Source organism: Sylvia atricapilla, chromosome 8, assembly GCF_009819655.1.
Source record: "Sylvia atricapilla isolate bSylAtr1 chromosome 8, bSylAtr1.pri, whole genome shotgun sequence".
NCBI lineage: Eukaryota > Metazoa > Chordata > Aves > Passeriformes > Sylviidae > Sylvia > Sylvia atricapilla.
In genome coordinates this window covers 17234567-17306655 of record NC_089147.1, presented here as the reverse complement: position 1 = coordinate 17306655, position 72089 = coordinate 17234567, and the positions used below count along the sequence as shown (strand labels likewise).

General features: G+C 40.5%; 2 protein-coding genes across 2 annotated transcripts; both read right to left on the bottom strand.

Annotated features, from left to right (window-relative positions):
* Positions 1–51100: 51100 nt before the first annotated feature.
* On the bottom strand, positions 51101–52594 carry CH25H (cholesterol 25-hydroxylase). The gene has a single exon (XM_066323874.1). It carries the CDS (start codon positions 52479–52481, stop codon positions 51657–51659), a length of 825 nt encoding a protein of 274 aa, XP_066179971.1. The 5' UTR covers positions 52482–52594; the 3' UTR covers positions 51101–51656.
* A 5801-nt stretch (positions 52595–58395) lies between these two features.
* On the bottom strand, positions 58396–70257 carry LIPA (lipase A, lysosomal acid type). The gene is made up of 9 exons (XM_066323873.1): positions 70044–70257; positions 68468–68588; positions 65268–65466; positions 64874–64983; positions 64114–64250; positions 62557–62703; positions 62176–62247; positions 61075–61146; positions 58396–60327 (listed from the first exon to the last, which is right to left on the bottom strand). Exons 1-9 carry the CDS (start codon positions 70146–70148, stop codon positions 60088–60090), a joined length of 1203 nt encoding a protein of 400 aa, XP_066179970.1. The 5' UTR covers positions 70149–70257; the 3' UTR covers positions 58396–60087.
* Between the last annotated feature and the right edge of the window lie 1832 nt (positions 70258–72089).

Below are 72089 nucleotides of genomic sequence, written 5' to 3'. Positions count from 1 at the left end.
CATCTGCAAAAATTTGGTTTTCCTCCTTCACTATTAAATGAAGGTGTCAGAAAATAATAGCCAAACTGCATAAATAGCCATATACATTTCTTCCCATCTATCACCTACCTATTTTTAATCCTCTTAAAGCTATTTCTTTTCTTGGGTTGCACTTTAATTCCTGTAATGGCCTCTAGCATCTCCAGTGTTGAGGACAGAAATACACTAGAATATCTCAAATTTTTGTCAGCCTATTTCCACAAGAAGAGTGGATTGGCTGCTATTGCAAAAAGATGGTTTTGTTGCACACACATAAACTGTATGCACAGTGTCCACAGACCCAGTGCACAGACTGTCAGTGTGGTGCTCCTTGAAAACAGTGGAGCTACTGCTCAGGCATGGCACACCCCCTCAGTGAAGTGTGTGCATCCTGGGGAGGACACCAGCAATGAGAAGGCTGCCGTTGCCAGAATATTTTGTGCAAGCTACTGCTACCCACCTTCTTCCTCAGGTGTAACCTGAGAGAACACAGGGACTGAGCCAAAGAATTGTTCTGGTAAGAGAAACATCTTGTACCTGGGCACCTTGAAGTCCTCAGCCCTTCCTATCTGATATTTGCCCATCTTTTTCTAGCCTGGAAACCACCATGTGCACTCCAGGATGACAGGCACAGACAGTTCCTAGCTTTGTTCACATAACCTGCTAATATATTCCTGGGGCAAAGCAGGAAGGAAAACACTGGATGCTTTGCCTGGTCTTGCTGGCATCTGTTCCTCACCTGGCAGAGGTGCATTCTTGCCAAGGATCGTGTTCTGCACAGAAACATTACACATGCAAGACTGACCCTGGAAGAAGAGGAATTTTATCAGTATTTCCTTGAGGTTCTTCATTTTCTCTCCACAGTCAAGAGAGAGACATTCTAGACAGCGACAGGGACAGAAAACCTGTGTGCTTAGTAGAAGTGTGTTTTCTTCCAAACCCACAGCTCTTCTGCCCTACTTAACAGAACGGATCAGGAATCCTGCTTTCAGAACACATTGCTTCCAGCACTTGACTCCTATCATGGCATCTCCCTTACCAAGGGAAATAGTCCACTTTTCAAGCACCTTTGGGAAGTATTTATACATATTTGGTTTCCCACTGTGGCAAACCTAGGGTATCTTTTTGCTCTCTCAGAGAGGGAAAGGCAGTGACCCTCTCTGCCTGGCAAATTCACCATGGCATACAGGAACCACAATGCATTTCCCAAAAAACACTTCACAAAAAGAGCTTATTCTATACTATTGACCAGAGTGAGTTTGCTGGGGAAGAAAAATAGGCTGTTTCCACAGAGTCAGAATGGTTTTGTTTCCTGCCTTCTTAATGCAGACTTCTTAAGACTGCTTTACTAAGTAGGAACAACAAGGCTAACATCAGTGAAAAGAAATAAAGACTTATCCAGGGTATGTCTGAAGCAGCTGAAGTTTATGACATCAACTGAAACATGGACAGAGAAAGCATGATCAGTGGGATCAGAGATGGGGAGAAATTAGTTAAGTGAACAGCAAAAGCTGCCTGATTGTGTCACATTTCTGTGTCAGTAGCTAACACAGATGCTGTGGAAATGGGTATGTCATGCAGGAAGGAGAATCAGAAATATCCCTTGACAGAAACAATTCCAGAGTATGTAGACATCTCTGCTATTCTCATGAACAGCTCCAAGGTGTTCTGTGTTCTCAATTTGCCAACAAGATACCAAGTATTCACCCATTATACAGCAGCACCAGACATGTTTATTGTGCTTTTATCATTATTTCATGGTGGGGGAAGACATGGATCTCAGCCCAAGCTCCTCCATTGCTCATCTGACCCAGCTCATCTTCCTCTTCCTTAAAAGATGCAAGAACAATCTTCTGTCCCTTAAAAAACCCAACATCTGGTCAGTCTAACCAGAGCTAGCTAAGCCCCTCCATCTTCCCACTCCACCACTTCTCACTTCCTCTCCTGGAACAGGGTGTTATGATTGTTCCACAGTGCTGATGGTAAAGGCTCATCCTCCCCCAGTTATTCCACTTGATATGACCAAAAAGGAACAAGAAGAACATGTCTCACATGGAATCAGTGTACAAAATCTCGTGATCTGCCTCTTCCTCCGAACTTGGCGTGGCATAATGCCTGCAGTTTCCACAGTGTTTACATGGAAGTGGTTTGGTTTTGTCTGGCTCCTTACTTGTCATTTGCTTCCTCTGCTTGTCTGTTTATTCCACTCTAAATTTTCTTCCTAAGCAAAAGTTTTATTGTAGTGGTGGGAAAATCCTTTCCTGGCCACTATAAAAACCATGCACGTGCTGCAACCCCTTCCTCCCTAGTCTGGGCCCTCTTAAACTTAGGTGCAAATACAAACATTAGCACTGGGTATGTGTGTCATCTCAATGTTACAGGAAGTTATTTTTTGTTGTTTTGTTTGTTTGTTTGTTGTATGGTGTTTTGAGGTTGGTTTTTTTTGTTTGTTTTGGGGGTTTTTGGGGGGGGGGGCGGTGTTGTTGGTTTTTTGGTTTTGTTTTGGGCTTTTTTTTTTTTTTTTTTTTTTGTTTAGTTGGGGTTTTTTAACTGACCTTGCATGAGGACATTCAAACTCAGGGAACATTAGCTTTACTTCTTCCCACTACATACCAAGCAAGAGTTCTCACTTTGTTTTCCTGCAGGGTGTACCACAGTTCCCTGCCCCAGGACACTGTGCACCTGGAGATGCCACCCTGGCATGACACGAAGACAATGGCACCACCCCATGTAGCTCTGGCTCAATGACTCAGGAAGCAGCTGCCAGCAGAACTGATGCCATTTCCAAGTCCCTCTGGCTTTCCTTGCCTTCCCACCAGAAACTGAGTACCAACACCTCCCTAAGGTCATTGACAGAAGCTCTGTGCCTCAGAGCAGTTTTTCACCTCACAGACCCAGAGGGACTGTGGTGCCAGTGGGGTAGCGGACCTACACCTGTACACACTGAAGAACAAAACAGTGCAGAGAAAAACCCCATCAGTTTTGGAAACTACAGAAGCAATTACTTATATGCAAACTTTAGTCTCATGTGTGGTTTGAGCTCTCAGTGAAATCACTAAGGTTTTTCCAGCAATCAAGGGCAGTAATAAGCCCAAAATCAATTCAATGTTTTCAAGATTCAGAAGAATATAGTTTCTCAGCTGGGTAAGTGGGAGAAGGGCTGAATTCAATACATCCACACTGATACATAAGAAAACTTGCTGCTCATATTACTTAAACCTGTGTGGTGGCACTTGTCTAAATCATCAGAATCTAAACATAAATTTTTCCTCCAGCCACTCCTGAGAACATTCTAGTTCTCAACAACAACTCTCAACAGATCAAACCCAGTGATCCCTATAAAAGTTGCAACAAGCAGTCACTGGAGCTTGAATTTTCACAATATAGAGATGTTTTCCTACCTCAGAGACTCAAGAAGAACTTCTGGTAGCATATTGCAGCCAAAATGTTTTGCTGATTAATGTGGCAATTCATCTTCTGTGCTTTTTTTTGCATAAGAGAAAACTCTCAAGAGAATTAAAAACAATCTCTGAGGGGGGTGGGAAATTAAACCATGCAAAAACCAAAAAGCTAAAACACAATCCTTGTTACAAAGTTAATCCCATCCAAAACTCTGCGCCTGGCTATTGCTAATAGGAAAGTTATTAGAACATTTGGTCAAAAGTCAGGGGGTCAGTCAGTTAGCAGAAGTTAGTCAGGAACTTTGCTGCAGCAAATTAATAGATTCAAATGGAAACATGACTGGAAATTACAGTTTTTATCTCAAATAAAATCACCTTACCAGGAAATCTCATCAGAAACAGAAGCGTTCTACACTCTTCAACAGCCAGCCAGGCAATTCTGATCTTGTGTCCACTGAACTCCGTGGGAGCAGTTCCAGTAGGTTCCCTGGAAGTAGATCAAGTCTACCTTGACTAATTATAATTAAAAATTAAACCTTTTTAATGACGAATCATTGACTAGGATGCATTAAATTTTACTAATTTTCAAAAAACACTCAAAAGCCTGTAGAAAAGAAACTTTTATCTCCCCTCATCAAAATGAAAAAAAAAATCCAGTTTGGCATCAATGAGGATTCCCTTTGTTCTGACTGCTTAGAAGATAGCCATAGGGTAGAAAAGTCCATTTGCTCAAGAGACAATACCATGAAATGCCCAGGTTTACTTCTGAACCAAAAATCAGTCACCACTTACATAAACACCCATTTTACTGAGTTACATACAAATCTCCTCCAGCTCCCAGAAGAAATGACTGGGGCTTACACAGCCCACAGCTCACTGAGCCATAATTTTTGTACTGCACCCCTGAGGGGCACAGCCCAGAACTTCACCTTTAGACCTTCCTGAAGGTGTTGTGCAGCCAACACCAGTTAAGAGGCTGGAAATGCTTCTCCAGGTAATAGGATGCCCACACTTGGCAAGGTCCTTAAACTTGCATATTTTCTTTTCAAAATTCTGCCTCAGCAAGTTGCTCTGGACCTAATATTCAAATTATAAAAAGAGCCACAAGTATTTTTCTTCAAAGATCCCCTTAATGCCATCTAACTTAGCTGGCAACAACATCAATAATGTTACATAAGAATGATAAAACTGCCTATTTGCCAACAGAAAATTCATTAAACATTAGTTATTGTTCCAACACCAAAAGGCGGAACTTCTCAATTTCTATTCAGCCACTCCAAAGAAAAACTGCCTGTATTCTTGGCAGGTGCTGTTCCTGATCCATGGAGCTCTCCATTAATCTGTTGTGCACATAAATGGACATTTACAAGACATGGAACTACAGACTGTATGGCAGAGATGCAAACATACTACTTATGTCCCTCAAAAGATTTGTGGGATAAGAAACAATTTCTACACATCACAATGCCTTTTCAATTACTGCCACTAGAAAACTATTAATAAATATTTAAATTTTACTAATCTCATGCAAGTTAAGCAACACAAAGGATGGGAACCAGCTATTAAGACAAGCCAGTAGAGGCCTATTGATTTAGAGTTGTCCCTAGGGCTAGGCTAGAGTTATATAAAAGGATGCAGTTTGGCTTTTTCCACTGTACCCAAATTAAAACCATCTAGATACTGCAACATACTCTTTAATCTCAAAGGAAAACACCAAGAATTAAGAAAGAACAGACATTCAGAAACACTGTTCATGAAGAAATTGATCTTGTGGCTGTATTCCCAAGGAAAGGGTTTCTGGGGTTGAAGAAATTCCATGAAGTAACCTTTAGATTCTTTATTTCTGGAGAGATATAGAGGGAAAAGCCAGCAGACTCTTCCAACCCCAGCTTCCCTCTTCTTTATAGCAACAAAGGTTTAAGGGCTCCTGCTCTCCTGCAGATGAGGGCTCTGCAGTACTTAGAGGCCTCCTCAGAAGCAGAATGACAGAATACCCTGTGCTGTTTGTATGGCTGGGGCATCTGCTGCTGCAGCCCACAGCAGTGACCTGCTCAAGGGCTTTATGGCCCAAACAACTGAGTCCTTGTCACGAGTAGGCAGCTCACAAAGGCCACTGTTTGCCTTCGGTGAGAAAAGCTGTGCTTAGCAGGCTGGGCATGGACTAGAGAATCCCCCAGCACCATTCCCTCTGCTGTACTCTGCCTCCCATCCTGCCATCACAGGGCAGTAAGATAGCGACGTTCAACCCAAACTTCTCTGTGATCACTCTAACCATGTGTGGAAGTCAGTGTTTCATGCTGCTGCCTCCTTTTCCCAATGGCTTTACAAGCTCTGGCCAATCTCGAGCAAATCTGACAACAGGGTATCAGCCACAGAAAAGGTGTTCTCCAGCATGCAGAAAAACAGATAAGGAGGATACAGACTTTATAGTGAAGAAAGGAGTAGCGTGGGGATGCCACCTAGATTGGCCTCTGAGGAATCCAGGCACAAGCCATGGCTCCACAAGACCAGCATGGCATTAACTCTGTGCTTGTGCCACCCTGTCAGTCATGCCCACGGGAACTTTCAGTCCTTCGGGTATTAATCTGGGGCAAGTGGCCACGCCATCAGTATAGGATGTCAAAACTGGTTCTTAACCGCACTGTGTTGTCACACCTGGAGACACTTGCTGTCCTCAAGATTGTTATGCCACCACCAGCTTTGCTTGAAGGCAGCCAGAAGTTGGGTAGGAAACTCTTGGGAAAAGGAAAGGAGTGGATAGCTGACGACTGTATTAGTCACTAACATAAATCTGTTTAGACAAAGATTTCCGAAATATAACAGAAGTAATTGGCAAGAACTGAAGCTGCTTCTGTAAGTGTTTACTTATGAAACAGCTTCTATAAACACAGAACTTTCTTAAACCTGGGCATAATGGAGATCATTTAATTTTCAAGGCAGTACAATTGTGTTATGCAAGCAAAGATTGTTCAAGAGTTCTCTATTTTAAACATGAAAACATTACAGAAAGATTTAGGGAAAAACAAATACAGGATTAGAGAAATCTTGGATTATACTCTATAGAAAAATTCTGTTTGTTAGACTTCTGTTTTCCTCTGCATTTTCTGCTCTACCATTCAACAACTTATCAAAGATAAAATCAGTTCTTTTATGCCTGTAAGGCATTCTATATGAAGGAGAAATATGAATATAATGATGTCATAGAAACAGAAAAGCAGTATGGTTATCCACCACCACATCACAGCCATTCTGGCATCTGTAGGAAAATACGTATTTTGATTATGGTTTTGTTACACAAAAATTATGTAGCAATACTGCCTTAAAGCAATGCCTGCTACCTATTTAATACTAGCACACTGACCTTCCCCACCATGCCAGGCCATGGAATCAAGGAAGAAATCTGACTTCATAAAATAAACCTAAGATGACCATATGTCTTTTTTCCTCCAGCATTATTTTCTCAGGGCAGACCCTTTCCTGAGGCAGCTCAGAGGAAAGCTGGGCAAACACTTGCACCAGTGCTTCTGAAAGAGCAGCAACATGCCACAGGTGCCTGGGGTCTGCAGCAAGAACATCTTTGGTGATACGACATTTAGGACTTCCTGCTGTAAATCTTCAGTCTCAGGCTCTGGCTGGGCTATATGCAAAACCTTGCTGTGGCCCTCTGTTACCAGACTGGGCATGCCACAGGCAGATCAAACAAGCTGCTGATCCTTTCTAGAAACATCCCAGCATCTCCACAAAGTTCTGCCCGTTTGCAGTGGTGCCTGCAGGATTTATGGTAACACATGCTGCCAGCAGTATGACATGGGGCTACCCTGCATGTATTTCCATCAACCCATTTTTCACTTTCTGCTCCTCTTTAAACACAGGTGTATGCCTGATGGTTTTAATTTCAAATTTTAAACCAGTTTCTAGTCATTACAACCTGATCTTGCCCTCAGATTTAATCTTCAACTGTGACTTTATGAGTTACTTCCCTCAGTCCTTCTCCACTCCCTTGTTTTGCCTGTCACATTGTGTGACAAGTTCATATCCTTCTGCTGGATCTCATCCCAAGCTGGATCTCTGCTTGGGAAACCGGTGGAGCTGACAGACCTGTGAGCACTGTCAGGACACCTCATGGTGGCTGGGGGTCTCAGGGAGATGTAATGTCACAGAGGTGGATTTGTGTGTGCTCCAAATGGGGCTGGCAGAGAGCACAGCCCTGGGTGAGGTTGGTTTGAAGGACAGCCAGAGACAGCAGCATGGAGGGGAAGGTGTTTTGCCCGTACTCCCAGGAGTTTATCTGTGTCCTGAGCAGGACTGCATGCCCTGAGGAGCAGGCCCCAAGAACTTTGCAGGTGGTGCTTTCCTGCACTCAGGAATGGTTTGTCTACCTAAGAGAAGCAGAAAGGATTTATGGTGGAGAACAGAGGAGGAAGAAACCCCTCATAAAAACAGGACTCCTGACAGTCAGAATAACCTCATCTCCCCAGTAATTCTAGGAGATAATTGAAGGGCATTGTAAGCTTCTACCTGGTTAGTAAAGAGCTTGTACTTCTCATCTCTTTTAAGCTTCTCATCACTTTCTAGCTTTGTAGCTGGAAACAACTCACACGAAGTGCTGCTGCTCCCATGTCCTGCCCTGCTCTGGCCTGAGACTGCCTTTTGTACCTTCTGCACCTCTGGAGCAGTGCCATATCCCCTGTGACAATTCCCAGCCTGACTTCACGACACTCTCTGGTCACAGATGTCATTTCTGCCCTAGTTGTGGAAGAGGTCCCAGAGGCATATACCTCCCCCTGTGCCTCCTCAGCAGCCTTTCTCCCTCATGCACATATTCCTCCAGCTGCATGCTTTTGGAGCCTGCACTGCCAGCAGGATCATGATTACAGTTTTTGCTAAGAGGAGCAGACACAAGACAGGCATAGGCTGTCTTGGCTACCAAGTGCAGTTTGTATCAAGGGTGCAGTGCATACCAGGACAGCTGGCTTCCTCGTTAGCCCTCTGGGGACACTTTTTCCTGTTCTTATCACCCGGACCCGTCTGCGCTTGTCTTGCCAGGTCCTGTGATGAATGGGTGCTGCACTAAGTAAGTCTACAAAAAATATTTGTGGAACCTCCTTTCTCCACGACACCTGACTCTCCTACTCCTTGGATCCCACCATATCAGTTCCAGTCTGCTCATACAAGAGGTCCAGTCCAAGGATCACAGTGTTTCTATGGCCACAATGAAATCATGCATGTTCCACTAAAGCAGCATTTCTCCCAGACACACTCGATACAGGATCAGCAGTGCCCTGGGCTGTTTAGTAAGTGCCTACCACCTCTGCCCAAGCAGAGAACTGCAACACTTTAAAGAAATTAGTAGAATGAAGAGCAAATGGAAAGAAAATGGCAGGTTTTATTTTCTCATTTCAGGAGTATTGGCATCCTCAGATAAAGCTGGATGGAGTGGCTTATCTATAGCACAGATCCCAGACACAGAGAACTGACTGGAAGCCAATTTCTTGGACCATGGTGTAACTTCCATGTATCAGAACCACACAAGTGCCCTGGGGTCTTGCACAAAAGCAGCACATGGAAGCAGTACAGGCAAGACCATACTGAAGGCTGATGCAGTGCAGTGATAAGCCCACCCCTGGAGCGGTCACCTCTTCACCTCTGCAAGACCTGTACTTATCTCTGCTCCACGCAACCAACTCCTTCAGCACACACTGCAGCATAACAGGACCCATGATCGGGGGGGGTCTTACTTTCTAACTTTATAGCTGGAAGCAAATCACACAAAATGCTGCTGTTCCCATCTCCTACCCTGCTCTGGCCTGAGACTCCGCCTTTTGTGTCTGGTAAGAGCAGGCTGCAAAATATACCTTGTGTCTGATCATCAGCAGGACTCTGTCAGTGATTTTATCCAGTACTGTCACTCTGCAACCGATATCTTGCATACTGCCTAGAACTGAAGGAAGCTCAAAGATAGTAACATATTTCTCAGCACAGAGGCTGCAGAAGCATAGCCATACCAAAATCCATGCTGCAAGGGTTACTGCAGCATTCCTTGCTAATTCTTGGTAGGAGGCTAAAGAAGAACACTACTTTCACAATTACAAGATCCAAGTAATGACTAGTAATGGCATTGCTTAGAAAAGCTACTTCCCCAGACAGTAAATGAACCAAGTAATAGAATGCTGAACCACTAAACTGCTTCAAAATCCCCACAAGGGAACAGACTATACATCAGAAAATCTGTAATACACCACATTGCTAGTTTATGCCAGCAAAATCTCATAATTTTCTTATGATCTTACTTACCAGAATCAGATCCAACTAGAACCTTAGTTTAAACTGTCTCAAAACTTTTGACCAGAAAGATCTGCCATGCCCACATTTTAAGTACTCCCAAGAACACATCTCACTGGTTTCTGGGTTTCCAGATGGTGTGCAGGTCCTATCACATCTTCTTCCAGCCACCCTTTGTCAGTTTGGCAAGACAATAAACTATTCAGTGAGTATTCTGTTTATCCCTCCAGGAACTGAGTTGCAGATCAGATCAGATCAGATCAGGATATTTTATGCTGGTTAAACCTGCATATTAACAGGCATTCTAAAAGAGAATGTCTGAGTTTGCCAGGAATACTATCACAGGCATCAGAACAGTCACTGACCTCTTCTGCCCTTCAAGGCTATGAAGCCTCAAACACAAAATGTTCCTGCTTGATGCCCCCTCAGTCAAGTAGAAGAGCTTGTCCTTCTATCTCAGCCAGTTTTAGAAAGGTATTTGTATTGTCTCAACTCTCTGATGCAATACAACAAAGCAGCCAGATGACCAAACCCAGGGTATTTAAGCAATTAATGGGTCAGTACCTCTCCTTAGGTTGTCACCAGAGCATTGCCATAGTATTTTTACTCATTCTCTGCCAGAAGGCCATTTTGCCATCCAGTTTGGTGGCTTGTGATAGTTGCCCCAAAATTAATGTTTTATATTTTTACATCATTTTGGGGCAATGAGAGGATCTAGGTAGGGGGAAGATTTAGTGAAAATATATTCCACTTTGGAATTCAAATGCCAATTTAAAAGAAGTGAGCAAGAAATTACTATTTAGCTGCTAAATATTTAAGTGATTTCTATGAGGGTATAAGTGCTTAAACTCCTCTGTGTGACTCAGTTAAGCTTTTTAAGACAGTCCAAAGTTATGGTTTTACCAAAAGTAGGAGAATAAGGGGACAAAATCATGTGACAGGGAAGAACAAGAAGGAAAAGCAATAATGGAAGAGAGTGTAAAATTTATAACGGACCAGTCTTATTGAAGCCAAGAAAGATAACTTAGAATGCAACATGTGGATCTAAAAGAAATATGTGATTGTTAAGTCAAGAACTTAAAAGTTTAGGTTTTATCAGTCTGGCCAATCTGCATGTGGGCAGCAGGTAGGGCTTTCCAATCCCTGCTGTTCATGCATGGGCACCAGCACTGAGCTGCACCCTGGGAAGCTTCCAGGGTATCCCAGCCCTTATCCACAGGGCTTAGAAGAGTTCACCCCTTAAAGGCTGGTGATTGCTCTGGAGAAACAGGGTAGTTGAGACAAGGCCATGTCCCAGCTCATCAGTGTGCTAAACAAAGGGATGGTTAAAGCCTCCCTATTGGATAAAACCTTACATTCTGAGTCACTTTTAACCAATAATGAAGACTAAAGGTAAAATGCAATTAAAATCCCATTTGTTCATCATGGCCAAGATAGACAGAAATTTGTAGCTTTTAAAGAAATTATTGAGGGAAGCAGGAAATTCTTGTCCTGATATCCAGATTTTTGTTTTTCAAATGGGTTTGAAGCATATTGGCCTTGACTGAGACCAGATAAAACCAGCCAGTTCAGGATGATGGTTAGTTTGGGATGACTGCTCCCCACAACCTTTAAAGCAAGTTATACCACACTTCTACAGCTGTGTTTCTTTACATAAACTCCACACCATACTTTTCACAGATTGGTAGAAAACACACAGGGCATCCCAGGACGCATTGAGGAACCTTTCAGACACAGAGAAGGTTAAAGAAGTGAGGGCAAAAGTTTTCTCTTCTTTCCACCAAGTGCAACCTTACACTCTTCATGCCACATGTGCATCTTTTTCCTCCCCTCTGGTCTGGCTCTTGACTCCTCACAACCAAGTCAAGTGTGGGGAGTCATCTCACAGTCCCTTGCCCTCATGAGTCACAAATGACTGAGCATGTTCTGCTATGAGAGACCTTCAGAAAAATTTGATCTTTTATTTTAAGAAGCTAGTGCTGATCCACTTGTCAGTAAGCCATATTTGGGACATTTTTCCTTAGAAAAGTAACATGTTTGTTACAGATTCAAAGGTCACCACACTCTGTTGATATTTGAGGCTGACCTACAAGGGCAAGAGACTACCTGAAAGATGGTATCATCAGAATAGTTTTAGCATTGCAAACAAAATAAATCTCAGCCCCTAATGTAAACTCATCCCTTTTTGTTTGCCTATTATGGGACTTAATCCACTGTCTTTAACTATTCTCAATTTTAACCTCCTAATCTTACAAAATGATTGACATTGAAGTATTTAAAGCAGATTTTGTGCAGTGACTTTCATGGGGAACTAGCTCAGATTTTTTACTTTTTATGGTTTCTACCAAAACCAAAGCTGCCTTTTGCAGTGTTGCAGTTGGTAAGAAATCATGTATCCCGTGTAAACCTGCATGCAAAGATACAGGATTTTGTCATTAACTAAAGAGAGCAAGAGTCTTCTTGTTCTCTTTAGTTAATAGTATGTCATCCATGTTTGCAGAGATTTGTGTACATTCCACGGATATATTCTTGCTGAAACAGAATTGGGTTTGGTGTGTGGTCTGCAGAGACAAACTGTTGAAATTTGGCCTCAGTGAAAATGTAAAAGCTTCATGTTAGATAGCAACTATGATAGTAGTTGGTTGTCAACCACACCGCCCTTTTTGGCATCAAAGTGTAAAAAATCTAATACTTTTCTTAAAAGAAATATTTTAAGAAAATTAAGAAAAGGCATTTCCAGCTTTCACCATAGACTGTTTAGAGTATTTGAATACAAGAAAGGTCAAACACACTACATTTGATACTGCTGAGAACTAGAAAAGTTTTTGAGGAAAACCAAGAAAGGCCACGTAAAATAAAGCAGCTGAAAAATTCCCATTTCTTACTACATTGGTAATAGCTGAGGTTTCAGAAACACTCACAAAGCACAGGGAATTTCCCAAGGTTTCAGGATTTGTTGCCTATAATTCATATTTAAAAGCAAACACACATTTTGTAACAGAAGGGACACAACTATGGTATATATAATTAGCCAGCAGTTAATTTCTAGCTGAACATGAGATTATAAATGCAGAAACACAGCACAAGAAACCTGCAAAATCCAGCCAGTAGAGAAAGTAACTTAAATTCACCAGAGACCATTGCTTCAGTGTTTCCAAGTTTTATCAGACGTGTTTGCTGAGATCACATTAGCACTCATGTTACACAGTTGGGCCATCTTCCAACACAACTGAGCTGTCTTATCTGAAATACTAACTTTCCTGGTTTACTAACAATTCTATTTATACTTTATACATGCTTTGCTTTTACACTGAGGCACAGAATGAGCAGTTCACCGGAACTGGACGGAAAGGGCCCGGAGGAGGAGAGGTAAACACGTGAACACAGCGGGGGAGTGGGAGTTCAAGCACAGGTTCACAGCGTAAGTTGACAGTGAGCATTTGACAGCTCTGTGCCACAGGCCTCCACAAGCCACGTGCCTCTGGGTTTTTCCAAGGACTGTACAGAATTGAGCAACAGGAGAACTCTGTTAATATGTATCTGCTAACTAGCACTCCCTGTTTTAGGGCAGAATCACCGATCCACATAGGTCTTAATAGATGTCTCTGAACTGCTGTTTCTGATGATGATGGCTGAAAACTCACCAGAGAATCATCTTCCAGACTTTCAAGGCTCATATGTCTCCCTAACACATCACACTTCTTTACCAACTAACCAAATCTTCCTTTACTGCAGTTGAAACTCACTATTTCTATCCTATCTATAGTATATATATATATATATATATAGTGTGTATATATATATATAGTGTGTGTATATATATATATATATAACTACTGCTTCTACCTTTGCAGCAGCTCCTCATGCATCTGAAGACCAGTATGTTTCCTTTTAGTCTTCCTTCTTGACTAAGGAAGTCAAATGCCTTTTCCACCTTTCCTCATAGATCACATATTCTAAAAGGCTCCTTATTGCTACTGCTCCTCTCTGAACTCTCTCTAGTCTGTCAGCATCCTTCTAAAGCCACATTACTACCACTAGACATGGAGCTACAACTGATATTTTGCTAATGTCAAGTGGAAAACTTTGATGTTCCTTGCAACCTAAGCTTTGTTTATATGACCCAGGGTTTGGATTTGCAAAATAGCAGCATTGTTGATGCCTTTTCATATTTTCACCCACTCAGTCGTTTTTTCTGCCACTTAAACTATGTTCCCGACAAAAATCTATGACAGAGTGCTTGTTTTGTTTTAAAAACATATCCTATTTTTATCAGACTATTTCTTCAAATTTTCAAGATTATTTTGAATTCTACTGTCCTTCTATTTACTGAAAATATCATCAGATATAAGACAAGCTCATGAAGCACTTGATTCTTCCACTTGATTCATCCTGTACTAGATTTATCTACATCACGTTTCCCTGATTTGCTTATCTAAACAGCATCAAAAACATTAGTAAAATCACAAGCATCTGAAACCTACTCCTTCCTCCCTTCTCAAAGGGTCAGTTAAAGGGAGCCTAAGAGGGGAAATAAACTGATCTGCTTAGAAATCCTTTCCTAGTTAATGATGATGTGAACTTAAACTAAGCTGATGAGGCTTAGCCTTCAGTTCTTCTTTCCTACTTCTCACTGATACAGAGAAAATACAAAAAGAGCATCTGAGCAATAGACACAAGTGTACATTCAGCTCAGCTCAGCAGAATTTTGCAGATGAAGTTGCTGAAGTCAGCATTATGCAAGGAGATAACAGGAAAAAAATCATTCTGGAATTAAAAGTACCACTATGATGAGTTCACTGCAGTAGCACAGGATCTTCTGGAAGGTCAGACACTTCCGTAGCTTCCTATTGTTACAACAAAGGGATATTTTTATACATTAGAGCTCATTAAATCATTGAAGCTAGTCAGTGAAAATATCACTTAACATATCGATAGAATCACTAAAGTTGGAAAAGACCTACTCCAACCCCCTGCTTAGGGAACAGCCAGCTTTGAATTCAGACCAAGTCGCTCAAAGCCTTGTCCAGTCAAGTTCTGAAAATCTGTGTTTCATATTAATTTTCCAGAAGTTATCTGCTGTGAAAGCCTTTCTTGGGGAGTGCTGTTGCAATATCCCATGTTGGTTGGCTTTAGCACACACTGCCTGTGCTCCATCTTTGGTTCTCTCACATTAGATACAGCCTAAGGCAATGATACAAGCCACCACTCCTCACCACGTACTTTTTTATTCTTATTAGATAGGCATTCCTAAAGAAGTGCTGCCAGCATGTATTAGATGAACTGAAATGGTTAAATAGCAACCAATTAACTTGAGGAACTTATTTTTCCTCCCATAATATCTTTGTACTTACAGAATCACCTATTAAAACCGTCCAAAAAGTATCAGTACTACAGCTTGCACCCGTATTTATGGTATTATTTAATGTAGAAAGAAATCTTTTGGTGACTGATAGAGAACAAGGAAGTGGGATTTGGCATCAGCAAGTATTTGAGTGGATTCCGTTTTTCATAATGAGAAAGGAGAATTTGTCTGTGAAATTACCACTCTGAATGGAGCTATGCAAATTGTCCTTGGGGCAGGGGTAAGATCTGAAACACCTCAGTGGTGGAATGGAAAGTATGCATGCCTCAGAATGCTGTCACACAGAACTTCTAGGAGTACAAAACTATTATATTTCTCTGAGTGAAAGTCTGTGGGCCTACTCCAGTTTCAACCACCTGACATTATCTAGTAGAAACAAGTCAACTGCAGGTAGGCATGACATGGCACTGCTGGAGGAAAGTGTGAGCAGATGATTCTCAATACCAAAATGCCCCTAATCTATTAAGCTTCAAGAAATTGGAATCCCTTGTAAATAGAAAGGAATGTTTCCACATTCCTTCCTATGTGTTAGGGCACGCAGGTTGGCATAAGGCTTAGAGCTCTTGGATTTAATTTATTTAAAATATTTCTTCTCTGGAAAACTTACAGCTTTTATGTACATGTTTACCAGAAAAAAATATAAATTGACACATACTTATGTAATCTCAGCAATATTTTCAGACAACTTCTTTTATGCACTACAGGTTCATGGCAAAAAAGAAACCCTTCAAATTAAATTAACTAAAAAAAGAAAAAATAGCAAAAAAAATTAACTTTTCAAAATTACAATTTTATTGCTGACTCTTCTGAGGAACAATCCTGTTCTTAATAAATTTCTTACCTGTTTGCTTCTGTTACCACTTTCCATGTTGGAAAACAAAGACCCTGAAAATAAAACATGATCTATCACAAAGTAAATGACGTGGTGGAACTGTTTTCTGGGAGAAAAAGAGGAGTTACAGCCTGCTTCAGCTTATCCAACTCCCATTTGCAGTCATGCTAATTTTACTTGTAATATCAAAAAACACAATTTGTTCTCACCACTGAACCTTCCTGCCATTACTGAAACCAAAATCCAGAGACTGAATCCTGAGATGCAATGATGCATCCAGCTAAGCTTACTATGGCCCAACTTCCTCTAATGAGTAAAATGAACTGTCTGATCTTGCTCCCAATGCATCCATTTCTGCTTTTTGCTCTCACTGTCCCCAGGAGCCCAGTTAGCTGAATGCACACTGGAATCCTTGAAGGAAGTTCTCCTACCTCTACAGAAGCTTTCAGCTAATGGCTCACTCACACCATGGAATATGAAGAAGAATTTGGAAGGGTTGATTTTAATTTAGAAGTGATTGCCATTTATCAAAGCTCTGTGGGAGACTGGTACTGTCCTGCTGCCATGTTTTCACTGCCATCAGGTACCAAAGTAAGATTTCTCTCCTGAAAAAGCAACACTGCCTTTCTCTGTCATACCAAAGTGTTACTTCAAGATGGTAGGTAGATGCTCCACCCCCAAAATTATCCCATAATGAACTCAATTTCTTTTTGTCAGCCACTGGTTCAGAGCTGCAGACAATCACACACAGTAATTAACAAACCCAAGATCAAGGGAGAGTTATGCTCTTGTGATGTGTCATGAGGCAAGCTGTAGGGCAATTCAATTCTCCCCAAAAGATATCTTAATATTATGTCAGGTGGTCTTGGTTGGCCTCCATTTATCTAATCTACTATTAAAATGATGTTGTGTGACTGACATAATAGAAGAGAGGCCCAGATCATTCCTACAAATTTCCTAGAAATACATCAGCTTTCCTTTGCCACACAAATACATGTTTTGTAACATAAGGAATGGGCTTAGTGTGAACTACCTCTACCTAGAGAGGTAATATGGAAATGAAGATTCAGTTTCTAGGTCACCCAAAGTATTTTCCTGCTCTGGACCTGGCCAGCTCAGGTAGATTACAGACATGGGCAGAAAGTCTTGGACCTTCTGAACCTTCTCATTTGAAGGAAGACACTCCTAGAGAGCTAAGGAACAGAGAAATCCTGTTTCTCTGAGAAACTGCTCTGAAGGAAAGGGTAGAAAAGGAATTAAAGCAGAATAAAAGTGAAAAAAAGACCTCAATATGGATTAGTTTCTTGGATAAAACCTGGAAGGATCATACACATTTTTAGCTGCAGAAGTTAAGAGAAGAGGAATAGAGGAAGAGCTAAAGGCTTAATGTTAGACAAAATCTGATACCTGAGAAATGGTTTGAGCCCCTGCAACCAGGTGTGAAATGCATTGATAGTGAAAATTCCAGCTAAGGAAATTCCAGATTGCTAATACCCAAGGAAACATCTCATTAATAACCTTATAAGAATAAATATTTATCTGGACTACAAAAGATAACTGTCATCTGTTTTCTCAGCTCCCACTAAGAAAGGAAACCTTTAGTGTTTTAACAAAGGCATGAATACTGAAAGGGGCAACTTAGTGACTCATTGCAAATGCTGAAATCCCAAAGAAAAGGGCATGTCCCTAGAGGAAACATCTGGACAGATCAAGGGTTTTTACCTTATTTATTTCTGGGAAACATAATCTTTTAAGCCTATGTTCTTCCTATAAGTATACAAGACCCTTAGTGGAAGACTAATTTTCACAAGAAGTACCAGATTAGTTATATTTGGTGAAGAAAATAAATACATGTATTACATTAAGTGAGTGACATGAAGAATCTCTCAGAGATAAACATATTGTAGAGAAATTTTTCATTATCAGAATTAGTTAATCTTAAAATCAAAGGGTGTTGTGTTTTCTACAGTGAAAATCGAAACCAAATTTATCTCCTTTTCTAAATCTCAGTACTTCCCAAATTGCATTGTCTCAGCTCAGGCTTGGTAACATTTCATGAGTGATGGAAGAAGCAGCTGGAAGCAGGCTGAATCTTTCAAGTATACAAATGAAGCAAATACACACAAATTTCTCTGACATCATAGAATTTGCTTCCTAAATTAAATTGAATTTGGCCTTGGCTTCCAGCTGCCTCAAATATTTATGCTAGGCTGATGACTCTGTAAGTACTTTCTGGGATTAGATCCCACTTGTTTTGCTGTTTCTCACAAGAGAACCCTGACATTTTCATTATCCTTGCTGACACAGAGCACCATGAGACGTCTGATGCTGTCAGTGGAATTGATTGGCACTCCAGGACAGCACACATTCCACTTTTCTTATGTCAGTGAGTATCACTACAGGAAATAACACTCTTATTCTTAGTCTCAACTTGCTCAATAAAAGGCACCATGGATTTTCAGCACACTGTAATGAACAACTGACTATTTTCAGATGCCTCTGCAAGATGATACCAATGTAGAGAGCAATTATTTTCTCAAAATATTTCCCTGGGTCTCCTTTCTTACTTTTGACTTTACCCTGTAACTGTCTTGAGAGGGAACACAACTGCCAAAAAGACCACTTCAAACCTGAAACCAGACATCTGTACAGTATGCAGCAGAGAAGCACACATTCAAATGAGTAGGAGGAAGTTTGGAAATGAAGCAACTGTTTCAACAAGTTGGAAAATATGTGTTATCCAATGGTATAAAAAAAGAAAAAAAAATTCTGAAAAAAATGCTTTGAAATACATGTTTGGAGTTCATTCAAGGACTTGGCTACATCTTCCTCAAATACATGCTGTGCTTTGGGGAAAGCATCATAGAAATAGGAACTTCTATGGTATTTAGTAAGTTGAAATGTTTAGTCACAACATAGGTAACTGTTTCATGCAGTACTTGATCAAAAATATTATGTTCATTTACAGTCCATGTACTTCATAATTTAAATAAAGATGTATAATTTGTCCATAAATATTATCTTTATAGGAAGATGCAGTAAAGTTTAGCTTTTTCTGTGTTTACATAACAGTGTTCTCTGAGATGAATTGCTGTTACTGGCTTGCCTGAAACCATGAAAATAATATACCTTGTCCAACTTAAAAAATCACATATTAGTTTGAATACACACATTGTTCTTGCAATGACACTGGCACCAGGGAACCACCATAAAGAAAATGAGTCCTGCAGGGACCACAGGAACATGAATACAAGATTCTCCACAAGTTTCTTAATCAGACAGCAGGACTGACTGGCACAATACATTCCTGAGGAAAAGTGGCATTCTGCGTATTTTGTCAAGAGGAAAACAAAAAGAAGAATGCTACTAAACCACACTTGAGACCACGTGCCTAAATCCGAAACATTGCATTTAGGTCTTGCATTTAGACAAGTAGAGGCAGAAGATATCTGACAAAGCATGCCTTTGTGATTATATCTAGAATGTCACCAGGAGGTCAAATATAGACATCAGCTGCATCATCTGCTACTGAGAGGCCCTTTAACTGGATCCTTTCGATGTTGCTAAGCAGGAAAAAATGGAACATGATAAAAATTTAAGAATAAATGTTTTCTGTCAATATTTTTACTTTTAGTTTTCCTCAAGTTTTACTTGTGCCTATTCTGACACAGTCTGCAGAGTCCATGTGTCCAGGAGGCAACTTAGTTTAAGGGTAGGGGACATTGCATAAGAAGCAATACACATGAATAATATTTTAACTGATATTAAGCATATGAATACAATGTCTTCAGGAAGAAATTGCTTATAAAATAGAGATACCAACAGTAGTGATGCATACATCAATAGAAAAACAGCAAAACTAAGCTGCAGTTTACAGCCCATGGGAATCTGCTAATAAACAGCTCTCTGCAGAGTTGATTATTTTTAAGTAAATTGCCTTTTCTTGCAAAGAATATATTAACAAAATATTTTTCACCCTGTATTTCATAAAGGTGCAGTTTGAATAACCTTCAGAATAGCTCACAAAATAGAAAATTTCTGTGGCAGTAGCCCATTGGGAGTATCTGTTATACTTCTCTCAGAACCAAGAATAAAAACATTGAAAATGCAGGAACCAATGTGTATGACAAGGTATCAAATGTGGTCACAATAAATCAAAAGCAGTGTCCTGCCTTTTATCCCCTGCCTAATATTTTCAAAATCAAGCTCATGAGGGTTACTTTAACATGTTCATGAAAAGAGAAAGGTCTACCATGACATTTAACTAATGCTTTTTTCCCCTCTGTTAGGAGAGGTAACTCTCATCTCCCAACTCACCCAGCTTCCACTGCATGTTTCTCAGAAGTCAAAGGCCAGCACGAGGTCCCAAAGCCTCCCTGTCCATTACTGCTGAGTCCAAATGGTGAGCGAGTCAGCTGAAAGGCAACAGGCACCACACCCATCAAGAAGACAAGGCAAAACTGGCATCCAGCTGCAGAAGTGTTTCTCCATATTTTTAGGGGTAAGTGATGCTGGGGAACTTAATCCATGCCTGGCTTGAACCGAAGTGCTTTTTCCTGTTTGTGAACAGAGAAGAGCACACAAACAGATTGCTGACTAGTTGTCAATTGACCACTGACTAATTGAGGCTAACCATTGTAGTTTCAATAGCCCATGTTGGAATGAGTTTAAAACAGCCCAAATCAGTGTCTGTCCTCTCTCACATTCCTCCCAGTTGGTTCTCAGAATGGAAAGGCCAAAGGAGGGCTCAAGAGATAGACCAGAAAGAGTAACTGCTTGAATAATCTACCAAGCAGCCCAGAAGCTCTGGCCTGAGTTCTCTCCAATGCTTAAAAGAACCCAAACGCAACCAAAAACAAGACATAACACTTGACATACAAAATTATTTTCTCTGAAATAGTTGCTGTGTTGAGGTGAAGCTGAAAAACAAGTTCCCATTAAAGCCAATGACAATTTTGAAACTTGAATCCTGCTGGAAAAGAACATTACCCAAATAATTTTTTTGGAAATGCCTTCTCAACACTATTTTAAGGGTTGTTTGTGTGGCCTATCTCCTGATGAACTAAATTTCAGAAATCTCAATAAATTAATGAAATTTTTTGCTCAAGTTAGCCATGGTTCTTCTACAAGAGCAGGCAACCTAATTCACAGTCTTCACTGTCAGAAGGACTTTGGAGGCTGAGTTCTTCTGTATGTTCTGCTTGGAGGCAACTGAAACAAGATATACACATTCCTCACTGTTCATGGATTCCTTGGAAGTAGAGCTTTCCACAAAAATCTGTTTAGCTCTAGAAATACTCTCTTCTGTGAAGGAAGTGTTTATCTATTACTTGCGACACATGTTTAGACACAGTAAATTAAATATTTTCCAAATCTTTCTGGAAAACAAGTGAGACGTGTCCAATGGACACCTTTCTATCAAGGACCTGCTCAGGCATAAATTGTACAGATCTCTGTTGAGGGAACAGGCAGCACACAGCAAAGTTCTCCTCCTTTTTTTCCAAAAGGCACTTTTTCAGTCTCTCATAGATTAAAAGAAACTTGTGCCTCCTCAGTTTGTTATTAGCCTTCTAAACAGTCAGATAAACACTTGGTTGTATGTAAAGTTTCAGATAATTAACAAGAAAGAAAGCATGTACTTAAAATATCCAGAAGCCTAGCTGAGTGTGTTCATCATTTGGGTGAAGATGGCTCTGAGAATTTATTCTAAAAATATGCTGCCTTCAACTTTTGGGGTGTTTTTTTTATTCCAGCTCTACTACCTACACTTGACTGAACAAACTTTCGTGGCAACTCTGTCTCTGCTCAGGACAGAGGCTCATGTTCTTCAAAGACATTATGTTAAATAAGGGATTAAAACCATCTGTACAGAAAGAGATTTACAGTCTAGGTTTCCTTGAATTAGAGTTAGTTTCAATATGAAACTAACAGTGTGCAAGGTCAGTTTTACCAGAAACTTTTCAGCAGTCCATATCTCAAGTCTGAAACAAAGCTGGAGTTAACTATCCCATTTCTTCCAAAGCTAAAAACCTCTTCTTGTTTCTTTTTGGCCTTAGACAAATGAAAGGTCATAATGTTTATACTCCAGAATGGCACAGAAAGAAGATAGTTCATATTTATGTCATCCTGTGATTTTCTCTGTAAGGGAAGGGATCCAGGACCTGCATCCAACATTCAACCATTTTGATCCCTGACCACTTGAGATGCTTGTTCTCATTAGATCCATGGAGATCATCAGGCCAACCTGACCTCCTATATGTCACAATCCATATATTTGGATTCAGATTGGTGCTGACCAAGAATGTCAGTCATCTAAGACAACCATTAAAATAGGTGCAGAGAATAGGAGAACTCAAGTGTGGCCACTCCTTCTTGAAATGGTGGTGGCACCAGGCAGCTGCAGCAGGGAGACAGGCCTGGGAGTGATAGAAGCAGCAAAGGGCTCCCAAGGCACAGCTGAGAGACCATGAAAGGACACAAAAGTAAAGCAGAGAAATATGAATGATAACACTGTCTGTGGGAAATAGATTTGTAGAGAATTCCCAAAGCCAGAAAGTTACATCAGGTTTATTTGTACCTCAACTTGCCTCAGCACTGGCATCGATAAAATTAGAGAGTTTAGGGTGTTGGCTGATCAAAGAAGTCAATGCTACTTCCATTGTAATTAGTGATATGATGACAGATGTTAATGCTGCTGGATAGGCAAGCTTACAGAAGAGAGCTGTCATTGACTTTACTCTACATGGGCTTGGTGAAGAATTTGAAGGATTGTGCTTTATGAATTTGTTTGGCTACTCAGAATCCATCCACAAACAGTTTCAAAAACTGAGAGATTTGTCAAATCAAATTAAAACAGGATAGATCATGGTTAGATGACTTGTTAGAAGGATGGAGCTTTGCACCTTGGCTAAAGGAGCTTTGTAAAATAGTTTTATATGTATTGATTGTTATAGTTCAATATCAGTAGCAGTGCCTTATATACGTCACTGTATACAGCAAATGATGAATAAGGCCATCAAAGAAGTTTTTTTTTCCATTCAAGAAAGAGGAGGAAATGTGGGAAATGGATTTGTAGAAAATTCCCAAAGCCTGACAGAAGGCTAACATAGTTTGCATTTGTATGCAAACTCTGAGATAAAGTATGCTGACTTAGAAAGGCCATGGACTAGGACAGACATTGTCCTATTGAGAGAGAAACTGAACTAGAAACAAGTTTCAAATTATGACCTTTCAAATAGACTAGATATTTTGGAGAAATAGAACTATGAAAAATGTATTGTAGTAGGACCCATGAGGGGTATTTTTAGATGATTAGCTTAGAAGCATTAGCAGCATTGTGTGGCAAAAGCTGATAGGCCATAAAATTCTTATAATGTATTGTAATTAGGAAATAGCTTGGCTTCTGATTTTGATGGTGTGAATTGTAACATCTGTACCATCTCAGACTTCACATAAGACTGAAAATGGAACAAAAGTCTTTAAAATGCCTTTCAGGAGCCTCATCTCTCAGTCAGAAAAGGGGTTTGTCCGACAACTGTCTTCCTCCAAAACTGACTCTACTTTTATCTAGTTCTCTACTTTTATTCTAATTCTCTAATTCCCCATTACTTCCTTTTATTTTACCTCAAACTGTGCTTTGCTGATGCCAGCCTTCCTTTTCTTTTTCCCTAATCTGCTGAACCTATTTTTCTGCCACTAAAAAAATAAATTTGAAAACCTCCAACTTTCTCAGCATAGGAACATGCAAATTGATCTACCCCACTAAGATTTTGGCTGTTTCTGTCAGCCAGCAGCTTCCCAGCATATAAGGATATGATTAATGTGAGATTTGAAAGTGACATTCAAAACTACATTTTCAAAACTGATCTAAAAATACTAACAGAGGTTATTATTATGTTTCCACAGCAGAAAAATTCCCTAATTTCCCATAATTATATCTAAGCCTCAGGAAGAGAGGGTATAATCAGAATAATAGAACTGTTTGTTGAAGCATTCTCTTGGTAGGACTAAAATTGCAGTTCCAAGCAAGATGCTTACTCTTTCTGAAAACTGAAAGCATCAAATATTTTTACAACAATCCAACATAAAAATAGATTTGACATAGCAATATTAAGTCAGTTTTATATTGGAAATCAGCATTTTCTAGAATGCAGAAACAAGAGAGATTGCTGCTGAGCTTATTCCCTATTAGTGTCAGCAAAGGCTGATGCAAGCTCTCCAACAGAAAGAAACCCATCAATAGGAGGAGGCTCCTCTCACCTGTGCAGGAATAGATTTGTGCTTTGTTTTATTAAATGAAATAAAAAGCATATTTTGCAAATATGTTTGCAACCCTACTCATGCCCTTTCATACATAATGAATACCCCGGACTTATTTTTCAAAAGGAACAAATTATAAATGGCAAGAATGGATTTGAAATTAGACATAGATTCTGCTGCATTATATCTAGCCAGGTGGTTCTCACCTTAATTCAAATTACTTCAAATTATTCCTGAAAATCCTCAAAATGAGAGAAAATTCCCTTGGAGCCCCACTTCAGCATCAGAAATGCTATTTTTCCAATGTGGAAGTAAAACTGTCTACCAGATGTTCCTCCAAGAGCCTTGGCCATAGAGATTACAATGATAAATCTCATCATTTCCGATGAGCTGTACAACTTTGGAAACTTCCTGATTCAGTAGGAGTTACATCAGCTTCCACACGCTGCCAATCTCTTCCTTCCCTCCCACACAGGCAGACGCTCACTGGATTAGCCTGCCACTTTCATAGATCCTTCTACGTGTGAAAATATGTTCCTACTTGCAAATCCCACAAATATGCAGAAGTTTTTTATGTTGGTGAAATTGTGATGCCTAAGAAATGTCAGGGCTGACAGGAAGCAAGCATCATAGTAGGAAGAAGCTAAAGCTTAAAATGTTCTTTCATTAAAAAAACAACAAACAAACAAACAAACCCCACCAACCCTGCACATTGAAATCCGCAGAATAAATGAGTTACGGACATCAAGAAAATTCTGTCCAGCTGCACAAGCTGAGGCTGCTCAATACTCTAGAGTTAATTAAGGCTGTAGGGTTGATGCTCATTAGGCAGATTGGTTTGATCTGCATTTAGACATCACTCATAACTCTCCTATAGATTCTCTTACATCACTCCTGATTGCTCATCACGCTTTTATCTGCATCCCCCAGAAACTCTTGGAGATCAAAGGACTTTGAAAGCTCAAATGCAGACAGTCACATTAGGTGCACTGACTAAAAAGGAATGATCAGCTATCATCCCAACCAAAGTCACCAGGGCAAGAGATCCTCTCAAACCTTACACTTATGCCTGGTGCATCCATCTCCAAGTATCTGAAACACAGCTGGCAATGCGGACTCTCATTTCTATCTCTGCAGTCACTACAGTTCCAAACAGCTAATATTGTTTTGTGGGGTTTGCTTGCTCAAAGGCTATTTCTAGGCCAAAGCCTCACCCTAAGCCTTCCTCAGCAGACCCTGAATTCAGCACAATCTTTACTGGCCACAGAAGCTCTCTTGCTGCATTACCATAAACATACCATGGTGAAAGAGCAAGGCCCTTCCTAGACTTCATTCTGCACTTGATTGATGTACCACATGACGCTGAAGTTACCATGAGTTTTTAGACTGGAATTAACATTTCAGAAAGAAATGAAAGGCATTTGCATTCAGAGATCACAGTATTCCTTTTTCTCTTCATAGGCATTACAATAACAATCAATAACAAACTTCACTGTCCATGAGCACAGTTTTATAGAAACATAGCAGATATTTCAACATCTCCAAGAGGCAAGCATAAAGTATTTGTTCCCAGGTGCTTAGGATTCCACTCTACCTGACAAAATCCAGCAGAAAAACATCCTCTCTGGATGATTTTTCTCAACCACCTCTGACCAAAACACTATTTTACCCATCTCCACTACCAGAGATTAAGCGCTTTGCTCTTTATTAAGCACTACCAGACCTAGAGAAAATATTTTCTGAAGCAGTCAGTCAGCTCTGTTTCCATAGTCCCCATGAGTAAACCTTCTTCTCCAGCCTCAAACACTAATCCCAAACGACAGACCACCCCTGGCTCTAACACAGGTACACCTGCCAGTCACTGAATTTAGAGTAAGCCACTTGTCTCACTGTGGTACAAGCTCAAAGCCTTCTGCCATGTGAGCAAGACAGGCTTGAGGGGGCAAGCTGTACCTGCAAGAAGTGGGCAGAGCCTTCAAAGGTCATGAAAGGAACAGCAGCAGACCCAATTTTTGAGAGTGCATTTTGAGGGATAAGAAATAGGACAGGAAAAGGGTTACCTCATAGCCTTGTACTACAGTGTCAGTGACAACTTCAGTCAAATGATGTAAGGATGGTGTCATGTTCATGGAAAAAAGGAGAAAGAAATGTTATTTAGAAGTTGTATGACAATAATTTCACTTCCTCATTAAAGTTCACTTTGCTGATTACATTTACATTATATTTCCTGAGCCAGCTTTTGTGCTGCACTTGAAAGAAAATGACCGAATGAACATTCATGCTAAGAGACTTCCTGCCGAGTCATTAGTGAACAAAACCCAAAACACTCATAATTTCTGAGAATATTTTTTCAACATAATTTTTGCTATTTTTGTTTCTTTATCTGTCATAGAGGGGTCAGCACATTTTTTTAAATCTCTCCTTATGGTTTTCTGGAGTTAAACTGTAAAATGTGCTCTTCATATTTTCTGCTCTCACCAAGTCCAGCAGCTAGTAAGTAAAACCTCAGTAAGTGAATTATTAAATTCAAATAAATTTAAATATTACTATCATATAATATTAATAAATATATTTAATAAACCACAATAATTTTCTATTCTGTAATTATGATTAATTCTACAATATATAATCCCTTAAATATTATAAGTTATACAGTAATATTCTAAATAAAAAAAATTAAAATAATATTAACTATGAATCCCATACTATGCCTCATATAGAAATGTTGCAAAGATGCCTTTGCTTCTTAAGTTTTGTAATACTAATGCTTTGAGTTATCTATATTTCAAGACCTAAAAATAAAGCCCTGAAACAACGTTTTTGCAACAACTGAAATAAATAACCAATAACCAATTTCACCAAAAGCAAGAGTAGTGCCAATCAAAGAAGATAATCAGCAAGAATCCTTTTTGGAGGTCAAAAAGAGCTGTTAAGAGTCCCAAAACTATTAAAAACTAAGTCAAATAGTGAGTTTTAGCTTTTTATATTGTTTTGATATTAAACTGGTTTTATGCTTGAAGAACAAGCCCTTTATTAATTATCAACCTTGCATTACATATTTTGGTTTTAAACATGCTATAAGAATTAAAAAGCACTAACACTATTTCAAGTATTATATTGTATTAGGTAATCCAATATTGGTGAATAAAACCAGGCTGTAGGTGTGTTATTCTCCAGGAACATTGGCTGGTTTAGCAAAACATTATACACTTCCTACAAATGCTGTTATTTATTTTTATAACCATTAAATTGCTGTGTAGTCTGCTTGGCTTCCTTCCTTTCTTCTTTGCTAAAATTAGTTGTTCATGCAGCAATCCATCACCTCCATCCTTCCTGAACCCTACAGTGAAAGCAGGTTTGGATTTTAAGTCTCCTCTAAACCAATATTTGATGCTTATCCTTTTGGAGGTCAGCTGTTTTCCAAGATCATACCTATACAATCCTTTCCACTTCTCCATTTATACCTTAGGCCCAGTGAATCAAAAACAATTACAAACTCAGCTCATATGTCTCATCTGACAGTTTACAGATCCATCCCTGAACACCAGGTACTTTTGTCCTAACAAAACTTTCTTTCATATATCAAGGATCTTCTTGGGGTTGTTAAGATTACTCCTGAAACCCAACAAAATCCAAAAAGAACTCATAATTCACTTCTGAATGTCTTTCATCTTTTTGCTGGCGCAATGAATAAGCTGCAGTGACATCACTAAAGCACTCTTTTCACTATTTCTGACAGTGGATTGTCCTTGAGTCCTCAGACTGAGGTTAGATCTAAATCTTGCCAATTCTTTTTGTACACCACCACCAAGAGGTGTTATTCTCTTTCATATCTCAGACTTGCTCTTCAGTAGTCATGTCATCACTATTACGTTTTTCTCCTAAAAAGGATGTTCTTGACTTTTTCATACAAAATCTACATGCTACTTCAAAATCAGTTGCTTTCATGTGTTAGAACATCATAGTTGCATCTTTTCTTTGCTGTAGCACACCAACTAGAGATTATTGATCTTCCCCTTCAAGACTTTTCATAACAAAATCCATTTATGTTCGCCATTTCTCACACAAAACCAAGGTCAAATTAAAGCTTCCACTGCCAGCCATGCTTGTTGTCTAATCATTACATTTTACATTTTAAACTTCTGCCTTTCTGTTTATATCCACTTCGCACTTGAAACATGGAGGATCTTTCCACTAACACCTGAACGTGAAAGTTACTACTCTTCTTCAAGTACCTGCTTAAAAACTTTTCCCCACTGTGATACTTACTGAATATTGAAAAAAATTTGAAAACAATGACCCCCATCCCTCTTTGAGATGACTGCTGTCCTATTGTCTCTGCACATGGGTCCTCCAGACACTTGTGTTGTTTTACTCTTAAATTGCAACCTTTGTGAAGCAGAAACCTTTTACACTGTGCTATGGAGAGAATAAATTTTTTTTCTGTAACTACATTTTTCTGGCATTGCAATAATACCAGCAGTAATAAAAATAACAAGAAATAAAATGTAAACCAGAAGCTGGAAAAGAACTAAGTCAGCTGAAGAAATCATCCACAAGATACTGCTGTATTCATTGAGCTTTGAACTAAATAATAGTTAATCTCTGCATTGAGACAGACTGGGTGTTTTTTCTATTTAGATTTCTCAGAATTCCACTGCCAAGAAGTTGAATATGACGTAAAAGGAAAACTCAGGATGCAACCACATCTCTCTAGGAGCTATTCTGGGAGAGTATGGTAAAAACCACTTCACAATTCTTCAAGTAAACGATTATTGATAACAAAGCTGAAAGAACAACAGATCTGTATGGAACAGAAATTATTTTGGTACTGGAATGGGTGATATTCACCAAAACAAAGAGCATTCAGGAGAATTAATTCAGTTGCCAAGTGCACTATCCTCTCCTTTAAACACATCTGAAATCTGATATAAGTGTAAGGAGCATTTTCTCTTAAATGAAAACAGCCTTTTGGAAACAAAGCTTGTTTGGTTGACATTATTTAGCTGTTACTTTACCTGTGAGACACTGTGATTTTGACAACTGTGTTATTACTAATCTGTTCTGGAAATTTTTATATCTTTAGCCTAAAAGAGTTACTTCTGCATTATTTTTATATTTTCCAAAACCCTAAGAAAACTCTAAGGTAACAGTGACACTTAAGGTCTTACATAACACACCAGGAGAAAATTTTCAGGAACAAAATATTCAAGATAGGAAATGACTGTGTATGACAAACATTTGTAAAAATTTTAGTACTAAGGAGCTTTATGGTACATCTTCAATACTAACATAGTACTTAAGGAAAATGTCATCATAAAGTGGAAAAGGCATAGCTGAAATAAAATTAGAATTGTTGACTACCATGAATTACAGTTCTATAGTAGCTAAACATTGCAAAACCTAGCAAATGAATGCTGCTTTTTTTATTCCATGTTGATTTTGGAAATGAATGCTTTATCTAAAAAAAAAAAAAAAAAAAGAAAAGAAAAGAAAAGGATTACTAAACTGAATTATTTGCATTCTTGAAAGAAAAATGTGCATTTCTTTTTTTAAATACATGTGTTTCTAAAAGCCAGAATCATCTGATAGACATCAGGTCCAAATAGGAAAACAATAGAAATGGGAACAGCAGCTTTGGTTATATTTTTTCATGCTATACGTAACAAAGATTGAAAAACAAGGGAAGTCTCTGGAACTGGTAGGACCCCTTTGAGGCTAGGAACAGGTACAATTACACAAGTCACATTTGCTTTGGTGCACAGCACTTGGCCTGTGGTGTCCTCTTACAAGATAAAAGGTTTTAAATCCCACGATACAAACTAGTGTTGCAGCAATGAGATCCATAAGTAATGTTTCCTGCAGGTAGTCTTCAAGAATTGCACCCCTCAAGCTTCACTTCCATTTCCCAAGGTGCTCTTCTCAGACTCGATTACACAGTGGTAATTAATTGGTGGATGAGGCTGGGCATAGGCTGGCCAGGTGCACTCACGGCCCAGAGGTCCAACCCCATCCTGGGATGCACCAAAAGCAGCAGGACCAGCAGGTTGAGGGAGGGGATTCTGCCCCTCTGCCCTGCTCTCACGAGCCCCCACTTGGAGCACTGTGTCCAGCCCTGGGCTGCCAGCATAAGAAGGGCATGGACCTTTGGGAGAAAATCCAGAGAAGGGTCACAAAAATGCTCAGACAGTTGGAGCACTTCTGCTATGAAGAAAGGCGGAGAAAGTTCAGGCTGTTCATGCTGAAGAAGTGAAGGTTCTAGGGCGTGTAAATTGAAAGCAACTTCCAGTACCTAAAAGGGCTTCAAGAGAACTGGAGAGAAACTTTTCGCTGGGGCATGTAGTGATGGAACAAGGGGTAATGGTTTTAAAATAAAGAGGTTAGTTTTAGGCTAAATATAAGGACAAAGTTTTTACAGTGAGGGTGATGAGACAGGGGCACAGGTTGCCCAGAGGCCAGTGGCCTAAGAACAGAAAGGCATTGAGATATACCAGGTACTGGTCACTATTCCAAGGTACACCCTTGTCTCTTTTAAGTGGACACTTTGGTTTTAGACAAGTGCATAGCAATCTTAGACAATGCAGGGTACAAAGAAAACTTAACAGCCTGTGTACTAGGATTAAAATATACATAAATCAGGATTAAAATATATGTAAATCAGGATTAAAGCTCAGGCCCTTTGCAGGTATGTTCAAGCCCATGTTCTGAAGAACTGCGCTGATTTTAAGATCTCAGGTTCCCTGAACTACCAGGAGCTCTCCAAGAGCTGTCTACATAATGTACATTGTGTACATAGGAGCTAAGGTCTTTTTGGCTCCTTGCCTGAGATTGAGGCATTAAATCTCACACACTGAAAGAGGTCATAGATCTCACACCCTACACTGTCATAGCCAAAGGCATCTCTGAGCTCTCCTCCGAGAACCTATTAACACTAGAGTAACCTATTAAACAATAAACCCAGAACATATTAAGACTAACAGATAACACCAAAATAAAAATAAAATTAAGCTTGATTACAAGACATACCTTCCACAATGCAGAACAAGGAAGCAAGTAACACTTTTGTGTCCAAGGTAGCTCTGTTCCCACAGTGTACTTCCCAAGGCACTCTGACGTCAAAGGGCAAACACAAACCATGCAGAGTTGTGCTTAACAGAGAGGAGTACCAGGCTGTGAAATTCTGCTCCTGAAACAGCCATTCCTCACTTTTTTTGTACTGCATACCGTATCTTTAAGTGCAGGTCACAAAAATTCTTGACACAACTGAACTACTGGGAATTTTTTTCTCAAAAAAGACCTCCTACACCTCATGCACTGAAATCTCTAGCAGGAAATATAACATAAAAGCAGTACAGTCAGTACATACTCTAGTCAGGGTAAAAACAAGAAAGAAGAAACTATTTAGATGGAGTTTTATGAGCTATACCTGCTGAAGTTCCCACATCAGGTTTCCTGGGTTCATGCTCACATTTTCCTATAAAAGGTGTTTTTGACTTTCACAATAAGGGGCTGCACTATCATCAAAGGAAACAAACCAGACAGAGTACTCTCTCTATTGTCAAGCTCACTCTGAAGTCAAACTGAAAAAAATTACTCTGATAATTTGGCTCAGTAATTTCTCCCATTTAGCTTATAATAAAAACAGGTAATGCAAAGTTCCATTGTTCCTTGTGGTTGCTGAGCTGATAAAAAACAGAGTCTCTATTGGTATATTTACCAATGTCTGTAACAAATGGCTTTACTTACAATCTGGTTTGCATGAAGTGTTCAGGTATCAGTGTTAAACACGTCTAAAGATATAATTTGGCTCTTTTATACTTTAATGTTAACCTTTACCACTGAGAGTTGCTTCATGTGTTTCTGTGTATCATTCTGCATGAGAAATGAACGCAAATATCCGACTGGATCAAAATTCAACTGTTAAGTGCTTTGCACTTAATGGGACTTCATTGTCATTAAACAAAAAATGTACACTCTGTAGCTAATTCTGATCAGTACAAAATTTTCAACTGTGAAATTAGGTTTAAATTTTCAACTGTGAAATTAGGTTTGAATTTTCAACTGTGAAATTAGGTTCGGAGGGTTAAAGGAAGCCAGATTCTCCAGCCACTGGGAAGGGATCTGTCCCTCTCTGCTAACCAGCCACTTAGAAATGGCAGGCAGGAGAATCACCCATGAGACTGCTGGAGTGTGCTCATGTCATTGCTCTGATGAGCTCTGGTCTCCAGCACAGGAAAGGAGCAAATCTGGTGCCTTATCTTACTGCCCCACCTCATAGTCCTTCCTTGTATTGTGACTGAACTCACCCACACATCATCCAGACATGGGAGCCATCTCCTCTGGCAGGAACATGAGGGATTAGTTGTCTGCCTGGCATCTGTGTACCCAGTGAGGGGAAATAAAAGTTTCAGCTCACCTGTGGCTGAGCAGATGTTTTTGGCTTCACACCACTACAACTCACATGTGCTGCTACCTCACAAGTTGATATGTCTATGGCCACACCACATTCTTCAATTGCCAGACTTTCTCCTGGGCTTACAAGGGATTTTCTCATATGGGAAAATTTACAAACTGCAGCGTAAACATCCCAGCTGTACTGGCCTCTGGTTACATTTCAATCTGTCAAAATTCTAGAAGTCTCTAATGCATCTGGCAAAAAACTACCACACTCACAAATCCAATATGAAAGTGAAAAAAACTTCCATGGCTACAAGACCTACTTCTACGCTTTGACCAAAACAAATCTTCTTAAAAATATAACACTTAGGTTCTTGAATTGAAAAAACAATTTAAATGTTTTATGAAGTCACAGTAATTGCCTCTAAATAAAAATCAGGGACTGATGTTTTCCCTTGTGTTGTATGTGGTGAAGATGATGCTGGGTGTTCCAATACAGCAGACAGTCTGCTTAACCAAGAGATTTCCCTCCAAGTTTCCTGCAGAACAGACAGAGTTTCCTGTAAGAGTATGTTTGTCTGTGGGAAGCTATCATCCTCTCAGCAGTGTGTCTGATGGAGACAAACCCTTGTTAAATGGAAACTGAGCCCTGCTAAGACAGTGAGACAGTCACTGCATCATTCAGCACTGATTCATCTTAGCCTTGACTGGTATCTGATAAACTATAGAGAGCCTACAGTACCTCTTAGCACTCTAATCACTTTCACTCATATTTGTTCAGATCAAACACAGAGAAACAAAATGTGATAAAAACTAAACATTAAAAACCCTCCTGCTTTAGACTTGCAACTGGAAACTCAGCACTCAAATACAACACATATTTTTCAGAATTTTGGGATTTCACAGAAGTATATGTAACTTGGTTTTGTTCATTACTGGAAAGCAGATTCTCCAATGTACTCCAGAACTCATTCTCTGCACCTTATGATTTCCACTGTTTTCTCTAAACTCTTCTCATACTCTGTGATCTGTTTAGATCTTCCCTCTGCTTTTGACTTTATCCTCAGTGGAAAAACATAAAACACCTCTTATAAAATTTGCCTGCTTAATCCACCTACATATCAAGTTCTTGACACTTTCTATATTCCCATGAATCAGTATTTTAACCACGGTCTATTTTCAACATATCTGACATTTGGTATCCATTCCTTTCACCCCTCATTCCTTTTCCTCTGTGTACAAGGCACACCCTGATAACCAGTTTCTATCCTCTACCTCTAAGTGTTGTTATCTGTTCTCATAACTTTACAGCAACTTAGATAACAGAGGTTTTTTGGCAATCTGAAATCTTGTGTACATAAAACTGAAAAGGGAGTAACATACAATGGAAGAGGGAAATTACTTAAAAGGTAAGCTCCCAATAAAACCACCTAGGAATGTGGCATGCTAGCGTGCAAATGAACTGTAGTGCAGACAACAGGCATGACTATTCATCAAAGTGTTATAAAAACTCCTGTAAAATAAGAGCTCCAATGTAACCCTTTACTGTTATCCAGACATGCCTAACTTTTAATCTGAAACAGAACTGTATTTTCCCCTGTGTTTTCCAGAGCTAGCAACCAGTTCCCCAACTAACCCCGTGCAAACACTTCAGATCACCTGTCATATATCATTAGCTGTTACAGAAAATTTTTTGCTTCCAAACTACAAACAGGCAGCTTCAGTAAAGCTAACTAGAAGTACAACATTAATGATTTGATGTCTGCTTTTGACAACAAAAAGAAACCTTCAGTAAGTAGCTTACTAAACGGCTGATTTAGGTTCATAAGTGGTGAAGGAACATCACAAAAGGAATAGTGAAGTTCAGATGTCTGTTGCATCTGTGTTCCCAAGTGTTCCCAAGCAAGCAAAAAGAATATTACTATATTTGCATCTTCCATACAGCTTTTAATTACATTTTCCCTCCTGTTTCCTCACTTGAAGCTAAGCATTTTTTCTACCCAAAACCAAAGGAAGAGACTTAGAGACCGACTTTTCCTTGAGTTTTCTGGTTCAGCCCACAGATAAATCACAGCAGTTGTTTCTACCACATTTCCTGTCCCAAAGAGCCAGACAAATATCCTTTCCCCATTCTCATAATGTCAAGTATTGCAACATCCTTTTAACAGGACCTATCAAGCACAGTCTTGTCTTGCTCCAGTTCACCTAGAAAGCAGCTGAAAGGATCAACTCTCTCATCTTTTCTCCATCAAATCCTTTCCCTGTTGGCCCCCACACAAAATTGAAGTTCTTAATCCTACCTTTCAAGGCCTTCCTGATTTCTGCCTATCTGTCCATCTACACAGAAGGATTAGCTCTCATCACCATTCAGTCTGTTCCTCACCACTGTTCTTCATAGGATGGCACCTCGTCCTAAAATTCATGCTTGCAAAGAGTACTCATTAAACAGGAGCAAAAAACATTTATTTGTCCTTTTCCAGGCACACACAACTCTTTTTCCATGGTACACAGTTAAGAAACTGCTTCCCTACCTTCTTCCAACTGATTGGACGTTCCTGTTGCCCCGTGCTTTATATCCAGTGCATAGACTGGATAGGAAGGGTTGTGAGAAGGGGGAAGAATGATGTTTGTAGGCACCACATGTTTACACAGTACCAGCTACAGCAGAGGTCTTCATCCATCAGCACAGTTCCTGGACACTCTGACAACAAGCGAACACTAACAGCTTGTCCAGTAGACAGGCTGCTTGACCCAGGCTGTGAATGCTGAATCCCTCCCCAGCACAGCACAGATTTCACAGCTGCTCTCCTCCCAGCTTGGTGCCCCTGAAGAGGATGTTCCTGGTATTCCCAAAACTCAGCTCCACTCCCACTCGTCTCACAGGAGCAGCCAAAGCTGTGACAAAGCTCCCTGGGCAGCTGAGGACTCAGAGCAGACACCCCTACTCTGATGCACCACAGCTGCTAAGAGGGCTCTTTCCTGCCTGAGTGCCTGTTGGTAGATCCCCAGTGCTTGAGGTGAAGAAGCAAAATCATGACAACAGCCCCAGAAAGTGATTCATGGCTTCCCAGGAAGCACTTTCCTGTTGAGATGACTGTGCTCACTGTCCTACCCACACTCTGCTGGCAGACTGAAGTGAGTTCAAAGGGTCAGAGACCTCAGAGCAGATGCTGGGGGAAGGGCAGAGCCCACTTGAAGTACATCCCCAAAGAGAAGGAAGTGTGATGCCACCACATCACACTGCGATGGGAACAGGGAGAAAGGGGAACACCCCCTGCCAGTTTTTTAACTCCATAAAGGACTAAGTCAGGGTTAGAAAATAGTTCATCTCCCTGCTAGCAGAAAGTAACAAAAAAAGCCCCTGCACTTGGGAGAATGAAGACTTCCAATTTTGAAGGCTGAGCACAGGTGAAGGTGAAAAATAATGAGAGCTAGCAGAGAACTGGAGGAAATTCAGAAGCCACCTATTCTTCTATGTGCTCAGGGAGCAGCACAAGCATAATTACCCTGGCCCTTTCAGGACCCTATGGAAACTGAGGAAACTGTGTAATAGTTCTGGAGGCTGGCAGGAAATTGTAGAGATCACCTAGTCCAGCCCTCTACTCACAGCAGGGCTAGTTTCAAACAGCACTTACAGACCGCAGGGAACTCTTGTCTCTGTGCCAGCCACAGAGAACAGATGGATTTCAGGGCCTGAGCTGAAGTCAAATGTTTGTAGTAACTGAAACAGAAGGTGTCATTAACCAGGCTGAACACACCACATGAACGTTCTCAGTGCCATAATCAAAGGCATTTCCACCATACACACACATTTGTGCCTCCACCCTTCAGCTTTCTCTGCATCTTTAGCAAGATGCAGTTCACTCTGCTGGAAAGGCAAACAGCCTCCTTATCGGTGTGCAAGAATAAAAAGACAAAGTGCCAAGAGTCATTTGTACAATGAAGACATTGTGTCGCAGCCTTCATTATCTGTGCTGCTCGTGAAGGAACGAGATCAAAACCCTCAGTATGGGAAGCATTTGAGTTGACATTCAAGTACAAATAGCTTTACTCTATTAGACTTTCTGCCACCAGAAGTAATTACATCAGTCAGAATTTGAATGCACTCTGACCTAGATTTTCAGAAGCCCATAAAGACAGTCATCCAATTCACTTTCACAGATACATACTGAGATGTGTCCAACTGTTAAAAAATAAAATACTAAAAGTCAACACATAAAAGACAATGGGTTGAGAACTGGACTTTAGGTGAGGATGGGAAGAATCTGAATAGGAAGTGGGAGCAGTAGAATTTTTTCTTTTTCCATAGAAATGTCTGGGTTTATTTATATTTTATATCACTGTTTGAGTATCAGCAGGAATGTTGGAAGCCAGTTGACCCAACAAAGTCAGTTAATTTCCTGGTCCTGCTTTGTTATTAGCCAGTGTCTACCAATGTTTGGGAAATGAGTCATCTCATTATCAGTAATATGTTGTTTTTCCTTGTCATTATTTCTAAGTTCATGTCAAAAGCAGAGTACAATGGGAACCTTACAGGAGTCTTCTACTGCTTCTTTTGGGAAGATACTGGAACATCTGGGCCTCATGTCAGGTCCAATCAGAGATGTACTGTTGTCCTACAATGATTTATGGAACAATACATTAGTGTGGAGCCATAAAAAGCCATATTTCTTAAATTATGAAGATGGAAAATTATCAAAATTTTCTCCAGGAAGCAATAATTCAGAGTTTCATGATGGTGAGGAACTTAAAGGTCTTAGCAGAGAGGACAAATAAGATGATGGTGCTGATATCTTTTATTTAACAACTCTAGTGTCCTCCTTTAAGTTTTTAATATACAAGAGGAATGTTTTTAACTAAGCTGAGTTGGTAGGGAATGCATTTCTAACCCATAAGTGGGAAAATGCTTCTCTAAGCACTTAAAGATTACTCACTATTGCAATATACTTTCATTTTCCTCATTGTGTGCATCTATGTCATAAAGACGAGTTTGTCTTAGGCAATTCAGCAGTAAGTGATTCTAATCAACTGCTACAAGCCTCCTCACCAGCCTCTCTGGGGATCCAGCAGCTCACCTTAAACCATCTTCCTCCCTCATAAATCACATATGACAACCCTGCTATCCCAGCCTCTTTTCCTCTGCAGTGTGCTCAGCTCTGCTCCCTGTTCCTGATTTTCTTCAGCTCCACATTCCCCATGGATCAGTTGGTTTCCCAATCAAAAAAATCCACCAGGATTGTGCCTCTTTCCTCTTCAAGGAAAAAGGTAATATCTAAAGCCACTCTATCTACCTTCACAGAAGCTTGCTTTTCTTCTTCCTTTTTTTCTCCCCATTTCTTTTACTTTTGGGCTAGGGTATTTTTGTTTGTAAAGAAAATAAAATTATGCCAGAACACACTGTCTTCCTTCAGTCTCGCATTCAAAACATCTTTTAAACTTGCAGAGCACCATTAGGAATCTCAGCTCTATTTCTGACTGTGCTTTTTGCAGAAAGAAGTGTCCCAGGCTACTGAACTCTATTTGACTTTGAAGTCCTTTGAAATACAGGCCACCCATTTCCAACAGGCTGAAGTCCTACATCTCTTCAATCAAGCCCTGCCCAGCATGTTACTGAGGGATCCTTTGCTCAGTCTCAATCTTGTTTGTGGGATACACAATTAGGGATTACAGTGGCCTTTAGCAAAGAACAGAGTTCAACAAAAGAGCTTTGTAGACCAAACTCATACAAGCTTTAGTGACCTCTTCAGTAAAGAACGAATAATTAGCCCAATTCTGAATTACATGTGATATTTTCTATAGAAGCTATGCTTATGACTCCTGTCAAGTTAGAAGACACGCAACCAGAACAGGATTTAAGCCATTTAAGCAAGCAGGAATTAAATTGCTTTGTATGTGGCAAAATAATTCTGGGGTATGAAATAACCCACAGCAATTAGGGTGAAGAAACTTCAGAGTGTCAGTAAAATAAACACACAGGGATGATTCAGCTGCAAGCTGCAGAACTGCCAGCTGCTTTCAGGAGTGGCAAGATGCAGGGTTTTGCTCACACTGTTAGAAAACAGAAGCTGCATTTACAGGCTTTGCTTCCAGAAAATCCACAAAGCCAAAATATGTCTCAAGCAGAATGAGCACCCAGTAGCAGAAATGTCATTACTGTCAGCATCTGCTTTATGCAAAGTCAGCGGACAGATTTTGCACAGTACCTTCAAAGTCCACTGCATTCTTCATTCCCTCCTGACATCAAATCATCCATTCAAATAAATTAAAGGACTAAAATATTAATTAAACCATAATAGACACTGTCAGTAGTGCAACTAGGGAGAGCTTATGAGGTTTAGATGAAGTATGCATAATAATATGCAAAAAAAAGATGTTTTGTGTGCATTCCTAGTTGTTATACAATAACAAAAGGTAAGTCAGAGTAAAAAAAATTAAAGAAAAAAGTAAAACACTTCTTTTTAGTTGAAATACAAGAACATATCCTCCAGAGATGATGTCATGCATTAAATTATCACATAGAAGCTAGATGATTTTCTTCAGAATAAAACTAATTTTTCATTTAAAAGATGCATATTTGGACTATTAAAAACTATTTGGAAATTTCTTTTACTTCTGCTTGAGTGAAAGATCAAATCTTTAAAGCAACAAATACATATGATTCCTTTCCATTTTTCAAAATCCAATTCTTTCAATTTTGTTTTCAAATTAAACTTAGATTTTTGAATTAATAGAAAAATCTCAAATGTCAAGGAATAGATCACGTAACGTTCCTTCTTAAAAATGGAACTTAAAATATCCCACTTGGCTTGATTCCATACGAGTGTTTTCCAAGCGAGGCCACTTACGTCACAGAAAGCTCTGGTTGTAGCGTTGCGCTGTGTGCAGCTGTTTCTGGGCGGTTCGGCACATCTGGGCACCTTTCCCACGTGGCGGCTGGGAGCCGGGGCCGTGTCCCTGCGGAGCAGGTGGGGACAGCGCCGTGTCCCATCCCGAGCCCGCCGCCCCTGCGGGCTCCCCGGGTGCTCCGGGCACAGACAGCACAGGCTGAGAGGGACAAAGGGAGGGCAGAGGGGTGAGAATCCGTGGAACTCACCGCTGGGAGCGATGTGGACATGGTAAAGAAAACTTTACAGGATGGCATTAGACTAAAAGTATAGGGGTGGGGGGAAAGAAAAAAATCAAAGCAAAACCCATCGAGACATTTTAACAAGGGCTTTTGGAACAAAGTGCGAGAGCTTTGCATCCCAGTGAAATCATAGTAAGTCTTTGTTTTCACTTTCTGTTTTCACTTCAGAATGAACCTTGCATAAACGTAATTTAATCTTATATTAGACAAACGTAGTTTATCCAATTTCTTGCAGATTATTTGCATGCCACTAAGGTGATACATCCCATTATATCATACATGATATTGAGCAGTTTTAATTGCTTAGTCCTCAGCTCACCTGACCAGGAAAGGAGCAAGGAGACTGGTTTTCTATTTCTGCAACCCTTAAAGAACGAGGTCACAGTGGATGCCAGGCACATTTTGTAAGTTTGCAGCTTCACTGTCTGGTCAGAAAGCAGGTCCATCACTTGGTGAAACACTTGTGAGTTTCTTTCTTCCCAATCTTTTGTCTCCACCACTTGGTTTTCCTGCACAAGCCACATATTCTTCATTACAGTTCTGGACCATCATATCATTAGCATTACTCAGCCCTCTTCAAAGCTACATTCTTTCTTTTCCACCTTAGCCAACTTGCATCCTATAAAGTTAAACAGATGAAGGCAGTACCAGCTGAACATATTCTGCATGGATCTATGGCAAAGATTAAGCATTTGTGTTGCTCATTGCTTCCTGGGGAACCAGGAATTAACATTTTCAATTAAATGAAGTCTAGTCTCCCAGCAGGCACAGTAAAGTTTGGAACTGGCTATAGTTGTGCTCATCTCCAAGAAAATATTTCAATTATCCCTATTTCCAGAAAAAAAAGTTCCAAAATGTTATATCAAAAAATTTTTAAAAATATAATTTCATGAGTGAATCTGTCTTTTAATAAAAGACTGACAATGGCTAACAATATGATTGCCAAAATCATGAGATATGATGAAAGGCTTTGACAGACATTGTCTTTCTTTCTTATGTAATTAGAAGAGTTGTGAACTAGCATCACTTCTGACTCCTCTCTCAATTTTCATTTCTTCAAAAGGAGGCCTGAGATAAAAGTCAACAAAGAACCAGAAAGCTTTTGGAGGTAAAATTAGCATTGCAGGGTGGCATCAGGAAAAAAAAGAACACTGGGAGGAAAAGCATCCGAGAGAAAGGGACCTATAAGTACAAAAATATCAATATTCAACAGAGAAGGATTCTCCTTGCTGCAAAGGCAGAGATAGATAATCTCAGCCAGTTTCTGCAGTAGTTATTTCCACAGATTTTGTTCTACTAACTTTTTAATGTTGCTTGAGGTCTAACCCCGGATTTCACCTGAACAGGAAATTCCCACTTTGCCACAAGAAAAATTCTGCTCTCTCTGTCCTTTAAGAGTGTTGTTCCCCTTTTGCATTACGAAGTTGAGAAAACCCCAGAAAACATTTCAGATCCTTATATTTTTGAGTAAGCTTTCCCCCACCCTTTCAGATTCAGTTGTTAATTTTGGTTCACTGGAAACATTGCTGAAGTCTTCATCAGCACTTCCTTTTTCTTAAAGTGGAGGTTTAGACTTAATCTTGACATGCTGCAAGCCACAACCAAGCTTCTACCTGACGGAAGGGATTAGGGCCTACTCAAAATGAGGGGGGCAACCCCCAAAACTTTCTATTCCAGATGCCAAACCCCTTACAGCAGCCAGGAAGACACGACTCAGATCAATGCAGTACCTGCGGGCAGCGCGGAATGTTTTCAGAGTATTGCTCAAACAAATTGCAGCTTGTTCCAACCAACCTCCAAAAGAGATTTCTGGAATCAGTAACACAAAGCTCTAGCCAGCTGTCACTTGGTCAAGATGATACCAAAATTCTAAAGAGAAACTATATTTAAAAAAAAAGAAGAAGAAGAAGAAAGAAAACCAGCTGGAGTTTTCATTTCTAGACATGCTACAGAATTTGCTCCCCCTCTGAGAAAGTACTAAGAGACGTAGAAGCAGGAGAAGGGGAAAGGGAGTATGAGGAAGGCACTGGAACCACTCTGTGCAAGGAGGCTTTCTGCAGGAGGAGATGCAGAACTGGAAGTGCTGAGCTGGATAAGGTGAGGGCTGATAATTTTCAAAGATAAATAAAAGTAATTTGCAATTTCTGAGGAAATTCTTCACATTGATTTTGTATCCAGTTAACGTGGAATACCTTTCTCCTTGCAAAAGATTACATAATATGATAATTAACATCTTTACTACCAAAATTTATATTAGCTTACATTATTAGCATGCAATCTTGTGTCTTAAACCCATCTAAACTAGTAAAATTTTAAAAGAATTGATTGCACTAGGAGAAAGATTTAAAATAAGACACAGCGTTTTGGTAAGAGATTATTAAAAACACAGAAAATTACACATCCGTGCAATTAATTCACATGATTTCTGTGCCTTCACTTAGAATTGCTGACATTCTGTGGGAAAGCCTCATTGTCTCCAATTATCAGTAGTAAAGTAATGTGTGCTCTAAAGCCAGCTATGTCCTAGGATTCGTCTCATGCTTCCTACCACTCAATTTTCCCTGAGATCAGTCTGCCACCACTGCCTCTCCTACATTTTCACATGTAGGAGGCATGGCCCTAGAGTTCACCTTCCTGAGAGGAAGTGTGACACAGATAAGCTCTTCATGATGTCTCTTCTGCAGAACTGCTCAGTGGGGATCATGAAGTGGCTCTTGACTTTGTCCCTATTTTCAGTGAAAAATGAGTGGCATGGTTCAAATCAAAAAAACTGCTTGTGAGCTGTAAATCCTTATTGACTTTGTGAGTTAAACACTACAACCACAAAAACCACAGAACCTCTGCCAGATCCTCCTTGATGCAGCTGTATCCCCAGCTACCTCCAGGCCTACTATACTATCCCATAAAATCTCTATTCCTTTCCCATGTCCCCAGAGCTCACCCCACACATAGACCCCCCAGAACATCTCTCTTGTATCTTGCTTGGCTTTAAGCTGAGGAACAGACAGTACAGCTGCAGTTAATGTTCATGCAGGGCTGGCACTCTTCACACAGAGTGAACCAGGGTCACTTCCTCCCCTAAATGAGTAGTTAAAATGGTGCAAATACCTCTTGCTTCTGCCCAGCTAGTGATTTCCACAAAATGTGAGAGCACTTAATACCATGGGACCTCTCTTAATCTGTCCAATTTTGCTGAGTTGTGTAACCAGCCCTCAAATTACTGGAAGACTGTGACATAAGCTGCAGTTGCATAACTTCTTTCCTTCTGAAACTAGGAGAAAAACAAGACTTGTATCACCACCACACAAGTTTCAGCTGTCTTGTTGTCTGGCAGCAGTCTTTACCTGGGGGAAGCACCCTTAGGTTTCTCCTGAGAGAGAGCTTGTATGCCCATATCTCCCCATCACCGCTCCCTCATGGTCCTTTTGGCAGATGTTTATCTCTAACTACCTGCCATGACTCTGGTTTGATGCCATCTCCAGCTTTCTTACACCACATCACACCACATTTCATATGCCATAGTTTATATATATATGTGAATACCAAAAGAAAAAAGCAATGGGGAATTCACATATGAAAATAATATTTAAATGTGTATGTCTGCATAGAGAAATAAATTGGAGATATATGTGCACTATAATGAGCTATAATGGACCATCACCAAAGGTATTGCTGGACAATCACCAGAAGTGCCACACATCCATTTCTAATAATCTCATCCTGGAATTCTCACTGAAGCAGAATGAAATTGTTAGAAATCTCTTACAACAGTGGATTTCATGTACATTGCTGGAAGCAAAACAAACTTCTAAATCCTGCTCCTTGCCACAGCCAGTTAGAGCCTTAGTAGGTGCTACACCTACATTAAATAATCAAGATTTGTAACAACAGCAGTAGTAAATTTAAAAAAAGTTAAAAGCTCCGTTACTTGTTTTAAGTATTACTGCTTTTTATAAAACAAACATATATCAGCTTTTCAGGTGTCTGAAAGGATCAGTTACTGTCAAGTCAAACTTAGATGTCTGTAATGAGAAAGTTCTGATTAAATTCTTCTAACAAAGAAGTAAATAAAATTTCTATAAAATACACATTATAGAGTTCTTCAGTCTTGGTTTAAAACTTCACTCTAGCTACCAGGAATAAGTAACTTTTGAATGCAGAAGGCCCACACTATGACTTTAGCCTCTTGGGACACAGTTTTTTTCCCTATTTGTATAGCTCCTGGCACCTAGATTTTTGCCAGGGTTTCAAAACAATATAATAAATAAATAATAGTAATTTAATTAGTGCTAACTGCAAATATTAGAATCTAGCAGGATGGCTGACTTCTAGAAACAGGACTCATGCTAGTACATAAGCACTAATTTATCCCACTACCCTATGATTAAGAGGTCTAAAAGAAAAGCAGTGAAGCAGTAAGCTGAAGATCAATAGACAAAGGAAATAAAACAGAGAATCAGCTTGTTGTGCTGCTATGGCTGAGTGCATATGCCTTCCCACATTTTACATGCTCTGCTCTTTTGTTATCTGTCCATAGCCTTCAGAGTTTAACAGTGCTCTCCTGCAAGCTGTGCCAAGTGCAGAGGGAAGTTAAATTCCTTCTTCTGAAGAATGGTTCAATTACTCTAGATAGAAATCTGAGGCACAAAAAGAGAAAAAGGAAAAGCATACAGCATATTGGCTAAACCATGAATTAGTCTCCAGAAAGAAAAGGATGCAGAGCAGTAGGCGTAGAACCCAGGTTTAACAGGGTGGGAAGTAGGCTTTAGTTAGGAGTATAGCATCAGGATCTGCAAGAAAGCAAATAAAATAGTAAACTCTCCATCATGGTACATCCAAAAGAGTGTTGCTACATAGACCTGTTACCCACTTGCCCGTTGCAAGGCCCAAGCTAGTGGCTTTGCTGTAGCTTTCTGGTTTAGGAAATAGGCCAGCTCCATAATGTGAAGTAGAGATGTCAGACACTGGAAAAGCAGTTCTCCACAGGTGAGTCACAAGAAACAACAGACAAGCTGAATCAATGAGAAGGAAAGGACACTGGAAACAGTTAAACCCGCAGAACAAATAATTACATAATCTTTTGCTTTCCTCACCGCAAGAGTACCAAAGCTAATAAGCCATTATTAACTTTCTTAAGGCTCTAACTTTGGGTTACGCCTGATCTCACCAGAAGTGTTGTTGACAAGAAGCTCTGACACCCTCAAAGGCTACATCCTGCATCTCCACGTCAGCACAGCCATGCCGGAGCCCCTTCCCCTCTCACAGCCCCTTCCCTTCCCCTCTCACAGCCCCTTCCCTACCCCTCTCACAGCCCTTCCCCTCCCCTCTCACAGCCCCTTCCCTGTCCCTCACACAGCCCCTTCCCCTCCCCTCTCACAGCCCCTTCCCTGTCCCTCACACAGCCCCTGTCCCTCACACAGCCCCTTCCCCTCTCACAGCCCCTTCCCCTCCCCTCTCACAGCCCCTTCCCTGTCCCTCACACAGCCCCTGTCCCTCACACAGCCCCTTCCCCTCATACAGCCTCTTCCCCTCTCACAGCCCCTTCCCCTCCCCTCACACAGCCCCTGTCCCTCTCACAGCCCTCACCTCTGCCCGGCTCCCCCACCAGCGCACTGGGCTCACACCAGCCAGGAGACCACAGCAGCCTTTGAACTTCCCCACCACCAGAGCAGCAAAAGGGAGTTCAGGTCACTTCAGTGACTACAGGGAGCCGAACCAAGTTCTCCCTGGACTAGAGGACAGAGAAATCTCTCCTACTCTGAGCTGAGCTGGGCTCAAACAGGCTCTAGAGAGGCAGGTGGGGAGGTAACAGAGGCTCTCCCACCCTCAGAGGGAAAGACTTTGAGAGTAAGCGCCTGAAATGGAAGCCAGCCCGCCTGGAGCTGAGTAGAAGAGGAAAAGGGTCAGACCAAGAGCTTGGACTCTCAGATGTAGTTTTCAGGACAGGTTGGGAGGGATAAGCCTCCATTTGTGGCAGGACTTGTACATGCAATGTATGCTGGATTCTCAGGCGATGCAGGCACAGGGGAGTGATCATCTGAGTGCCCAAGGGATAAAACATGGCAAACCTGGCAAAGCAGCTGGCAGGACTCAGCCTGTTTCCTTAGAGGACAAGGAGAGGTTGTCAGCAGCACTCAGGAGAAGTATTTTGGCATTACCAGGAAAGGAGAGCACCAGTGGAGATTGCTAGGATAAAAACAGAGAGGAAGGCAGCTGATGGGCATTTGCTTTTTCTGTAAGCTCGACTGAGAAGGGCAGTTCTGATCTTACAGGTTTTGTAAGTTGCAAGTGTCAGGGGAGCTGCTTGTGCAGTTTTAAATCATTCCATTTCCTAAGTTAGTCTGTCTAGAGAACTTGACAAATTCCACTGTCTCAGCTATTTAGACTAGTTCCGGAAGTTTTGTAAATAAGTCCCTTAAAGGGGCTGTGAAACTACCCATGTGTGTTGTTTCTTAAGGGTGTAATTTTTCACAGCTGCTGTGAATGGCTGAAAAGGTGTGACAACAGACACCAACAAAATTTCTAGCAGTGCTTCTTCATATTCTTTTGATAAAGAGGGTGCATCTTGCTCACCTTAAACACAGTTTGTCTGTAGCTCATCATAAATTTTGTACTACTTAATCCCCTGAATTGTTTGCTGCTTAGTTCTGAGGACAAATAAAAATATGTGCCAGCTAAATTCTCCCTGGAAGTACAGGTAGCCCATCCTTACCCATTCCTTTAAATCACATGTCTGTAGTATTGAAGTCTCTCTCAATAGACTGTAGTCATGTTTCTGTCTGCCTGGCCTACAAACCACCCCCTTTGGATTGCTGGCTTTTTTAATTTCCACAAGTAAAACCTGCTATCTCAAATCTGAGCATGTAAGAGGCACTCTGTCCATGTGCCTGTAGATCTTTTCAACTTCTGCTAGATGACACAAAAATATACTTGCATTTATGCTGACCAAAGGTGGAGATCTCTCTTGCAGGTCACTGTGTTCTGCTGCTGTGGGAGATTCCAGAAAGAAAGAGATAAGAGTAAGGAAAGGTTGTGTGTGGATGTGGAGTTTGAACCACTCCAGCAGTAAGAAGCTGAGGGCTGAAGCCATCTGTGCTCTGGTGGGAAGGATATATCAGTGTAACACCCCATCCGTACCTGACAGCACCACGCACTGCACCAAGGGACAGAAATAAAAGTGCTTTCCCATCCTGCTTTCTCTTCTTCTCCTGTGCATTCCTACAGCCTTGATCACAGCAAGCAATCCAGATTGGGAGACAAGGTATTAGTAATCTTTTAAAATCTTCTCCTTGAGAAGAAAACAGTTTGAAAAGAAGGATTAAAAACTCAGCAATTTTTTCCACAACTAAAGGGCCCTCTGCATTGGTTCTGTTCCCTTTAAAGCCTGGAATGCTTATACTGGTTAGTTTGGGGGAGAGTATGGGACTTCTTTTCAGTAAACAACTTGCAATTTCCGTAAATTAGAAACACATTCAAGTTTCGAAAACAATTGTTTGGCAGCTGCTTTTACAAGAAAACCATGCTGCAAACACAGCTCCAGACTGTGCTCCAAAGGCCTTTCAGGTTGGATTGTGCTGAGCAATGCAGGACCAGCGTCAATATTTGAGCATGCAAAGTCAGGGCTTTGACGTGGTTTACATGTAAATGTGATGGTGGGTTCACACTCTAGTCAGTCTCTCCTCCAAGGAAACCTGTGAATAAATCCAGTGGGGGCTTGTATTTTCAGAGAGACCAAGACAGATAACTTTTTCAGATACATATCCATTACTAGTTCAAAAAGAGTTGCATGGATTTGGACAGGTAATAGTGGAAGCTTAATACTTGTACATGAAAGTAAGAACAAGTGAAACTGAAGTGACTGCTGAGGCAACTAAGATAAAGCCACATCAGAGTGATTAATTCCTTCCAATGATACTGAGAGGCAACAGATGACAAGTGTTCTGTCATTACAATTTGCTTCAAAACTAATTTTGAGACAGCACTACCCAAAGAGATGCTAGTTTTTCATTCTTTAGATTAACTAAAATTAAATTAGATTAGATTAACCTAGATTAACCAAGTCACTAAATCCATTATTGATACAGATTATTTTTCATAATAATAAGTCATAAAATAACTATGAGAAATCATACTTATAGGCCAGAACTGTGTAGGTTTTCCCCTGTAAAGTGCTTGTTCTTGATCAACATGAGGGAGGACCAAGCCTTTTCCAGCACTGAATACTGACTCAGCATGGCTCTAAGCATCATAGGCTCACTCCACAGCACATGAGGACCCCACATTACAGCAGCACTGAAAACACACCCACCCACTAAGTAGAAACCTGTCCCTTTGCAGTGTTATACTCTTATCTCAAAATTGCCAAACTGGGTATCTTTTGAAAGATTCAGACTAAATTTCAAGAGAAGTATAGGAATAAATTGCCAGTGAGAATTTAGGAACTCCTGCAATTTACAAGAGCAGACAAAGAGTTCAATATTTAATGTGTGCCTAAGAATTAAGATAGAGAAATGCATAAAATCTTGTTTCTTTGAGCTTTATTAAATTTTGGAGATATAAAGTGGACAATAGCAGCACAAAAAAAATTCATTGTATAGCTTCAGAGGTCTCTGCAAACATCCTCTACCCACAAATGACCACAGTTTAGCTTTTAGCAGATTAGGTAGGAAGTCTGTGTGGAACACCCCGTCACATTACAAAGAGGAAGGAAGCTAGAATTTTGGAACAGAAGAGAAAGTTTGATTTGGTTTTCTTACATAAACCCTTAAAAGCAAGTGTCATGCCTTTCCTTTTGTCTGGTTTAGATTTGTGGTAAAGACCATGGGGAAATGCAAATACAGGAAGTAACATTATAAAATCCTGTTTTAAAATCTCACCACTATCAATATACAGAACTTACTGTCCTCTCATGCTCAGTGGCACAGTATATGCTGAGCTTTCAATGAAAACAGAAAAAACCAACCCTTATTTGCTTTATCTCCAATAAATGTTTTCATTGAATTGCAAAGTCCTGCAGTTATGTGCTTGTTTGTGTCTTCTGCTCATGATTTTTTCTCACACGCACAACTAAACTTAGACTAAAATAAACTGCAATAGAAAGCACTTCATACACAACACACAAATGGATTTATTCCCTCAGAGTTTAGAACCTAAGTTATCTTCAAAAGCATTGGAGGAATGGGGAAAAGGTATGCTAGGATTATGTAATGATGATGAAATACAGGACTCAAAAAAGCCATTCCAGACATGTATTAGTCAAATAGTAATTTAACAACCTTTTTTTTTTTTCTTTTTGAGTATTCCAAGTCCTTTCAATAATGAGCCTTTCAGCTGAGGTTCCAGGTCTGATTGGCTACAGATTAGGTATAGATATAAGTGGGAAATTCCATATTTAAGGAACACGGTGTGTGTCTGAAGAGACGGAAGTGTGGAGGATGTGGGGAGCAGGCAGGATCATTGTGCAGCACACTCCCTCCTTTCATCACCAGTTTGATCATCCCCAGTAGCTGTCAGGCTACACTGCCAGTGCCAAATCAGACAATCATCTCACTTGACTTGACAACAGCAAGCGTGATTTTGCCTGCAGCTGACTAGAACTCTCTACAGGAGTAAAGTACTATATCAACTCTTAAGCTTCATGCAAAAAAACAGAATAATCCCCATGAGTTTAGTTACAACCTTTCTTGTGGGTTTTACTCATAGGCTTCCTACAGCAACATATCAAAGTGCCAGTACCCTTGCTTACTCAGAGAGCCAAGACTACATGAAACAGATTGTTATAGTGTACAGTTACAAAATATAGTGTAAGGTATAACTCATTGAAACCACATATTATCCTTGCCAGATGCTCACAATTTGCCAAGCTGAATTAAGTGGGATGTCCAGAACAGAAAGGATAACTTTGGGATATCTCAAAATGGCTAAACAGCTCAAAGAAATCAGAAAACATTTTTTGCCTCCTGCATTCAGCAGAAAAGAAAGAATGCCTCCCTCTTTTCTAGAACACACCAAAATACCTAAGACTACAACCATCAGAAAGACTGGGGATTCTTTCTCACAGCTTAATAGATGAATGGCAGATTCCAGTACTATTTTAAGCCTCAGGTTTTGCTCTTTGTATGCATCATGTTCTTAACAATGAGAAGAAGGGTTGCTCTTCTCTGATAATCAGAGAGCAGAGAGAGTATTTAAGGACTAAGATTGCAACATTTTGTATTTTTATGAAGATGTTTATGAAAATTGTTTTCTGTGATCCCAAAGACGCAGTGTCTCAAAGTGCTATTCCCTTTATAAATCCATGTTGTTGGAAATACTAAGGGTTCTCTCTTCTACTGGATAAACAGCCTCTGTAGGGTCATACAACCTTCTGGACATAACATACGGACAAAGATATTTTTGGATGATGGCTTAAGTGTTCTTTCCACACTTTCTACATTATTTGTGCTTTCTCTCTTTCCATAATTATCCTTTATTAGTTTATTAGTAATACAGGACAGATGATTACAAGCATTAAAATGTTTTGTGGTGGACATTAGACATCCATGTGGATTTCTGCTGAATGAGACATCAAAGACTTGCTTATCTTTTCATGCCTAATTTTTCAGTGTGACTTCTGTGAGACACATTTTGATCTTCTGTATGTAACTGTTCTTGCAACCCATAGACATTTTGTTTTGTCTTAGGATCCTGAAAGATTTTATTCTAGTCCACTGGAATCTGCTTGAAAGAACCATCTACTTTGTAGAAACCCTGTTTATATTGCTTGACAAGATTTTGCATGCAAGTAACATTTAATTGCTATGATTGTGAAGGACCAATGCTCCCATTTAAGGGGCTGCTTAGTAAAAATTATTCAAGCTTCTCAAAAAAAATAGTCATAAAATTTCACTATGACTTTTTAAACTGCATTCTTCAATATTATGTTCCTACAAAATTGAAAACTATTTTAAAATAACATATGACTCTGGAGAAAAAGTAAATTATTCACTCTTGAAATAATACTGCAATATTTTAATAATAAAAGTCTGTGACTCTGAAATTAAAACGGATATCAGTCTCTTTTCCCAGGTAACAAGGGCAAAGACAAGAGGAAATGGCCTAAAGTTGTGGCAGGGCAGGTTTAGATTAGATATTAAGAAAATGTTCTTCACTGAGGGCTGTCAAGCACAGGAACAGGCTGCCCAGGGAAGCGGCTGACTCACCATCCCTGAAGGTATTTAAAAGATGTGTAAGTGTGGCACTCAGGGACAGGTTTCAGTGGTGAACTTGGCAGTGTTAGGGTAATGGTTGGACTCTATCTTAGAGGTCTTTTCCAACCTAAACAATTATATGATTTTATAATTCAAATAAATGACCCTATGCACTAGAAACCATACCTGTTCCTAATATGAACAGAGAAATTAATAAAATGAAACATGATATGATTTTAAAAGAATGAATATATTTATTCTCTATTAAAAAGAGACAGTACATCAAGGTAAAAAATATAAATATCAAAGTCATTTAACAGCTAGTCAACCACGCTGACTTGTCAGCAATATTTTGCAAAACCACTGTGCAATAATTTTCTCTGGCAGATTAAAATCCACAAAATCCATGATGTGTATCTTTTCTGTTTACATCATAAATCATCCTACAACAGTAAGATAACATTCTGGCATATGTATAAAACATCATATAGCAACATGATACATGCTTTATAAAAGCTGGAAAGAAGGAAAGGAGAGAATGTCTCTTAATGCTTCCCTTAAACTTTTGACTCAAATTTAGGCAACAGAGATTCACTTTCCCATTTGCAGTCCCATAACACAGACAGTTCCAAGTACATACACAAATACACATATATTAAGAGGATTTGTTATAAATAGCTATTACTTTTATAGGCAGCTTCAAATATACAATCTTCTGTATGTCTTTAAAAAAATAATGTCTCAGTTTAGTCTATAAAAATAAGAGTTCATCCACAGGTAAATATTCTTAATTAGAATGTGACTCCGTGAATGTCCCAAAGAGTTTGTCCCAGTGTGTGAAGTAAGGAGCATAGTTCGATTTGAATTTCAGATGGTGGAGATCATGATGTGGGGCTCCTCCGTACAATCCAAAAGGCACAAGCCGGTGAGTTGACCATGGGAGGTCATATCCAGAGTGGTCCTCCACTGACAAGCCAATGTTTACAAGGAAGAAAATCATTTCTGTCAAAGGATGGCATCCGAGGAGCAGTGGATTTATAGCAGCAAAAAATCCCAGTGAGAGCAACTCCCATATGCTGGAATACTGGGTAGTAAGGGCGAACGTCGACACGTGCTTGTGATGCACCTTGTGGAAGGTCTTGTAGAGCCAAGGCACCTTGTGATGAAGCAAATGCCACAGGAAGTACTCAAAATCAAATAGCAGCAGACAAACTGCTACTTGCAGCAGGACTTCAGGCAGCTCTGGAGCTATCACTGGTAGATTCATGGGTCTCCAGTACCAGTGCAGAAATGTCACCGGGAAGATCAAAACAACATGGTGATATACACTTTGAATAATGCAAGGCACCATCATTCCAAGACTTGGATAGTTCTGTGGCTGGATTTTGTATTTTCTCAACTCTGGTAGCCTAATGCTTAAAAAGTCCAGTGCAATATAAGGAAGACAGAAAGCCATGTATGCTGTAAAAGAAAACAGCACTGGAAAAAACGGTGACCTGATCAATGGCTCCTGTGCGGTGACAAAGTCCCAAAGAGACTGCAGGCACAACCTGTCCCGCTGTCCCTCCATCAGAGAGCTGAGCAGCACTCGGTGTGGCAGGCTGCAGTTCATGCTGAGTGCAATCTGAGGCAGCTGGAAATCCTGCACTCTTTTATGCAGCCTGCTCAAGCAGTGACTCCACCCCCAGAAACTCTTACACAGCAACGTGCATCGTTAAAGGGGAAGTTCCCTCTCCTGTCATATAGAATGTGATAAATAGAATGCATTACAATCTCAGAACAGAATTAGCTGGCCATGATTATCAGCAGAGCTCTACAAGAGGCTTGCACAGTAGCAAACAAGCAGAAGTGCAGAACTCTAATGCTGGAATTCAGAGAAAGAGTTGGAACATCTTCCACTCACTTAGTACAGACAATTAAAAAGCTGCTGTTTCTTATTAATTTTAATTGTGTCACCCTTTGTTATCCTTTTGCCTTTCTAGATAAGGCAATAAAAATTGCTTTTTGCTGATTTTTGGAATTTTTTTTTACATGACTGCTACCTAAGCTCCAGGTCTGACCTGTGGATATCTGGTGGGTAATGGCAGTGTGCAAACACATCTTTTTTTAATGATCCCTTGGTTATAAAATAGGCCTAGTTAAAACCTTTAGGAGACCTACAATACACTTCTAGTCTGGATGTCGTGTCTATGACTTATCTCCATCTAACACAACATTTGAGGTCATGTTCCCCTTTATGTACCTGTATCTACTTGACATGGAAAAATTCACCTGACCTGACTAGATGCAAAATTGAGCCAACCACTTCTGAACAACATAAGATCCCCCAGTTGCAGAGAAGAACACAGGGTAAAAATCTCATTATGCTTCCAGGCAAATGCTTAGTGACCAGTATTATCACATCATTACAATATTCTCTCCATATCTCAACTGCTTTATAAGCAAGTTGGAAAATCCTCCTTTACCCATGTGTCAAACTAACATATGCACTTAAAAGATCTACCAATTAGACCTATGTCCTTTAAAGGATCTTCCTCTGACCACAGGCAAGCACACCAAAGGCAGAAGACAGCAGGCTTGATTCCAACATAACTAAGTTTCTAAAAACATTTAGAGGCAAGTGATGGAAGTTTTTATTTAACCACTAAGACATCATGTCTTTTGTGCTTTTAGAAAAAGAAAAACAAAGCTTTGAACATTTAGGGAAACAAAGCTTGCCATAAGCTTCCTATGAACTCACCTCTTTTGTCAGTAAAGCATTTATTCTAATATTGGAAATGAGGTCAACTTCCTGGATGACTTTATTAGCTTGATCAGATGATTTTACTTCTTTGCTAATCAGAAAATAAATCTGATGGGACAAATGCGAGACTCTATTTCCTTGCTTCTGAATAATTAAGAATGATTAATTAGCAGTGACCTTTTCTGAATATGCATGACTTTGTAACACTTAGGTTTGCTTTCAGTTCCAACTGTTACCTTTCAATAGATTCTGTTCTCTCCTTAGGCTCCAAGAATTTTACTTAAACGGTAACACATATCTGGGTTATTATTCAGGCAATCAGTAGGTCCTTGTTGGAGACAGGTTTCTACCGTTCCACATATATTTTGGAATTCAGATTCCTTGCTGTTATGAGACTGTTCGGTTGAATTAATTAATTTAGATCATTAACTGTTGTAATTTAAAACCCAGTACAAGACATTAATCTAACAGATGAGGATCTACATCCAAGAGCTTCATTTTAATCTGACTGCATTTATCCTAACCTCTATTCCACAATAAGGCATTTATAACATGATCACCACCTGGGTCCAAGAATGTTCAGTGATTTCTGTTTATTTATTAAGTCACAATCAGAAATTAAGTCTCTCAGATGGGATAAGTGATCCTCTCTTTTATTAAAATTATGCAGGGAATCAATTTATTCTATAACATGTTCCAAATCTCACTAAAGGGAGATTGACATAAATTGCTCAGGTGCCTTAAAGATATTCCTCTGACTAATCCCTACAGGCACGTGAAGTCTCAAAAAGTTTTACAGCCATTGGTGCCCACAAGCTAAATTTTAAAGAATAGGCATTTTGCCTGCAGATTAGGTAACAGAAAAATATTCTTAAATCCCTTAAGGAAAAATAACGGCACTCTGCAGTGCTATTTCTAGGCTATCCTGCAACATGAAGCCCAAGCAAGGCACAAGCGAGCAGCACGTACCTGGGAGGCTGGCGCCGCCCCGAGACCGCTCCGCCGCACGGCTTCCCCCGCAGGGAGCCCGGCTCGGGGGATCCATCCTCACCCGCAGAGAGGACGGACCCTGCTCCGGGCGGATGGAGGATCCTCCAAGCCTCCTGGCTTAGCCTCCCCACAGCATTTACCCCGTATCTGCGCTCTGCTAACTTCAGTTTCCTTGTCAGAACAAGGTATGACACACACACAAAAAAAAGTACAGTACACGCAAACCCTTTCTGTGCCTAACTCAGCAACATGACCCCAGCTTTTTTCACTTAACTTGCAATGCTGCCAAAGTTTCCCATGTGTTACAGGAATCTAAATGGCTCTCTCAAAAACTCACTCCTGCTACAGAGTTTAGGTTGAAGGGCACATAGTTTGGAATGAGGCCCCACAAAGGGTCTTAAATAGATTCCACATGAGCACAAGATGCAAGCACCTACCCCAGGCTGCAATGTACAAGCTATAACGTAAACAGCACAACACTAGAGTGGGTAGGAAAATGGGGCAAGTTAGCGAGAGAGAAAATGAGAATCAACATACTGAAACTAACGCAGCATTAGAGAGGAAAAATTATTTTTCCATCCTCCCCTTTACCCCTCTGTATGGTAGTATTATTGTTGTGTCAGAGACAAGGCAACATCCCAAAACATGCTGAGCCTTCTACTGGGAAAAGGGTGCTGGAGAAGAGGGCTGGAGACTTGCTCAGGACCAGCACCAGGGAAACAGGACAGGCACCAGGAGCAGCAGCACTACATGCTCTCGTTTTAAAGGAAGCTGTTGCCATGCTGCCACAACGCGCTGCTCACTCACCTGCCCGCCGAGCCGCAGCCCCGCCCGCAGCCCCGCCCGGTCCCGCCCGCAGCCCCGCCCGGTCCCGCCCGCAGCCCCGCCCGGTCCCGCCCGGTCCCGCCCGCAGCCCCGCCCGGTCCCGCCCGCAGCCCCGCCCGGTCCCGCCCGCAGCCCCGCCCGGTCCCGCCCGCAGCCCCGCCCGGTCCCGCCCGCAGCCCCGCCCGGTCCCGCCCGGTTCCTCCCGCTCAGTCTCCCGGCGAGCGGCAGCGCCGCCCAGCGCCCGCCCGCGCCCCCGCCGCCGGCTGGAGGATAACGGCACCGGGAACCGCTCCTGGGCTCAAAGCTCCGGGGATAACTACACACGGTTCTGCAGCAGCACGGAAAATTGGCAGGCACGGGTCTGTCACAGGCTGTATAGGTGTAATGGGTTCGGAGGGAAGGAGGGCACTTGGACTCCATCTTAGAGGTCTTTTCCAACCTTAAGTGATTCTACGGTTCTAACCTACAGTGCCCTTCTGTTTAGTTAATCTGCATATTCAAATGCAGGATCTGGTTATAAATAAGCGAGATGAAACTCTTCTCCTCGCCTCCCTGGTAAGCAGCTTGAACCCTGAGCCCACAGGCATGCTGAGGATTTCAGGATGAAGAACACACATTACTCTTCAGTTTTGATTTAAAACTTTAGCCTAAAACCAAAATACTTTTCTTAATAGAACCAACACATTTGCTTTATCAATTTTTTAATCTCCACGTCTCCAACCAAGCTTCACTGAAAACCTCTCCAGCCAGTAAAAAGCATAATCAAAGATCACTTTAATTAATTTTGAACAATGGCTAATGATGGAAAACTGCAAGTGAAGTAAATTGCTAATTCTCAAGCTTTACCTTAACAGGATCAATTTTCAAAATAATAGCCATCAGGAAAATATCCTAAAATTCTTTCATTCAGAATTCATAAATCAGGAATGAGAAATTTATTCGCATTCTCAGCAACTTACAGACATGATTTCTGGAAGAGTCAGAACGCAATGCAGACACTTCCACTCAGACAATAAGAACAAGGCAATCATGTTACAGGTGTAGCTAGTGCCCCTTAAACCTTCATAATTTTTTATTTCATTGATGATTTCAGTGATTTTGGTCATATAAAGTTTTATGAAAATAGGCTGCCAGGCAGAAAGGCAAGCTCCTGATGGGCAATGCTGCAGCATGAGTTTGTATTTTATAAGAAAACGAAAGGAGAAGTCATTATAAATGCTTTCATTAGCAGAATATATCCCACTAAGAGCCATTTTATTAGACATCCAAAAACCTATCCAGCCATCAAGGTTTCTCTCTCACATCTTACTGAGTAAAGCCATTTGTAACTTTTTATTATATAAGGCACTCCTGTTTCATTTGGAGGGGTTTTGTTTGTTTTGAGGAGCTTTGGGGTTGGTTGGTTTTTTTGTTTTTTGGTATGGCACATTCACTATAAATAATTTATAGAAAAAAATTGTTGCCAAGCTGCCTGTTTCTCTTACAGAGCCCAAGTGGAACAGGAGGTCTGTTTTACCACCTCTTCCTATGCTGAGGCTTGAGGCTTCTATACAGCTTGAGTTGATGTATAATTTTTTATCAGTGCTATGCCATGCAATCACTAACCAGTAAAAAAATGCTCTGCTTGGAGCTGGTGCATCATTCAATACACTCCACTAAAAACACACACACTGCACAATCCTTAAGCCTTCTGCATGAAATTAACACTGTAAATATACTTGCAGATGACTCCAAAAAATCCTTGTCAAGTTCCAAGCACAACACAAGCACAAAACCACATCTTTGTGTCTGTGTTATCCCTCACATCTGGTTGTTGTACATGTCTCAGTCAAAGACCTGGACCATGCATTCTCTTCAGCTGCACGCAGACCTATGAGTCTGCTGTTCCATCTGCTGAACAGCAACTGCTTTCTTCCGGCTTTTTTAGCAGCCACTAAATGCTGAGACCAAGCCAGCAGAAAATGTCCCATGCCCTCTGTTAAGTCAGTGCACCTTTATACTGTCCAAAGCTGATGTTTAGCCAGCCTTCAACAGCACATACATACAAACATACCTGTAACACAGAGGTCTGTAGAACAGGCACTCAGTACTTAAGGTCTGCTTAGAAAAATGTACTGTTCATCACTGAACTCTTAAACCATCACAGGTGATTCTAAATAGACCAAGTTTCTCACTTGTCTCCTCTATGTTTGGGGTGTCTTATCTTGCACAATTCTTTCCACCGACACCTCTCCAAGTTTCTGTCACACAGGGCCTGTAACTTTAGTGAGTCAGGGAGAACTAAAGCAGCTCACAATTTCCTTACTCCAGTGAAGCAAAGAAGCTCCATTATGGCTTTTGTGTAAAGCTTCTAGTATTCTAGCTTTATTTCCAGGCACACAGCATATTCATCAGCTGACAAAGGTGGCAACACATAGGATTTAATACACTCTACTGTCTCTACTGCACAACTACAGTATTTAGAATGTAAGAAACATATAGCCTGAGCACATTTATTATTGAAGGTGACAAAGGTGAAAAGCTGGTTCATGTGTACTGTGGCAAAGATTAACTCCCTGCCTTGCTATGTGATTAAATGCCAATTATGAGATTACCAGACAGTCTGTCAAGCAATCCAATTACACAAGGTTTAGGAATATGATACACAAAGCTTTCCACCACATCAGTAGTTCAAAATAAGCCTCACCTGAAGGCTTAGAAAATTACTCCATCTTGTGAGCAATTAATTATAATTAGTGCCTTACTTAAAAGTATCAGAGAAGTCCACCTAAATAAGAATGACCTAAGCTTGGGAAAAGCTTCTTTCAGGGAAAAAGTAAAACGGAAGTTTACTTAGCTATTTTACTTTTTTTTTTTTTTCTGTACTTGTTCTGTGGATTAATAGTTGTGAAAAAGAGATGTGGCTTTCTGAATTCAGTCCCAAAGATTCCCATGCATTCATGAAACAGGAAGGGAAACACCACACAGCTTCAAACTCCAAGCAGGTCTCATGTTTATTGAAATAGCTCAAGCTTAATAAACATGATGCACATGGCTGTTGCAATACCACATACCCTCACAGCTGTTAAATTAGCCACCTTGGTTTCCTACAGAAGCTTCCTTTCAGCACAGCAAAATAAAGCACATCTGGCTGACACAAATGTAAAGCAGACTTGAAGGTCCTGGTAGGAATCACAATCAAAGTCTCATGAACCAATGAACCATTTTGTCCCCAAACAACACCTGAGAATTCCCTGAGTCTGAATTAGGAAAAAAAAACACCCCCCACAAAAACAAACAAACAAAAAAAACCCAAACAACCCAGTCCTAATTTACAACCTGTGTCTATTTCTGCCTTTTTTTTTTTTTTTTTTTTTTTTTTTACAAAATAAGTTAATATCAATTTAAAATGCATGTTCCTATGACATGTAGAAAGGCATTTTATCCTGTTGGGATTACTGAAGAAATCTGGGTTGAATCCAAAAAGAAATTATCATCTGGATTGAGGCAACTGACTCTGGAGATTGTTCATTTGGCATGAAGTTTTATGCATCTCAGAGAAACCAAAGTCCTCTGTACAGTCAATGGAAAGAGCTCCAAAGTCAGCCCCCTGAGGCAGATGTGAATCCTCTTCCCCATTAAATGGGGTTTTAGCTCCAGTAAAAACTGAGACAAATCGAGCTGCTGTAATACTGTCAGGCTTCTCCAGGCTGTTACTCAGTTCCTCAACACGGTGGTGGGGAGCACCCTATAAGCAGTTAAGAAGTAAACAGATCTTCAATGCAGCAAACGATTAAGGGGAAAAGTCCACAGAAATTAAGTTGCTCAAGCTGTAGAATTAATGCTTTGGCTCTTCTCTCACCAGCAGTAGACTGGGGGAGCTTGTTTTATAGTTAGTGGTCAGTGCAAAACACAAGTATGCTTGTTACACCACTCTCCTCGAAAGCCACAACCTATTGACAAAGTTAACTGAAAGTGGTTTTGTTTGAACATTACTCTTGTTCCAGGAATCTGCCAGGGCAAATTGCAACCTCTTATCCACAGCTGGTACGTGAAGCACTACAGGCTTCAAGGACACCGTCAAAGCAAGAAAATGCAGCAATGAATCAGTCCCAAAATCGGAGATTTTAACTGACAGTGGTTTCTCTGGCTTCACCACAGTTCTTCTGGGCAATATTGAAAAGGGAAATAATCTGATTTTATGTAATGGCTAAAATAATACCACAGCAAAAAGTTGCTAAGTGCTCTGTAAAGTGCCAGCACCAAATAGGTCACTTCTCAAAGGTACTCAGAAATGGCCACATACTGAGAAACGGCTGTGTTTTATGCACAGTGAAAAATACTTGTTGTAAGTCTCAAGCACCTAAGATGCTGAATGGATAAACTTGTCTAATTTGCCTTTCAGACAGATGACTAAATTTATGTGCACATGACATACTCCTTCTGTGCTAAGTCCTACTGCTGTGTTTTGAGTACAATGCCACTGTGTGCAAAATCAGCAAAATACTGTGAAGAGAGAGAAATAATACTGAGAAAAAACAACCAAATATGAATCCAATTCATTAGTCATTGCTGGCATTTTAAAAATGCATCATCCTAACCAATGTAGCATTATTGCCAGAAAAGTGTATTTTCCAAAAACTGACCAATCCCTGGTGAACCAGTACTCTGAAATACCATGTCAGTTTAGAGATAACTTCCTAATCATGTTAATTATTTCATTATACATGCGGTAAGGTGCATCAAGGCCCCAGATGAAATCCAAATGTTCCCACTCTGGAATGTTTTTGTGGTAAACCAAATTGGTGATCTGAGTGAGCAGCATAGCAATATCCTTTGGGTCTGCCAGCCAGTCCTGTCCACCAGTCCACACTGCGGTTGGTACAGTCATCTCTTTTATTTTGTAGAAAGGGGGAGTAGACTGAGGAGAGGGAAAGTGAAAACAAAGCATTAGAAAAAATCTTCAGTATGATCCTACACTGCCAGTGTAACATACTAGCAACTGCAAGAATGTGTCAGGTACTGATTTTCTCTCTTGGACAGCTAGAGTCCTGGCTCAACCGAAAATATAACTGCAAGAGTCCTGCAATATTGTAGCATGTGAAGCAGTAAAGAGGTGGTTTGAGGAGTTTACAAAGTCAGCTGGGTAGCAGGATCTCAGAGAATGCATCCCATTCAAGGTATTTCAACTCTAATCTAAGGCCAAAAGTGATTGCTACTCTGAAAGTATGATATTGCAGTATTTTGCAGTCACTAAGAGACAAGGGGTAAAATATTTCTGGCATTGTACACAGCAATTTAGAAACAAAAATGCATGGAGACTAAACAAACTAAAGATAAACAATAGACAAGAACTGATAGCCTGTGCCTTATGATGAGAAGTGCAAGGGGTCTCATGATCTAGGCTGGCAGGACTTCCCCTCAAGAAAGTATGTCCCACCACAGCTTCCTATCCAAATGTGAGCCCCACACTGACTTAGGACTACCTCTGAGCTCTACAGTCCCAGCTGGTTTCTTTTTTTGTTGTTGTGGAAAAAGCAGATCTCCAGTCTGGTTATTGGATAACACTGACACCTCTTTAGCATGCAGCACAAATACAGCACCCAGAGAAGTGCCCAAGGACTATTTTCTGTGACACTCTAGAACTATAGATGTAAAACATGTCTACCTGGTTATAGTGAGCCATATTTGCAGCTTTGCTTCCCCAGTCATAAGCTTTGAGTTCCCCAGTTCTCACAGCCTAGAAATAAAAAAATACACATACAAAGAACTGCAACACTACTACCTCAAAAATTAAAAAATGTAGTCATCTGGAGAACTGGTAATGCCAAAGAAACAGTGGAATGCCAAATATTAACAAGGACAAGTGTCACTGCTTTGCCCAATGTCACAGGAATGGAAAACATCAAAATTCAATATCATCAGACTTTGTCCCTTAAGATTTCAGACTTTTTCATAGCAATGGTAGAAAAGATTAAGGAAAACAGCTTAGTGTATCCAAAGCCAGGATGTGGCAGCTCCATGTTTACTTCTGAAGTATTTACCTTGATGTCTAAATGTGTATGAAGCAGGGAGCTTTCTTGGCAAACCTACTCTGCATAATTTACCATCAACTATTTTTTCAGAAACAGAAGTTTATATAACAGGGAACTGGAAAAAAAAAAGTCTTCACAAGTTTTTTTCTGAGCCAACCCTTGAACAGCTGTGTACAGTAGAACACATTGCCTCTCATTAAGTGACCAAATCCAGCTACAAGAAGATCACAAGTAGCACAGACCACCGATTCCACGGCAAATGTCTCATTTGTCAGCCTGCTGACCAAGCTTCGGTCACAACAGCATCACAGGCATGAAATTGTGCATTGAGATGGACATCAAAATATACTAATAAAATATAAAATGAACAGAATAGAACAGAAAATCTGCTGCTTTTCACTGGCTAAAAATACAACTTGTAATCAAACAGGGTTTGCTGAAAGGGAAACAAATACTCATTACAGCATCTCTCTGATATAAGTTATTCTGCTGTATTTTTTGTTGGTTGAGGTACTTCCAGTTACAGTATTTTCAAAGAAATACAGAAGAGGGGTGAACCATCATAAATGAAAGCAGCTGCAGTGAACAGCTGTCATCTAACTTTTGGCAATTCCAAATTTCACTTGGGCTAGGCTGCACATATATTTTGGCATTTATTTCATTTAAATACCAAACACATCAATATTCTACAAACAAACTATAGTCATGGGCACTTTAGATTCTGGAAACCCTACCTGGCTCCAGTGGATCATGTTTTGTACAGATGTTCCAGCAGGGCAGTGTGTTGAGTACACATCCACTCGGCTCTGCAACAAGATCATGAACATGGTTTACTTCTCCTCATAGTGCATCAGTTCTAGCCATTGTTGCTTCCTGAACAATTAACCAACTATTTCAAATTATTTCCACTTAAAACTGTTATAAACAAAAGTTAACTGGAGCCATACATACAAATGAGGTAAGAAGTTAAAACATCTGGGGGATTAATTTGCATCTCTCAAGCTGAATTTTAAACCCAATAATGGTATCCCTTAAGCATTTTTTTAATATATTCAGCCAATACTGTCTTATAGTTCACAATAACTTATCTATTAAAGAAAGTCATTAGAACACACCATATTCAAGTTTCTCTCATTAAAACCACATAGAAGAAAGAACAGGTTGCCACAAAGGTCATCGAGTATTCTGTGGGTGCAAACATGGGTAGCAAGCCACTTCAGCAAGGAATTCTGAGGGAGGAATTGTTTCTTTCCAAACATGTCCTACAAAATAACAAACACATAGGACAAACATGTAATTGCACAGAATGACCTATTTTCAGTTTTTATACTACAACACTCTTGAGGTAATTATTTGCATTTGCACTGGTGATAGGTGTGTCATATGACAATCATTGATCTCCTTATCAGTGCTGGCATGGTTAGTGCTTCTGCTACAAATGCTGCAGTCTATTAACCCCATAAAAAGTACATGGGAACTGGGAAAATCTGGCAAGAATTTCAAACCTAACCTCAAATTCAAATACATTTTAAATTCAGTAATTTACAGTTATACTGTACAGCTTTTTGTCATCAGATTGTTTAAGGCTAAAGTATGCCCTCCCTGCTAATTTTAAATGGCCTTGTACTTGCAACTTCCTCTCTTCAAACATGAGAGAAAAACAAGTTACATGAGATGTGGTGACCACTTCCTCTAGATGATTATTTTTTAATGTTCAAGAACTTTAAAATGCCCCACTGAAAACTTCCTTAAAAGTGAAACAGCTCTTTAAAGATATGACTGACCCACGGGTTTGTGACTGTCAGGCTCTCCCTGCACTTCAGTTTTTTGCAAGTCACCATGAGAATCAAGTTCCTCAGCACAACATGAACATCTGCACAAGGCACTGATCAGCTGCTAGTCTCGTTAGACAAAGTTCATTATTCAGGAAGAGGAGATCACAATGATTAGTGCTGCTTTTATGTTAACTGCCTTTAGTGCAAGGAACTAGTACTACAGACAGACTTTAAATCATTTTTAAACTAGATCAGAAGGAGGTTTATCACAAACAGGTCTGTGTGGGAATCTCCATGGGCGGTGGAAAGAAAAGTGATGGTTAAAAATGACACACAGCAGGGTGCTCACAATGTCTTCAGGCACTTACTGCAGCCTGCCTCATTCCCCTTGAAGTTAATGGGGAAGAGGTGAACTCCTCCAGTGGATGATTCACAGCATCTAAATAAAGCTGCTGCTATTAATCACCCTCTGAAGGATCCTCTTCCAATACTAAATGGCTGATTGTGAAACAGATCTGTTAAAGTTCATGACAACTCATGAACTGTATTCTGTCTGTATAAAGATAAACAACTCTTCTAAAACACAGTGACTAGCTAATCATATGATTTCCCTAGCTTAAATTCTAGAAACATGTAATGGAAAAACAATTTTATTCCATCTATTAAGCTGTAATTGTAAAATCCTGCTTTAAACAGATGCAAATGGTCTCACTAGACAGTAATAATTCCACAGAAGACACTTCTGACTTCAACAGCATCATTATGATAAAACTGACCCAGAATCCTTGTCATATGTTACTCTCTAATCCACAGTTATTAACATTCTTTGCTATCCTATTTTCAGATAGAAAGGGGCACACCTCATTTGGCTTGAAACATTTACACTCAAATACAAACCTTGAGAAGCATGTCAGGAAACAATCCCAATTTTACCAGAGGGCTAGTGGCAAACTTGACTGTAGCTACCGGTGCCAAGGCAAAGAACATTTTGATTTTCTTAGCCAACTGTGGCAAAGTTGAAAAAGCAATAAAAGCTGTAAATAATATAAGAACAATTAACAGACCTCACTGACACAAGTTAGATAAGAATTTTATCTGGCAGATATCCTACAAAAATCTATGAGAAAGTATGCAAAAGTATTTTTAAATTCACAGTTTGACTGCAATATCTAGTATTAGGTTAAATAATGTAAATTATCCTAGTTACTACAAATCCCAAATTAGACATGGTAATTCAGAAGACTTGCTTTCTTCCAGAAAGCAATTTAATCTTACTAACCCAACATGCCTAGCTCTTTCTACTAGAAGATCTAAAGCACAAGAGCCAGGCATTACATGCAGCAAAATATTCTGGGAAAAAAAAATCTGGGAATCTTTCTTCTCTGTCTCTGATGAGTCTAATTTTATTATGTATAATTCATCAATTTTTTTAATAGAAGCTATACTGCAAACTACCTGTGACTTCAATTTATCATTCCAAATAAACACAGAAAGATTGAGTCTTTTCATTTCAATGCTGATGAATATTCCATAAAGACACTAAAAACCAAAAGCAGTAGTTTTCAAGAGCCCTAGTTTTTAATCACTAAACCACATATGTGGATCCTGATACCATTTCAAACACAAGATGTTCTAATAAATACATCTCTCCACATACCCATTGTGGTGCCCTGTGAATGGCCAACATAAAATACTTGTTCCTGGCCAGTTTTCTTCAAAATAAAGTCCACAGAGGCTGGAATGTCATACTTAGCCATTTCATCAAAGCTACAAAGCAAAGACAGAAAGTCAGTTGTGTAAGAGATCAGTGAGGAACAGCTGCACAGAGCTTTCCAGCACAGATCAGTGGACATAAAGAAAAGCTTCTTTTGGATGAAACAGAACTCAAATGATTGAATTTTCAGTTTTCTACTGACCACCTATGAGTTTCAGCACACTATACTAACCTCAAAACTCCCCTTTACTGTCCCTACATCTGTGACAACACATGTAAGCAGAAAAAAATATATCCTGCCAGTTCACAATGTGACCGGATAGCAAAACAAGAATACCTGAAAATCCAGAATTCTTCCTGCTTCACTGTGAAGTGGGTGTGTTTCCTAGACCAGGTGTTCCCTCTGCTGTTTCCCAGCCATACATCATAGCCAGCATCTGCCAGCATAAAGCCAAGGCTGTTGTAATCCAAGTTTGTGATCCAGTTGCTGGCATCTGCAAGCAAACCATGCTGCAGAAACACAGCAGGCCTTGGACCTGAAAAAGAAAGTGTTTATAATAGATTCCTGTTCATTTGGCATTGCATACCTAAGAATAATTCAAGTGAGCTATTGAAAGATTGCAGCTCTGTTTTAGACTTGCACTTGAGTATTTAATGTACTTGACTTAATCTAAGAACAGGAATTTGTATAATGGTCATAGTACCATAGTACCATAGTATCATGTGCATTTTTCACCAAAAGCTACTTTTATAATTAAGAATTTTAAACTAGCAATTTCTTAGTTTCATAACTTGAAGCTTGAAACAGGTAAGTGTGCAATAAATAAACATAAGAAAAGCAGGAGCTGCAGTTTAAGTAGCCCTTAAAACTGTTTCAAGCTCACAGACTCAGAAAAGTGGCCCAAACACAGTGGCAGTTTTAATACTTGTGAACTTTGCCCTGCCCCAAAACCTGGGCAAGGCATTCCCACATATGTGCTACTGAGGTCTTTGTCTTCCAGTCAAAGCAATGCCAAACCACTGTGCTGAGCTCTGGAAACCTCTGCAACTGGTACTGATATTATCTCTGTGCAACACCCTCCTATCACCCTTCCATCACTGGCAAAACATGAAGAGCAGTTCAGTAGCCAAAGGAATCTGTGTTTCAGCCGACTTTCTCGTCTTAATTTAAGTAATTGTAAGAACTACACTTAAGATTCAGGTAGAATTTAAGAAGACTCTCTTACCTTCCCTGTTCTGAAAAGAGAAATGGCACCTTTATGTGGAATACGAATTTAAAAACAGAAGGTTCCTGCTTCTACATAAAGAAAATCAATTAACATCTAATCCCTTGGGAGAAACAGGGCCTTCAGAAACCAGAAAGACCTGTCTCTGGTTCTCATAGAAGCACAGGTGTTTTGGCTTTTACTTCAGCTCTGAAAACTGGAAACAGGCAGCATGGTTACTAGCTCAACACCAGAGATTACTCAGGAATTTACCTCCTCCAGTGACACATCACTCTGTTGATACAGACTCACACAGTCCTTCTTCCACTGATAATTTAGACTTGGATCTTTCAGCAGAAACTTATCAATCACAGCTTTCAATCACCTATACCGTCCACCACAGGTCATGTCCATAAATGTTTGCTGCAAGTTTCAAATTCCAAACTATCAATACTCTCCTTTTCTGGAAATATTTATACTTGTGGCAAGGAACCTTTCGAGTGCTTGCTTTTCCCACTTTTTAAAAAATCCACATGGCATACTGTCCAGGCAAGCAGAGCAAGTGTCCAGCAGTGCCCAACTGGAACTGGAGACAGTACAGTTCAACACAACTCTGCTGCACTAATACTTTATTGTTTTATAAACAGGATTGTCAAGCCTCACACTGAATTTGTTTTCAGTAATGTTTCATCTACCATTGATACCTTCTTCCCTTTCACTATACTCAGATCAACCAACTTCTGAATTTTTGAAGAACAGGCTCTCCTCAAGCTGCTATTGCGTGTTTCATAACATGGGAAGGGGAAAACTGTTTAACTGCCTTACTGCTTCAATTCTGTTCTCATATTAACCTCCAATTTCTGCCAGTTCCTTTTTCACTTTACCAAGCAGTCACCAGATCTCTACATGAATTGCACAATCATATGACAAACTGACTTGAATAATAATGACTTTCTATCACCTGTGATCCTAAAAACCCCAGAGGTGGAATAAAAAGGTGAGTCCTTAAACTACCCTTTCTGCATAGAACATTTTGTTCTCTTCACTACAGACCCAAGAAGCTGAAGACAGATTTACTTCCACGCCCTTCTTACCCATACTACGCAGCTTTCTTAGGGTTGTTTAGTAAAACTAAAAATCCTTGATGTTTTGCTTTTAGGTTCTCTGTACATTTCCCTTTTTCTTTTTCCTGAAGAATTGTGGGTTTTGTCCAAAACATCATGTGGATGCCTAATTCTAAGGAATCCTATTCACATTATGCAGGTATTGCAAAAGAAAAATGTGGCACATATATGCTAAGTCAGCAGTAACACATCATTGGTATCTTTCTGAGAAAAGATACCAAGTCTATAAAAACTTAAGATCAACATGAACTTTGAAATCTTCATTCTCCCAGGAGCTCATACTTCCTCAAATGTGGTCAGTAATCCTTGTTTTTTCAAATTAAAGCACTCTGCAAAACATGAACTTGGGGTCGAGGGTGTGGCAAGGGGCATGTGGAGAATTCCCAGAAGTCAGGAAACTTCTGTTTACTTCTGTGATCAATGAAGGATTCAACAGAATCAGCAGGTACAAAGGCAGCCGTTTTTCCTGTGGGCTTTTCTAAAATGAAATACAAGGACACCTGCCAGTTTTGACGGGGCTCGTCCATGCACTGATCTTTACACACTGCTTGTGAAAGACAACAGACAGTGCAAACATCCTAACTCATACAAAACCAATAGATAAGCTCAGGAAGGCTGTTGCTTGGCCTTTGACAGGGAAGAGGGATTTTCCACAGGTCTCGTTCACACCCAAGGCTACAGGACAATCATAAATTTCTTTTGTGAGCTTCACGTTTTTACCTGTAATCCTAGGATTTTTCCAGTCTAAATTATTCTGAGGCAATCCTTAGAATATGTAACCTCTATGCAAATGGGCTGCTATGTTACATGAATGTCTGTAGGAACTTTTATAAGGGATGGCGGCAAGACTGATAACAAATTCAGCCACTGCACAGAGACTGTTAATTCCATACTCAGTGTGCAAGGTAGTAAGTCAAAAGGTATGTATCTCTCTTCTTCCACATCTGTCTCATTTTTAAAGTATTCTATCATTCAGTCCTCACAAAAGCCTTTGCCCATGCTGCTCTCTTGTAAGTTTGAGCTTACATTAGCACTATTCTCTCTGTCCCCCACCTCCTCATCTGTACACCCCCTGCGTCTCCTCCATGGTCTTAAACCACAGTAGTTCTTAATCTTCATCTGGATTATTACAGGAAAGAAAGTTTCATAAATCAAAGACCGCTTTTTCATTTTCATTCTTTCTTTTTCCAAACAGACATAAATCTTACCTTCGCTTCCTTCACGGCCTTTTCTTCCATAAGGTATTCTGTTAATGGAAAGAATATATCCATCTTCTGTTGTCACTTCATATTCCTCACTAGGGTACCCTCTGAAGGTAATAATTTCACTCTGAGGAGAGAAAAGAAACCATCTTGGAACCAGACTGCCAGGCTCCTCAGTCCAGGAACACATGCAAAGTACCCTGGGTTTCTGCTAAAGACTGGAATGTGGAATTAAAGGGTGTGGTAGTAATGTGCCATCTGCCTATCAGGCAGATGTTCTTAATAACACATCCCGGTAAAGACTCAGGAACTAGTCAGTCTGAATCCTAGGAATCTGCAAGGACTCCTTAGACTGCCCCAGCCACACGGTGATTTACAGTGAGAAAGAAGATGAAGTGTTGGAAAGGAGATTATGGTAACAGGGCAAAACACCGACATGCAGATTTGTCAGACAAAAATTGAAACTGTCTGCTCTCAGGAAAACAAGTAACAAACAAGTGAGAACAGAAGAAAGTCACTGGCACCACTGCAGCATACAGGAGACAGGGATGTGCCATTTCGCACCTTTCTCCTCAAACCTTACACCCAGTGCACAGCTTTTAAGTGACTTTGCTGTCAAAGCAATCAGGAAAATAATAAAAAAATTCCACACCTGTATAAAGCTATGATTTCATTATTAGGTTTAATATCTTGTCTCTAATGTCTTGGGCTTTATGTTATTTTATTTTCATGCAACTCCACGAGGGCAGTGAACTTGCCATGTCATTGGTTTTATGACACCAGTCATGCCTTGAGAAAATCTAAGAAATGCAAGACATGATCATTCTCTTAGACTACTGGGCAAGGAAGAGGAGAAGAATTTAATTAGGCATGCTATTTCTTTTAAATACGTCTTTAATTATTCACAGTGCCATTAACATTCCAAAATTATTTTAAGGCTAAGTGCTATTCCAATGCTATCAGCTTTAGACTAAATTACTATTTGCAGTCCTTCAAACTGTATTTACATGATCCAAGCACTTCTATTCTTATACACCTTAAGCATTTCTATCTGAAAGCAGCTTCTCACACATGTGAAAAATTGGCACAGTTTATATATGGCAGAGGAAAGAGCAACTAATACTGGCTTCCAACAGGAAATATTTCAGGAGTTAGCTACTGCAGCAAAAGGCGAACAAAGTTAAGAGAGTACATCCCAAATGGGGAGAAAAGCAGTCGTGGGTAAGAACACAGGAGCACGGTGCTCGGAATTTCACCGCTCTCCACGAACACCCGCTTTTATAGCGGTTCCCAAAGACCGTCGCAAAGAGCCGCTAGCAAAAAAATCCACGGGTCTGGGTCAGAAAAATGTGAGCGAAAGATCAAATATAGCCAACGGCCGACCAAGGCGGACCTGGAAGGAGGAGTAGAGAAAGAGGACGCGAAAGCCTTGGGTGTGAGCGGCGGGGCAGCGGGCCGGCCGCAGGCAGGTGGCTGAAGGCGCCGGGGCTGTCACGGCGGCTGCCCGGCCTCCCGCTGCCCCGCCGCCGCCCGCGCCGCCAAAGGCTCGGGCACCCACCGCCCCCGCGGCCGCGACACTCACGATGTTCATGTTGGTTTCGGGGTCCACGTTCCTCCTCCGTGCGGCGAACGCGCCCGAGCCGGCGATGCTCTGCAGCAGCAAAGCGGCGACCACCAGGCCCCTCATCCTCGTCCTGCGAGAAGGAGCCGCGACGCGGCGGCGAAGCAGAACCCGGCGCTACGGCGGCTGCGAGCGGCCCCGGCCGAGGCTTTTGTGCCAGCCCTCGGTGACAGGGGCCGGGCGGGCCCGGCGGGTCGCGGCGCGGAGGGCGCGGCGGAGGCGGCGCCGCCGGGCCCGGCTCAGCCCACACGGCGCGGCCCTATCGGCGGGGCCCCACCGCCACCGCCTCGGGCCGCCGTGATTCAGCGCTTCCGCAGCGATTCTGTGTGCATCCCCCCGCCCCCCGGGCTCCATTGCCAGACGCCTCGCAGCCTCCCGAACGGCGGCCGTGGATGTGCTTCCCTGCCTTTCTCGTCTTCTGTATCTGCTCCGCCTCCGGGGCCTCCGGAGCCTCTGCAGCCGCCCTGCGGCGCTCTGCGTTGTGTTCCGCGGCGGGCTCCGTGCAGAAAGCGGCGGCGGCAGCAGCGAGGAGGGCGGCGAGCATCCCCCGGCGCCTCCGGTGCCAGGCACCGCGCCTCGGGCACCGCCCGTCCTTCCCAAGGGCGCTGGGGCGGTGACGGCGCTCGCTGCTGCTCTCGTACGCTGATCTTACACAGACACACACGCCCGTCCTCTCCGAGCATTGTCTAAACATTCCGAACCTTATACAAATGGGCTTAAGTTGCGTGTAGGGTTACCAGCACAGCTTCCTGCAAACCTGTTTCATCCTCATGCTCTGCGGCAACTGATTTGCAGGCACTGCATTGCACAGCTATAATTTCCCAGACAAGCGTGCCTGTCGTCAGGGAATGTGTGATCGGGCTTGCAAAAACTTGGACCAAATTCAATCCTTTAAAATAAACATTCATGTTACTTTGCCCAGGCCCATAGTAATATACAGAAAACTGACACTAAATACACCGTGCTAGAGCGAGAGGGTGTTAAGAACAGAAACGTTTCTGTTTATTTAGAAAGCATTAAGATTTTAGCTGAAAAATCATTGAAGTTTTCATACCATCCCCCTCTTTAGATATGTGGATATGTCACTGGATACAGAGATACTGTACGACCCTTTGCATTCCTGGATGCCATTTCTTAAAACTGCTTGATTTTAAAGAACTCTGGTGGAAAAAATATTGCTCAGTGATTCATAGGTGTTTTTTGTCAAATTTATTACAAGTCACTCTTCCCTGACAAGGGAAAACCCAAATTATAAAATGCCACAGTTTTTGCTGTCAAACATAGTAATTATATGCTAGCCTAGGCTAAATGGAAACCAGTATAAAATATGTAAAGGGACCCTGTAATGTACTATGATATACTTCATTTGCATTATTTTAAAAGAGGGAAAACTGCATTTCAGGCAATTGTTTGCCTGACTTAATGCTTCTGAGGGGAGTTCTTTGTCAGCATGTGTCCATTTCAGCTCCAAGGAAATGTCCAGATATGAATTTTCTCTCATGAAATGTGTAGATATGTTTGAAGACATTTTCTGTTCTTCTGTATGTACAGATCACTCAAGTAAACAAAGACTTTTTATTAAATATGAATGCATTTGTTTTTCCCAGCCCATTTCTGGATGTTTTCCAAGGAGCTTCTGCATTTGTTGCTATGCAGTGCAGCTCTTCCTGAAAGAAATCAGCCCAGCTACAGCTTGCTGGGAAATGAAACCAGCAGAGCTGTAGAAAGATTTCTGAGTTTTCCTGTGCAGTGCCCAGCAAGTTACAGAGATGGCTGCAGAAAGGCATTGCATAACTGTTCTCTTACTTGTTCTAATTTAAACACTTTTCTGCATTTACTTTATTTAATAGGCATTTGTGTCAAACCAGAGCATATAGATGCAAGTAAATTAGTAAAAATTAAGGAAACTAGGGCAAAGTTCTGCATTTCAGAAGGAAGATAGTTGCATTTTCCCATATGTACCAAGCAGTGTACCAAGGAAAACAGATGCCTGGGACAGAAGCAGAG

Coding starts and splice junctions, on each gene's coding strand:
- CH25H (XM_066323874.1), bottom strand. CDS start 52,481: ATGAACTGCAGCCTGCCACACCGAGTGCTGCTCAGCTCTCTGATGGAG.
- LIPA (XM_066323873.1), bottom strand. CDS start 70,148: ATGAGGGGCCTGGTGGTCGCCGCTTTGCTGCTGCAGAGCATCGCCGGC. Junction 62,704..64,113: donor TTCCTGACATGCTTCTCAAG/GTTTGTATTTGA, acceptor GTTATTTTGTAG/GACATGTTTGGAAAGAAACA. Junction 61,147..62,175: donor ACATGATCCACTGGAGCCAG/GTAGGGTTTCCA, acceptor TTTTATTTCTAG/GCTGTGAGAACTGGGGAACT.